Source organism: Gracilinanus agilis, chromosome 6 (genome assembly GCF_016433145.1).
Source record: "Gracilinanus agilis isolate LMUSP501 chromosome 6, AgileGrace, whole genome shotgun sequence".
Taxonomy (NCBI): Eukaryota; Metazoa; Chordata; class Mammalia; order Didelphimorphia; family Didelphidae; genus Gracilinanus; species Gracilinanus agilis.
In genome coordinates, this window is record NC_058135.1 from 175,648,621 (window position 1) to 175,720,709 (window position 72,089).

The 72,089-nt window shown below is 36.0% G+C and overlaps 1 protein-coding gene across 1 annotated transcript; it reads right to left on the minus strand.

The window, feature by feature from the left end:
• Positions 1-2,584: 2,584 nt before the first annotated feature.
• Positions 2,585-52,697, minus strand: N4BP2 (NEDD4 binding protein 2). The gene is made up of 16 exons (XM_044681744.1): positions 52,475-52,697; positions 48,699-49,890; positions 37,017-37,141; positions 34,498-34,586; positions 32,936-33,012; positions 29,486-29,641; positions 21,819-24,193; positions 20,870-20,955; positions 20,233-20,278; positions 19,086-19,282; positions 14,273-14,391; positions 12,938-13,070; positions 11,033-11,221; positions 8,510-8,678; positions 4,044-4,167; positions 2,585-2,812 (listed from the first exon to the last, which is right to left on the minus strand). Exons 1-16 carry the CDS (start codon positions 52,695-52,697, stop codon positions 2,767-2,769), a joined length of 5,346 nt encoding a protein of 1,781 aa, XP_044537679.1. The 3' UTR covers positions 2,585-2,766.
• Between the last annotated feature and the right edge of the window lie 19,392 nt (positions 52,698-72,089).

The window sequence follows — 72,089 nt, forward strand, 5'->3', positions numbered from 1 at the left end:
TTCCAGTTTCCACCATCTCAAAAATTTGCTACCATTGCTTGTGGCAGGTGTCTTTTTGCCAACCATAGGAAAGACTTGAATTCAAAATGACTAACAGAAAGAAATAAGCTATGCCTTCAGAATGTGTTACACCCTCTATGATGCACGCTTATACAATCTATACAAACTGTTTTTTTTTTTAAATTATAATTCTACCAACCCGAGCAACAAACTTAACAGCAAGGGAAAGCTTTAAAATAATTGATAGGTAAGCAAACATGCAATGGTGGAAAATTCTGATAAAACATGCTATCATTTCTCATTTGGGGAAAAAACAGCAAAGTAAATACCCTAAAATATCCTGCCAGTTATTTCTACTTTTAAAAAATCATTTCTATCTTCTATTTATTGTTAGATATCGGTAAAGGTTATACTCAAGGTACATAATCAAGGATGAAATCTCCTTAATATAACCAAACATAAAATGAAGTTTTTAAGATATTCAGTGAATTGTGACACAGAGAAAACAACACACACAAAAAGTAGACATTCCCCAAACTGATCATCTTTGGCATGCACTTTATGACTTGGAGGGGAAGTAATGCTTTCCTTTCCTAATTATGTTTTGCCCAAGTTAATTTAGTTTGTGTTTCCTAAGCACACACCAACTTAAAAAGAAAAGAGGTTGTTCAGAAGTGTGCCAGGGAGTGAACTGGGGAGGCAGGGGAAATTTGGAATCAAAACTTTTTTTTAAGGATAAACAACCAATGATTAAAAAAAATTCCAAGGTACATTTTTAAAAATCATGGAAAAAAAAACATTATCTTTACCAAAAATAAGGTATTTGATTCAAGCTGCTGATGTACAACCAAGATACCAACAATTTGATTTTTACTTCAATATATTACATGGTCTTTAGATCATTTTATCTACATCCCTAAGCATGGTGAAGACATAGTGAAATAATTCCAATTCAAGTGACCAACTAAGTTATTTTATTACTGGGCCTCCTAATGTAAAAACGGAGGAACTGAGTAGAAAATTGTATATGCTCCAGTACTCAGTTGGCTCTATTAATATGTCTTAATTAAAAATTTTAAGACACCTCTTAAACTTTCTTATTAACATACATATTTTGTTGCTTTCGTTAACAATCACACTTTTTCAGTAATGTGGAAAAGGCTAGGTTTTATTTTTACACATACAGCTCTTTACAAAGGACAAAGACCATAAGCTAAATTAGCAATATCTCCTTAGACTTTAGCAAATTATAAAACTGTTTAAAATGTAATCATGTGAAAAATACTTTAGCGGCAACTACTAAAAATGTTTCTGATATTGTACACAAATTCAGATTTTATTTTTCCTGAAAATACAACTTCACAAGTAAGGGTTTCCTTTTTTAAAAGCATGCATTCATAGTACCTGTATTTTTTTAAAAAAATACTTTGAGATGCTCCCGGGATCTGTTTTATTAAAATGTATCTTCTTTTTGCAGATATAATTATAAATTTGGGGAATTTCTTACAGTAAAGTACCTGATTCCTGAATTGCTGATCTCATATTTCAAGCTAAAAAATTAGTTTCCTAAATAAATGTGGAAAATATGTTCTACCTTTTAGAATCTAATTCTCTTTCCCCCAAAATATAAAAAGTGTATTCTATATATTTTTAAAACAACAACAAACCTATTTACTATAATATAATAAATTTTTTTTAAGATGTTAAGATGGGGAAGAAATCCCATAAGGAAAATTACCTTTAAATTCTCTCAGCTCAAAACTGTCAAGGAGCATAATGGAAAATAATTATAAAGAAACAAAAGTATGTATGTACAGCTAGTCCATTGGGCAGAGCAAATCTATGGAATTTTCCTTTGAGAAAATATTGAGGATTATGTTTAATATGGTTAAAACTTTAGCTATAAGATTTTCTTTTAAGTCATTTAGTGTTAAGAATGTTTTTTTCTAAATTTCTGCTGGATAACAGGATTTCAACCTACTACAATTTAGACATTACCCATATTAACTATAAATGAAGATACTTAATACTATTTAACAGGCCAGTTTTATTTAAGCAACAAAGAATATATCCCAATAACATGGTCTAAACATTTCTTTAAACATTCTTGCCTTATTAGAAAAAGGTGCAAAGGAGAGCATGAATAAGACTCATGGGGAGGGGACATAACTGAGACATAACCTCTAACCTATCTACCTATCTACCCACTCCCTCTTCATACATGGCACACACACAGGAAAAAGGCAAGAAAGAGAGATCTCAAAAGTCAGGAAAAAAAAAATCCCAGTAGTCCCTTTTATCCCTTTTGGCATATGGCAGGACACGATGACAAATAGAATGTTTGACTTGTGTGTCATACTCAAATATGTTTGCTTTTTTTAAACAAGACTTTCATGGGCATATTCTCCATACTACTTGGAGTCTATAGGTATTATGTAAATGTTAAAATAGCAATACAAAACTTTTATCTCCTATCTGAAGGAAGAATTGGGGAACATCAAACTTTTAGATGTTTTCTTTAAAATTCTGTAATCAATAAGGATGCTGTATTTTTAAATCTTTGATAGGCAACATATTTGGCATTAGACGTAGTAAAAAAGTAAGATTCTTTCAAGTTCTGAAAAACATCACAAATTATTTAGCTGTAAAAGTGGAAATTGTTCCAAGGAAACATTTCTATAACAGTAAAGTCAAATTGAATTGCTGTAAATGTTTCAGTACAAGTACAACTACAACAACAAAAAAATCAGTCACATCTATGCTGTTTTACTTCAGCATAACTTTCAAGCACCCTGGTTTAATTTCAGAGAACCTGTAAAAGAAGAAGGAATAAATTCAAAATATAGCTTTATAACAGCATTAAAACTACATCCTTAAGAACTCCATCTCAAAGTATAATGTCTACTAAGAGTATGACTAAGGTATAATGGAAAAAACCCCAAACAAGGTATCAAGAAATTCAGTCTACTCCATGCTCTGCCACAAACTTACTGGATATTTTCTTCATATGTAAAGTGTGAAGAACAGATGACCTTTAAGGCCCTTTCCAAGTCCTTAAATTTTATAACCTTAGATCACTAATTCTGACTGTTTGCTAATTACTCCCTTTAATTTAATGTCAAATTTGATACAACTGAGAAACATGAGTAGTGCCTAGATCTGAATAATTGTTAATTAAGTCTTATTTTCTTGACTCTCAGAACTGAATTATACCTCTAAATTCAGGAAGGAAGAAACAGACACTCGCTCTCTAAAAATAAGACCACTGCTATCTGTAGCTAGACTGACTGCACATAAAAAGCAAGCCAGTCCTCAGAAGAAGTCCCTGATTAAAAGTCAATGCCAGAAGGGAAACCTAAGAAATGAAGTCTACAGATCCTGCTAAACATGAACTTTGTTCTACAGAAAAGTAAACAACAGCAGTAGTCAGTAAAAGAGATTTCTAATGGATACCATGTATTTGTGAATTGACTCCTTTCCCAAAATTAACTCTGAAATATTACTTCTCTCCCTCAGAATGAATGTTTCTATATTTTTTTTTGTACAAACATGGCATTTTTATTACAAAGAAGTAACCATGACAATCAGACCACATTGATGAATTTGCTGACTAATCTGCAGATTTGTCTTCTAATAGATATTTTCACCATACTATTTCAGTCACTAAATAATATATGACCTTCAAAGTATTGGGAAATCAAACAGCAAATCTATATTATGAGATGTAATCTTAAGTTTTCATTTTAGAAAACATTTCTCTAGTAAAAATTTTCATAATGTGAACTTTCAAAAGATTACTTTGAGGCACAATATATGACTTCTTTCTAAAATTCTTAGTAGAGCTAGAAATGGAATTGCAATGAAATATAAAAACACATAAACTCCTGTCTTTATTTATGCACATGATTTGTGGCATGGAGGTAGCAATGGGATTGGTACAATTCATTTCCATTTACTATTGAAGAACCTATTTTAAACAAAAATTCATGTTTACCAAATTATATATAAAAGTTTCATTATCTGTAACAGAAATCTAAGCTTACCTGAAGTTGTGGCTTGTGAGGTATTTAATGACTGCTGGTTTGATTCGAGCAACTCCTCCCTGGCTATGGTTTCCTCTTCCCGTAATCACAGAGAGATATGGTTTACCACCATTCTGCTTATACTCTATTACAAAAGGAATTACAACCATTAAAATTCACTCACAGAGGAGATGGTCTTGATATACAACAAATGCACACTTACATATCTAAAATTGTTTCCACAATGATTAAGCTGTATAATATCTCAAACAAAATTTTCAAATGCATTAAAAGGAATATTTTATCCAAATTCCATGTATAGTGAATCTTCACAGAAACTCATTCCAAGAAAAAAGAACTGAACAATGAAGAGGTAAATTCTAGCTTTCATTAGATACTCACAATAACCCTGGGAGGTAGTTCTATTATTAGTAGTATTATTTTAAAGATGAGGAAACACAGGCAAAGATTAAGTGACTTCCCCAAGATCATACAGCTAGTGTCTGACTCTGGAATTTGACTTCAGTTCTTCCAGCACTCTATTAGCGCCTAGCTCATCTTGGGGTTCTCTATATCAAGGAAATCACCAGTCCAGGCCCCTATTCCTATATCTTTACACTAGAGATGAACTCAAACTGCCTTCCTCTCACCCCTCCCACAACATACTTATCTTAGTGATATTACTATCCTCTCCAAAAAAATATTTTGAATTACAGGAATTTCTATTTCCCAAATGACAAATGGATATATATATATATGTATATATATATACACACAGCAGTTTTCAAAGGAAGAAAACTGGAGCATCAATAAATCATATTAAAAATTCTTCACATCACTAATAATGAGAAATATAAATTAGAACTTAAAGACTCCACACCTCATACATAGCAGACTGGTAAAGATAACAAAAGAAGAAAATTACAACTGTTGGAGAAGTTTGGGGAAACAAACAAATTTGTATACCTCTGGTTGGAGCCATGAAAACCTGTTCTGAAAATCAAATAATAACTATGTTCTTTGACCCAGCTATACCAGCCACTAGAGCTATCCCTTTCCTCCCCCCCCCAAAAAAAAAACAAAGAGGAAATGAACCTATATGTATAAATATATTTATAAAAAGGTCTTTTCATAATGGCCAATAATTGGAAACTAAAAGAGAAACTGATTCTACTAGAGAATAGCTAAACAAATAGTGGGATATGAATGAAATGGAATATTATTCAACCATAAGAAATGATGAAATTAACAATTTGGTCATTTGGAAGATGTTCAGGAACTGAGAATAATGTAGAAGAACAACTTTTTCAATGACAACATCATCACAGAGAAATACAACTTTGAAAGATTGTAGAACACTGATCAATATAATTATAAACCAAATGAGTAAGTCCAATAGTAAGTCTAAAAGAATGTAGATGAAATACTTACTGATAAAAAGGTGATGATGTTAAAATGCAGAGAGACATATATTTTTGAAAATGGTTAATATGAAAATTAGCTAAGGTGGAAATCCCACAAGTGCTGAATCTTAAATAATATCAGTTTTTTAAATGTAGTTATTGGTTTTATTAGATTATTATTCCTCTTCATCTTTTGTATTTAAAAATATATAAAAATATAGCTCTCTAGGCGGAGAAGAATATGATATAGGGAGAAGTAGACACCAATAAACATCTTTTTTTTTTAATCCCTTCCAAAATTTTGCAGAGGAATGGTGTCAGTCATAATGTTCTATGTAGTATACAGAATTGGGGGTTATAGTTTTTTCTAGCTTTGGCTGAGTTCCAAAAGCAGTTGGGCTTTTAGAATCTTGAGGAGAGGGCAGTTGACTGGATCTTCCGTGGAGGGAGGAAGTCAATGAGCGAGCTCTTAGATTATCTAGCTTCAATATTGAAATTTAGCCTAGCATTGATATATTTACTTAAGAAATTATTATTTTAGATAGATCCTTTATATCTTCCTTTCCTAATACCACCCTGCCTTCCCTCCCTTACCTTAGTGGCTGTGGAGTTTATAAGGAGAGAAATTAGAGGAGTTAAATCTGTGAAGAGTTATCTAATTGACAGCATTATTTATAATTTAATCAAATCATTATTTATTCCCTTTAGATAGCATTTTGTAAAACTGAAAAGGCAGGTCCTTGCTCAGATTCCATCTTTATTTCCCTTCCCCCACCTGAGGTTCCTGAGATAACTGCTAACAAACATTCTTCAAACAAATAAACCCTTTGTGTTCCAATAGTCCTATTTAGTGTAATTTGTCTGTTAGTTATCAAGAGGGAAGAAGAGGGAAAAGACAACATACTCTGGGCTTAGAGGGAAGCTGGGGCATCCATCTTGAAAGGAAGGTGTTACTTCAAAATAGGTCCCTTCCTGTGAAATTAACTAAAGCCTGTTTGTTAATTTCAGTCTAGTCTATTTCCCTCAGCTTGTGTTTGAGTTTAAGTCCCAGTCTGTAAGCCTGCTGGGTTAGTCTGTTTAGTTTAACTTCTTTCTCCCAAGAAGATCTGTTTCCCTTCTGTGTTATACTCCTGACTTCAGTCCTATTATACCCTGAATCTCCTTTAATCCCAGCCTACCTGTAGCCTAATTTATCCACCTACCAAGTCTCCAACATCCTCCTTTCAATTCCCTTATCCCAAATAACTTTCCTCAAATTACCATCATAACATCTATAATTTCTATAATCTACATTTCCAATGTGTGACCTTGGGCAAGTCACTTGACCCCTATTGCCCACCCTTACCACTCCTGGGCCAAGGACAGTCCCTAGCCTGGATGAAAAAGGAGGAGGGTTGGGCTAGCAACCCCACCCTGTAAAAACTACATCTGCTAAAGAAACTGCAACCTAAAGTAGGGGCAGCTGGGCTAGCTCAGTGGATTGAGAGCCAGGCCTAGAGACGAAAGGTCCTAGGTTCAAATCCGGGCTCAGACACTTCCCAGCTGGGCGACCCTGAGCAACTGTGTGACCCATTGCCTACTGGTTGTGGCCCTATGCTCCTAGATTGGAGTCCCAGGATAAAAAAAAAAAAAAAAAAAACATTTCCAAGAGAAAATAGTGTATTTCTCTGTTAGTTAAAAGGCTAATATGCTCCAAGTCCAATATAAATAAATTCTCTGGATTGGAGAAGATGAAAGCAAACCAGGAGTTCTGTCTTCTCAAAGTCTTCTTTTCAAACAAGAAGACACATCCCCCCCCCCTACCTTTTTTTTAACCCAAACATGGCTAAAAATACTCTTTTGGGGATCATTTTCATTTCATTTTCTTTGGCCTGCATATCTCATATATCTCATATCACACCAGTAGAAAAATAAAAATGGACCTTTTTTTGAGTCACATGGGGAAAAGTATTTTTTGGAAAGAAAAAACAAAGTAGAAGATTTAGAAAGTAAGATTGAATAGAAGTGTGTTTTGCATAATAATGCATGTGTGGCCCAGATCAAATAGCTAACCATTTCCAACTGAGGGGAGGGAAGGAAAAGAGAGAGATGGTCTGGATCTTATAATTTTGGAAAATGTACACTGAAAATTACTATTACATGAAATTGGAAAAATAAATTTTTTGAAATCACAAAAATTAAAGTTTGATTACATGAAAATCTAATATATAAAATATATACTACTCATGGAAAAACTGTGGAATAGGGAATAGGTGTAGGAACAAAGAAGATAGGGAACTGGGCTTGAGAACTTCCTGAGTCTTTGAGAAAGAGAGGCTGGCTCAAACTAAGAGTAAGGAACAGAGGGGGAGCCTAAGTTTTTCTCTGAGGCCTGCTCTAGAAGCAACGTCACAACCCAGTGCACTGAGAATCAATGCCCCACCTCACACACAGGATAAACCCCAGCAGAGTGAGCCATGAAGAGACGCTCATCACTGGACTTAGTGATGTACCACCTGAGTCTTTGAGGTATTTGTGGGTGGGAAGTTTCTACCTCTGAGTAGAAACTCAAGAGCCAGAGCAGAGTACAATAGTTATCTGACACCTTAGCTGAATCCCTGGGAAAAGATAGGCCTAACAGGTTGTTTCATTTCCTTAAGTCAAAGACAGAAGCAGTAAAGAGGAAATGTCCAGCTTGTTCTGGAGCTAAGCCTCAAGAACTTTTGAGTTCTTCCAAAAACCTTTTGAGACAATTTTCAGTAATTCTGTCCATGCCCTTTTCATTTCTACTACAGTAAAAATACACAAGATTTCAGAAAGTTATCTTCAAGCCATAGAGTTCTCTTTGTAAGTGGCCTGACATTAGAAAATGCCGGACTAAAATAAAAAGGAAATGTAATAAGTGGGAGGCAGAAATAAAAAGGGAAGTATTTTCATGCATACTAAAGAGGAATATTTTTTAAGACGGAGTCATTAAATAAGAAGCGTATTCCAAACTGTTTATATACCATTATAGATCAGCAGCAAATAAATGCAGACCCTTTTTTACTGCTATAAAAATGCGAAAATTACCAAAATCAATTTTTTTTGAAAACTGATACTTACCTTCAGTTTTTCGTTGCAAAACAGTTATTAAATGATTTATGGCTTCATCTACATGCAGTCCATGAAGGTCCAAAACATTCTGTGGTAGCAAGGAAGCATTAACTTTCTCAAATATCTCCACAGCAGCAAGATGGTTGGCTTCTCTCATCTTCTCCTCATGGAGACTACCCTTTAATTATTGAAAAAAAATCACCAGTTGATACTAAGGGCTTTTTTCTGCTTAGCAATAAATAATGAAAATAATTAACAGGACCCATAAGAAAAGGCTGCTTAAACAGGAGCAAGACAAATGAAGTTAAAATTTAAAATACCATACAGGTCCCCTGTATGGTATTTTAAATTTTAACTTATATATGTGACTATATATATACATATATATATAGATAGATAGATATAGATATAGATAGATATATAGATATAGATATAGATATAGATAGATATAGATATAGATACTTTTAAAATACTACTAAAATAGTATTTAAAATACTACTAAAATGAGGTTTTTTTCTGCTTTATGGTTACTAAATAAAGTATTAAATAGGATGAGACCAACCAGATACAACCCAAACCCATGCCTCTGCCCCCATGAAGCAAAATACTTCTGACCTAAAAATGAGAGACATTAGACCTTCTCTTTAGAAGTAATATAGAGGCCACTGGTGAAATCCCACTATTCCTAAAGTTTCTTGTAGTTGCCTTGCCTATCTCTATCATAATCAGAAAAGTGATACCAAAATAAACAGAGAGCAGTAGCTGCAACAGGGAACGCTTTTTAAAAAAGAGATGTTAATCTTCTTCAAGGGTTGAAGATAAGTAGTTATCTGCCTTGGTTTTGGCACTAATATTCCCTAATGTTACATTGCTTGGTAAACAGGAGAACAAATTATTTAGGGAATTTGACAAGAACTGTTATGAAAACTAAAAACTAGAAAGCAGTTTTCTAGAAATTATGTTTAGACATCTTACACCATATGCCACAATTAGCTCAAAATGGATATCTGACTTGAATTATCATATCATTAAAAAACTTGTAGAGAACCAAATAAGGAAACTTTCACAACTATGGCCAGGGAGAGAATTCTTAACCTAAAAATGGATAGAGGTAATGACTAAAGACAAAATAGTCTTTCTGGCCCTCAGCCCAGAAAGCTTTCTACACATTATACCATGTCTCTGATGGGTTTAATTTCCAAGATATATAGAAAACTAAAAACTAAAAGCTATTCCCTAAAGTTTAGGAGTTCAAAGGATGTGAAAAAACATTAAACATCAGAATTTCAAGCTCTCAACAACCACATGAAAGGCAGTTCCAAATCACAAATAAGAGAAATTTAATCAAAACAATTCTGAGGCTTTACTTTATACCAAAAATTTGACAAGGATGACAAAAGATGATAATAGTCAATGGTAGAAGGGTTGTGGGAAGAAGAATAATGCACTATCAAGTGAAACTATGGACTGATCAACCATTTTGGAAAGCAATTTGGAATTAAGCTAAGAGAGTGACCAAAATGTCTACATGTGTTGATGTATTTGAAATGTCAGATTAGTAGTGATAAGCAGTGATGAAAAAGGCCCTATAAACAAAATAATACTCCACGAATAGTAGCACTTTGTGTAATAGTGAAAGACCTGGAAACAAAGATGATGCCCATTAACTGGAGAATGGCTAAAACAAATTGTAATACATACAGATAATGGATTATTACTGAGCTGTAAAAATGACCAATTTGAAGAATAATAAAGGTTTATGAGAAGACTAACATGTAATGATCCAAGCAAAGTACATAGATCCCAGGAAAAAAACAATATATGCAATGAATACAATAATGTAAATGGATAAGAAAACAAAACAAAAATAGAAATTGAATGCTGTGAAAAGCTTGGTACAAAAGAAGAACTTTAAGACTTCAGCATTCTACTTGTTTTCCTCTGGACACTCTTCAGCTTATCAATGTTCTTATTAAAGAAATGACAGATGAAGGGGAAAGAGTACAGTGGAACCTTCATTTCCTATTAACATTGCTTATTGCCTTATCACATTAACAGAGTGCTGGAGCTAGATTCAGGAAAACTTAAATTTAGTTCCAGTCACTATGTGACCCTGGACAATTCACTTAACCTCTGTCTCATCAATCAACTCATCTATAAAACAAGGATAATAAAAGCACCAAATCTCTGAAGATCAAATGAGATAATTGCAAAGAGCCTAGTATACCTAAAATCACTTAAATATCATTATATTGAGCTTGTAGTACCTTAAAATGGAGATTTTTTAAATAAACTCCAGTCCAACCAAGTTATTCCATTCCATACTTATAAAAATGACTTTTTGCAACAACATAAGACTTTGTTTCTATCCCTAGTGAATTTCCCTCTCCTTGTCCCACTTTTGGTCCTAAAGAAATCTAAAGTAGAAGTCTAACACAAAAACTAGCAATATAAAATATAAAAAAATTTTGCTTAAGGGATAGATATTTTAGATAATAGTAACAGTAAAAAAAAAGTAGTTCTCCATTTTACCTGCTGTGCATAAAATGTGGCAACATTTTTTTTCCCCATTCGATAAGCTTCTTTTGCCTTGCTATAACATTCCAATCTCTTTTGCTGGTGAAGGACAGCCTCTGCCCTGTAGTCATCATACTTAGGGTACTCAAAATCCTGAAAAGATGGATCACTTGGTATATCTTCTGTCTCTTTGGATTTCTTTGTCTGAAAGTAAAGCAGTAAGTAACCAAATAGAAAACAGTCTGACTCTAAACAGTATCTTCCAGTTAAATCTAAATGTTTCTCTTGGCTCTTTTCACCTTCCTATTCAGAGACTGGTTGTTTAAGATGCATTATCTCTAGTGCCAAAGAAGCATCTACATCATAAATTCATAAATGAGGGTCACTCACTTGCCTTTAATCCTAGTTTAGGGAATATATTATCACATTGAAAGGTACTGTAAAGTTCTCAAAAAAATTATCAGTACTAAAAGCAAGATACCTAACCAAATAAAGGTTTTAATTGTACGGGCAAGAAAGTAGGTCTAGAAAGATTCTCAAAGTCAGGATTAGAACCCACTGATTAAAAAAAAAAAAAAAAAAAAAAAAAAAAAAAAAGCAAATCCTCCTATACTGAATTATTTTTAGCAGCACTTTTAATGATAAGAACTGGAAAAAAAGTAGATATAAACTGATTAGGAAATGGCTAAACAAATTGTTGTACCTGAGTGTTAATAAAACATTCCCCCAAGTCAAAAGAAAAGACAAATAGAAATACAGAGAAACCTAAAAAGGCTTAAGATGAATTAATGCAGAGTAAAGCAAGCAAAACCAAAAAATAGACACAATAAAAGAACCATCACAAAACATCAAAAGTGAATGTTGCAAAATTACAAAGAATAAGCATGGCCTCAAAGAAGAATTACCTTCCACAGGAGTATAACACTGTACCTATTTTTAGGTTTTTTTTGTTAATGTATTGATTTTGCTGATCTTTTTTTCTTCTTAAAAATACACTTTGTTACATGGGATGGCTCTTTGGGGAAGAAGGGAGAAACTTCAGCAATAAAAAAAAAAGCAAAATTTAGTAACAAAAAATTTTAAATTGAGTTTAATTAAAAAATTGCATTTGCCATGGCAACTCAACTCTTTATTTATTTTTTTTTTTTAAGCCCTTACCTTCCATTTTGGAGTCAATGCTATGTATTGGCTCCAAGGCAGAAGAGAGGTCAAGGGCTAGGCAGTGGGGGTCAAGTGACTTGCCCAGGGTCACACAGCTGGGAAGTGTCTGAGGCCAGAATTGAACCGAGGACCTCCCATCTCTAGGCCTGGCTCTCAATCTACTGGGCCACTCAGCTGCCCCCACAACTCTCAACTCTTGAACTGCAAGACCTAGATGTCCTCCTAAGGTTCTTTATAAAATTTGTTGCCAGGGATGGTGTTGGTGATGAATGAACAGTTCTGGTACTCAACCAACCTGACCCCCTGACATCTCTGAGAGATGTTTGTTAAGCACAATATGATAAATGCAATACTTAGTACTGGTTATGCCCCATGCCAGAAATGGCCTCTACTACTTCTGTGTGTCAATTATCAGGACAAAATTAATTTCAAATTCATTTAAAAGGAAAGACATCACAAAATCATCAACTATTTTGCCTTTTCTGCCTTTTTTTAATTTATTCTTCTTGCCAGAAAGATCTCTAACCTTCAAATAATCTATATCTATGGCTATCTCCATGTTCAAAAAATGCTTCCACCACCTCAGGAAAACTGACCTCTGTAAAATCAGGTCAGACTTCTGTAGAGGGTAAAGCATTGATTTAAGTTCCAATCTGAATTTGTGGAGGATTGCCCATAGATGATTTCACAAATTCACCTCAGCAGGAAAGAAAGAATTTAATGATTTTGCCATCATTTCCAAAGCAGCCCATACTATACCTTCTTCTCTTTAGACTTCTGTGTAAAAGAAGGAGTTTCATTTTGATGAACAAAATCTTGGGCTACGACAGTTTTCACAGGATCTGCTTCAAGTACACAATTTAGAAATTGTACTGTCTGTTCTAAACAGTAGCTGTGGAGATAAAATGTAAATAATGTCAATGGGTGGAAAATTCCACTTATAATAAATGTTAAAATAAATCATCTTTCAGCAAAACATAATCAACAGAACCAGCACTGCATAAACACTAAGTATAATCATAAACACACACATTGTTTTTCTATTCTTTGCTATACCGTTTGGGGCTAATCACCCCCAACCTCTACTGTCACTGACAGTTATAGGGGTAACTCTGAGTGACTATCCTGCTAACCCTGTAGCTAAAGAATCCCTACCAGTAGGCTTCCCTAAAAGAATCGGTCAACAGACTGCTCTTTAGCAAAGGTATCTACTCATGGCATTGCAAGAATAGTTATTACAAAGCATTCTCCACAAAAAGGGATGAACTCTCCCAGAAAAACAGTGAGGATCAGAGCAAGCTTAAATGACAACCCCCTGCAGAGAATACATGTGGCCATGTCCTTTCTCCTGCACTTCCTCCAAGAGTTTGGTACAGGGTGCGGTGTTAGTGATGGAAGAGTGGTTCTCCAGCTCAGCTTAGCTCACTTCCTGCCTCTCCAGCAGCTGCTTGCTAAACACAATGTGTCAAAGGTTCTGTATGGCCATCCCCCAGGCCTGAAATGCACTCCAGCATTTACACTTGTCAAAGTTTCTCTCTTCCTTCATGGCTCTACTAAGTGCTACATTCCTCTGAAGTCTTTCAGTGGAATCCTCCAGGTGAAAGGGTGCTCTCTTCTCAAACTGTCCCAGAACACTTTGTAATCAGATGCCACCTTGTACTCATTTGTTGACAAGCAGGAGAACACAAGCAGAGACCGTGCTAGACTTCCCCTTTGTATCTCTGACACCTCCTAGTGTCCTGCATTTACAGACATTTACCACCATTGTGGAACTGAATTTCACTGGTACAAATGATCAAACCACTGAGTACTACCTTTAACAAGGCAAGGCCATGCTTCTAAAACAATGCTTTGATCAAACCAATGGTTACTCATGGAGTTATTAATGCCTAGTTTTTTAAAATTAATATACCAGATAAAAAATAATTTATACTTCAAAATAAGGTTTTACAGTATTTCTTCAAATAAGTAAGAACTAAGTTAGAGAATCCCCTACATTTAAATGTATGTTTCAATTTCCATTTTAATCTTGAGATTATATTAACAGATAACGCTTTTGAAGGATATATATTTTATATATGGTTACACTCTCACTTGTTATCTTTGAAGATATCCATCAGAAAGTTTTGGTTAATGGTTGGGAACATCTTCAAGAGTTGTTTCTCCTTCAGCTTTGCAGCACAATTTTTTTCAAACACAAGTGGTACCTGTTTCTAAACCAAAAACACAAGATTAGCCATGCTGCTAGTTGCACTGATCTAAAAGCATAACACTAATTTGCAAAGCAGGCTGTTATATACAGTAATGCAATTTTTCCTACTGGTTAAAGGCTATAATTACTAATATGAGAATATGGTTATTCTTGAATAATTTTTGTTGTTCTTCTAAATGAGTAAAATATACAAATTAAGCAATTGTGGTTTATTTTTTAATGTGGGGGGTGTGTGGAAGTGGTATTCAGATTTGTGAAGTCCACATCATATGGAATTCATGGTGAGGAAGCACTCCATTCTTCCCACCTCTTTTTTTTTTTTTAACCCTTACCTTCCATCTTAGAATCAATACTGTGTATTAGTTCCAAGGAGAAAGAGAAGTAAAGGGCTAGACAATGGGGGTTAAATGACTTGCCCAGGGTCACATAACTGGGAAGTGTCTGAGGCCAGATTTGAAACTAGGACCTCTCATCTCTAGGCCTGGCTCTCAATACACTGAATTACACAGCTGACCCCCCACCTCTTGTTTTTAGATATTTTAGTTTGTAGCTATTTTTAAGAAACAGATTTTATTTTCAAAGCAAAAATGTGAAAATTATTAGACAGAAGTCCCATTTGGACCACTTACTTGAAGGTAAAAGGGACTTCTAGGACCTTAAGGTGGCCATCTAGAGTCTCTCATTTTACAAATCAATTTTCTTACCCTTGTTAATCAAAGGACTTGAGGCAGTTATGTGGTTTACTGAGTAGAGAGCCAAGCCTGGAAATAGAAGGCTCTGAGTTTAAATCTAACCTCAGATACTTCCTAGCTGTGTGACCCTGGACAAGTCACTTAACTCCAATTGCCTAGCCTTTATCTTGAAACTGATACTTAGTATAGATCCTAACAGAAAATGAAAGGCTTTTACAAAAAAAAGGACATAAGATCCATTCTCATTTCACTATCTGTATCCACAAATTAAATAATTCACCAAAAAGTGTCTTGTGATGGTGCCCCAAATCAGTGCTTGCTAATTACTTATTCAAAATACAAAAAAAGACCTAGATTTGTTGACATGGATACTGTGTGGATTCATTTTGCTTGTCTGTTACTTTCTTTTTTTTACCCATATTTAATTGAAGGTAGGGTTTAGAGGATGAGAGGTTTAGTAACACTGATATGAAAAAGAAAAGAAGGCAAGGGGAGGGAAAGGGAAAGGGAAAGGGAAAGAAAAAAAGAGGGGAGCTAAATTGAACATTTTTTTAATGCATAGAAGAGAACAATTTATAAGGAAGCACAGAAAAAAGCACAACAGGTTTAAAGTAACATGTAGGAATTATATATAGACACACATATATGTGGGTGTCTTTTAATAAGCTAGTATGAAATGCAAATTCACTGTCTATATGGAAATGGGCTTTTTAGCCATTTTTTTGCAGAATAAAAAAAATTTTTAAGAGGAAAAAAATGCTCATTCTCCTCTCTACTTCTGACAAGAGATATAGACAATCAATTTTATTTTTAAAAAAACAGCAGGAGGCAGCTAGGTGGCTCAGTGGATTGATAGCCAAGCCTAGAGAATGGAGGTCCTGGGTTCAAATTTGACACCAGACACTTCCTGACTATGTGATCCTGGATAAGTCACTTATACCTCCACTGCCTAGCCCTGACCACTCTTCTGCCTTGGAATTAATACAAAGATGGAAGGTAAGGGTTAAAAAAAAAAATCAACTTTCTACATGTTATATATTTAAAGTAAGTCTCTGTGTGATTTTAGCATTAACAAGTCAGTGCTCTGCAACATGGTAGTTGCTTTAATTTTTCTTGCACACAGAAGGAAAAATTATTCCCTGAGGAATTCCTAAAGAGGAAGGATAACTGCTGCTACAAGGCTACAACTACAAAGGGCCCTAGTCTGGAAAACACAAAAGGGCCAGTTGAGTACCACATGACATGCCTTTATCTCTTACTATCCCAAACTCCAACAGGCATTGTCATCATAGTCAGATGTATCCTTCATTCTTTATCATCAAAAGAACTGATAGGAAAATGATATGAAAAGTACTGAATGCAGATCAATAAAAACTAAAGGATTCTGGGCTTTCTCAGAGCTTGCTCCCCCACCCCCCAAGACTTGTCTAAATATACATTCAAAAAAAAAATAATTTACACATTTGATCATTTTAGACATCAGTGGCATTTCCCTCTTCAGATATTTTCTACATGTAATGGACAAATCAAACTTTGCATCTTACTCAGTGGTATTTGGGTAATATTGTTTTCTTCTATATCATAAGCTTATCAATTACCAGAATTGTTTCACTCATTTTTATACTTCTCCCAACTAACACTGTGCTTTCTACCCAAGAGCTTTATAAACATTTGTGGAACTGACAATGAGTGGAAGAAAAGGGCAACTTTGGGAAAGAGAAGGGGCTAGTTTTCACCTTCAGCATTTGGTAATATATATTATAATGCTTTTTAAAAGTAAATCTAATGATAAGATAATATTAGTGATTTGGAAACCGTGACCACCTAAGTCATTGAGTTTCTGATCTTGCTAATGAATTTCAAATTTATCATTCCATTAAACACCTGATATGATGACTCCCTTTAAACAAAGCTTTTCACATATATTAAAATAACTTTTGTTGTTTATAACACAAGAAAGTGTTCCTTTGGAGGAGTAAGCTTTGGGCAACATGAAGCAAAGTGGTAAGTGAATCTCAGGAAAAGATCACAAGATTATAAATTTTTAATTGGATGGGACACTTTAAGGTCAAATCTTTAATCTTCCAATTAGGAAACTGAAGTACAAGCAGGTTAATTGACTTGCTCAAGGTCACAAAAACACTTAGCAACAAAGGCAGAATTTTAACCTCAGTTCTATGAATGGCTCCATCAGATCTAATCCTCTTTCCAGAGAACAACCTTGGCCCTGTGTCTGCTTTCTTAAACTAAGGCAGATAAGTTTCTATTCCCGAATCCTAGGAACAAACTACTCAATGACAAAGATAAAAAAGCTTCAACAAAAGCAACTTTTCTTTTTTTACAAAAAGATCCCACAAGTTGGGCTTAAATTTTTGGCCTTTCTTTATCTTTTCATAAAAATTCATGAATGTCTCAACTGCCTATGCATGAGTTAAAGGGGCTACCTTTAGGAAATACTATTTAATAGCATATTATATTTAATAGTATAGTATTTATATTAGGAGTATATTAGGAGGGTGAATGTTTATGTTATTTGAGATTTTCATCATTTTCTGATTCAAATAACAATAGCTAACAGAAGAAAAAGCAGAAAAGAAGAGAAAGAAAGCAAAAGAGAAAAGAAAAGAAGGGAAAAACTGTTCACAAACCACTCTCCTTGTTCCTCATTTTGAGAATGCTCTTTATATCCTTCTAAATTTTGTTTCAACTACAAAAAACTCAACGCCCTGTACCCGGTGGTCATTTACTAACTATATGCTGAATTTGAAAAAAAGAGGAAACTTAGTAGAGGACTCTTGAAAGTAAAACAATAATATAAGAGTTGTATAAACAATATTTAATTTTTTTAAGTATCAGATTTTTTAAAAAGGAAAATCACAAGTTTTTTGAAAAAGGAAATCACAAGGATTTGTGTTTTCTTCATAAGAAGATAACAATAACAAAAATCATATTTTAAGAATTTAATTCTTGGATTGACTCCCCTTATGCACTCTAATGCTTCGAGAGAGAGAACTATGAAAGAAGTGCAGCTTGTTTTGTATTGTATTACATTGTGAAATTACTGTAAAAATTATGAAATAACCCCACAAAAGGTTTAAAAAAATTGGGACTCTGAAATGATGTCATAAAAATTATCTTCAAAAAGCACTGTCAAAAACCCCTATTTCAACGATAGATGACAACAAAAAAAAAAAAAACTTATTCATTTATCATAAACCAACACACCAGGTTATAGAGACTACAAATTATAGGACAAAATAATTGTGAACAATGACTATAAAAGGAACAGGTAGGTAGGTGATTCAGTGGATAGGGAGCCAGACTTGGAGACAGAAGGTCCTAGATTCAAATCTGGCATCAGACATTTCCTAGCTCAGTGATGGTGAACCTTTGGCATGGGTGGGCACACTGCCCTCCCCCCACCTCAGAGTTTATTACTAGAAAGGCAGAGGACCTCTGGTGGAGCTGCTACCCTCCCCCTCTCCACCATGCCTGATGCCCTTTTTTCCCATCCCCACCCCTCTACCCAGCAGCCAATGGGAGCCCACAGGGGATAAGGTGGCGATTCACATGCAGCAGAGCTGGAAGGGAGCTCTTGAAAGTGCTTGAGCCACTCCCCTCCCGCTCTTACTTCACCTGCCCCTCTCCCCAGCAGCCCAAAGGGAGAGCTTCCTCTCTCCTCTGTGTGGGGCAAGGGGTGGGCAGGGCACATGGTCTCTGGAGGGTGGGCCAGGGCCCAGGCACTCCATCTCTAAAAAGTGTGCATCACTGGCCTAGCTCTTTGACCCTGGGCAAGTCATTTAACCCCAAATGCCTTATCCTTACCATTCTTTTGCCTAGGAACCAATATGTAGTATTGATTCTAAGATGGATGGTATGGGCCTAAAAAATTAAAATAATAATTACTGTAAAAAACATTTATCCTCACACCACATGCCTACCAAAAAGATTTACTTATAATTTGAGACAACAGCTTAAAATATATTCTGACTGACATTCATACCATTTCATGTTTTTCCTGTAAGGCAATCTCTTCTGACATTATTTCTCTGAGTGAAACTTTCTTAGTCTGAGTATTCCAATGATCCATGAAGGGTTGCATTTCAGACGGGTTTTGACACTTCAGCATTTTTTTGCCCGTCCTTTGAGATGATTTTTGTTCCGGTGTATCAGGATTTGAATGGCCAACAATGGAAATATCTACAAAAGCAACAAAATAATTTAATTTTTCTCAAAATGTAAGTATAATTTAGAGAGAGGAAGCCACATAGTATAACTGACAAAGAGCAACTCCAGTTTAATTTTTCAGAATGTGGTCCATAAATATAAGAAAATAGCCACAAAAATATCTACTTTAGAAAGAAATGCAGAATTGGCATTTATGTAAAATTGTAATAATTCCTGTTATTACAAATTAACATGTTTCTTCTAAATTAACAAATCTTCTATAATACCCTATTTATTTGAAGAAATATAAATTTTCAGTAAAAGGAATAAATACTGCCCCTACACTTTCCCATTCAAAACCCACCTCTCCTTCCTCAGATCCTTCTCAGTGAGAAGTTACCACTACTTTCCTTTAAAATTTCATAAAACTTTATACCTCTTCATATTCTATGTTATGTTGTATGTGTTTGTTTGCATTCATTTCTCATTCTCCCCTACCAGAATATAAGAAAAGGGCTCATGTCTTAAGTTCAATTTAAAACAAACATTTATTTAGGGCCTGTTTATAATGTGCAAACAACTGTCCTAGTATTGGAGCCAAAGACAAAAACAACTGATATTTTTGCCTTACATTTATGGGGAAGGGAAAGGAGAGGAAATGGAAAGGTTTCAGTATGTCCACAGCCAAGTAAGTATGCTATAATTTGATGAGGGAGAAAACACCAATAACAGGGGAGTTAAAATGAAAATTTTAATAGTGGGAGAGTGCTTAAGTGCTTCTCTAGTAATATAGAAATAGTGTCTCACAATTATTAAAAATAATAAGTTTAAAATTCTTTAAGAAATATTGTTTGACATTAATGGTTTTTTAAATTCCTAATATTATGAAAGTGAAATATTATTTGAAATAAGATAATGCTTCAACCTTTCTTTATTCTTAAGAGAATCACAATTTAAGGACTATTTGGGTTAAATTATTTTACCTTTAGCATGCAGGATATGTGATACTTCATCTTGTCTTTGTCGTTCCTAAAGAAAATGTGGGGATGAAAGAAAAATATTAATTAAAAAGAATATAGTAGGTTTCCCCCCACATAATCTCTAATAAAGGTGTGTTCATTTAAGAAGAAACTTTGTAAAATGGGAAAAATACATTTTAACATCTATAAAAATAACTATATAAATATTAAATGATCTTAAAACTAACATTAATTCCAAAATACTTTCCATTTATACAACTATTCTGTTGAATTTTAAGTGTTATGTTTTAAAATTCACTAAATTGCCTTTGTGGGTTTTAATGCTAAGAGCAACACATTGTCCCCCCCCCCCCTTTTTTTAAAGAAAAAACTAAAACAAATTATAATTAGTTGTGTTGCTCAACTATTAAATCAAATTTATCTCTAAAGGTATTGACCATCCAATGTATTTTTTACAAGAGAAAAAAAATCCCTAAAAGACTTACCCAGTAAAATGTTGATTCATCTCTGAAAAATCAGTAGGCTAGATTCATGTGTGCTTTCATACTTAATTTAGAATGTATCATTTTATTAAAATGCATAGAAACTAAAAAGTCAAAAGATACAAAATTAACTTTTCATAAGAAAGAGGCCTACCAACCATAATAGATTCTTTCCATTTCTCATGAATCACTTTAGCCAGATTCAGATCTATATGAACCACACAATCCTCAACTGTTAGAGACCCTTTTGGGGGGAAAAAAAGAAAATATACTAATTATTTTCCCAGGAAAAAAACATGGCGAACCAGTAATGAGTCAGTGACTGCTACCTGTGAATCATAAGCAATGATGTAAACCATAAAGCTATTTATGGCATTACTAGTAGCTGCTGGCTTCCTATGTGCTTAAAAGATTTACAACATTTTTGTTAACATTTATAAAATTGCCCTTATTTCCTCATTTACTGCCTACTGCTTTTTAATTTTAAAGTTTTATCAGAAATCCAAGTAAATAGTATTAATTTCACCTAACCCAATAGTTTTAATATCTCAAGCATCAAAAAAGTTCTGTTCCAGATTAAGTCAAATGTAAATCAACATCAGAAAGAGAATTATCTATAACTGACACGAATTGCACAAATATATTAATGTTACTGTAAGGATTAGAAATTTGATATAGGGAGAAAAAGAGAGCATTCCTTCTGCAAATGACAAGTAGCCATCTCTGAAATTTAATGTTTGAGAACTGCTGGGGACACTGAGAGTTTAAATTACCTTGCCTAAGATCATAGTGTGTGCCAGAAGGAGTTGAATCCAGTTATTTCTGGTTCTGAAGTCTGCTCTTTATCCACTAGTCCACAGTGCCTCTCCAACAATTTCAAAATTCTACCAAATTGCGTTTTTTTAAAATTCTCCACAAGTGCATGAATAATTTTTAAAATTATGAAGACCCATTAGAATTCACGTAAATAACCTTTTCACCTCTAAAACAAGAATTGTCTTAAAATGTCTTCATAGTTTAACAAGATGGCTGAAGAAAAAATACTTCAAAGAAAACATTTTGACAAATGGTCAAAAAGGACACATACATCTGGAATTTATTTCTTACCTGAATCAATGCCAACAGGCCCAAATAATTCACTAAGCTGAAAGGCCAATTCTGGAGGTAATGCCAACTCCAGACAGTCTATATTCATGGGTTTAGGTTTCGTTGTAGAATTCAAAATCTCAGCTCTGTCTACTTCACAATAAGGTATTTTACTTTCCTCAATTACTGCTCCTGCCAAATTGGCTGGTGATTTGGCACGTACAATGTTTTCCATTTCTGGCTTATCCTCCTTAACAAATCCCTCTGTAAGCACCTGAAATTTCTTATCACTTTTTGTAAGATTTTCATTTTTCTTTCCTTCAAAAGATTCAATGCCAGTTTCTTCATTTAAGATATCAGATGTGGTTTTGAAATTATCAGGGAAAACCTGTGGAGAACATGAACCAAACTCAGTAGCTAAAGATTCCTCATCTATTTCATTCAGATTTTTAAGGTTTATATCATTTAAGGCATTTTTTGAAATATCTGAAAATGACTGTTCAATGTTATCAGAATCAGAAAGTTTTGTCTGACTGCTGCTAGAAGGCAATTCATTGGTGTGTCTTACTTCTCTAACAATACTGGATAAAATACTTGTTACCAATTCTGATTTTTCAGTATTTATATCTTTTATGTCTGCTTTTCCAGTGTTTTTACTTTCTTCATCACAGCTAAGCTGTGCATCAACATGATCCATGCCACTTCCATGGCCATTTTTTGGTATACTGGAACTGGAAGCCTCTCCATGGCTCATAATCTCCTTCAAATATGCACTTACATCAAATTGCTCGATTTGTGTGTTATCATCTGATTCTGGTAAACTTTTCTCCTCATTCTCTTCACATAACTTTGTTTCAGAATCCAACAAAAGACTTGTTGCCCAAATAATGTCTTTGTTGCACCTCTCATACAAGTCTTTCAATGCTTCAGATGAAAAAGAGCCAAAAATCTTACAAAGAGTATTTAGATTTTCAGACTCATCAGCATTAGTAAGTTCACTTTCTTCTACATATGTACTTTTATCATACATTACCCTATATGGAATTATTTCTTGAATATCTGATCTGATATTAGCATTAAAATCTTTTGGCTTAAATCCATCTAATTTTCCTGTTAATACTCTGATTGAATCAGAAATGCTGATTTTCTTTTTTTCTATTTTCCACAAAAGAGCAAAATCTTGTGGCTCAGTTTGTGAACATTTATTCATATCTAGAAAAGATAATTCTTCAGGCTTCCCTTCTGAAAATTCAGGTGCAACTTTTGGTTCCACTACTCGGGGAAAAGTGGAATCACTGCAGGTAAAAGTAAGAGATAATTGGGGTTCAGGATTTTTCTCACTGGTAGGTTCAGAGAATAAAATCTCAGGTTTTTCATAAGTTGAGTTATCTAGATTTCTCTGGTCTTCATGACTTGCAAAGACACCATAGAGCACATCTGCTATTTTTAAAGATGCTTCATTCATACTCTGACTACTCTCAGACTCTAGATATGCCTCATTTAAATCTGTTTTTGGCATTCTTGGTTTCTGTTCTCTCAGAGCTAAGGAATCTGATAAAGGCCAATCTCCTATATCAGGTACTTCCGACACATTCTTCCCACCATCACGGGCAGTGCAACTGCTTAAGGTTTCTGGAGCCTCATTATACTGTGCATTCTTGAGATCTTCTCTACTTTTTTCTGAGGGTTCTTGTTGCCGGACACGAGCTATGTCTACATGCATAGTATTGTCTTTTTCTATGCATGATTCAAGAGTATTACGCTTTCTGTTGCATTGTATGGATGAAGCTTTTTCAGTTTTTTTATTCCTCTTGATTCTCTGACCCATTGTTTTCTCAACTGGCCAGTCACCAAAAAAGTTTAGTAATTCCTGCTTTGAGGAGGATTTTTTGGAAATTGAATTGTTGTGTGTCCTGACTTGTTTTTCACTTACTATTTCTGAGTCAGCAGATATTTCACTATGTACATAGTTTTCACTTTGGACTTTGACTGTCTTTGGAAGTCTGTTGGTGTCATGGTTTCCTTCATTAAAAGAAGCATTTATCATGACATTCTCTTCCGATCTGGATTTATCAATTTTAATGCTTTGCCCTTCTGTAGGGATATCTGTATTTTCTTCCTCTCCATTATTTTCATCTAATACTTCTTTATTTTCAGAATCTGCTAATTCATGCTCTCCAGATTCCTGAATAGCAGTTTTCTGAAAATAAGGTTCAATGTCACTAACTTCTTGTTTTCCTTTTTCTAAATCTAGTATAGGAAAACATTTCATATTTTCTTGAAATGAAGAAATATTGGTCTTCAACTTCAGTTTTTCTTCACTTAATTCGAGATGCTTCAAAGAAGAAGAAAGATCATTTTCTTTCACACAAGTATAATCATCCAAGTCTTTTGGGCTGAAAAACAATAAATAAGTATTTTACTCCTTAAAAGGAATTTTTCATTCAATTCAATCAAATATTTATTAAAGGATATTTCGTGTTCCCAAGGTCCATCACTTTGCACAAGGCTTAATGCACAACACATTTGAAGAAAGAGGGAAAGGAAAGGGGAAGGGAGATGGAGAAGAAATAATCGCTGTCCTAAAGGGTACAATTATATTCTACCTTAGGAGATAAACCATGGGGGGAAATGACTAAATAAGAGAAACATTAACATTAACAATTGAGGGTAATCAAGGAAGCCTTCACAAGGGATGTGGCATCACTTTAGCTATGTCTTATAAAAGTTGTGACAAATCAAAATAAGGATGGAGAACATTCCGGACATGGCAGATAACATGTAAATTCATAGAAACAAGAAATGAAATGTTCAATTGAGAAACCTAGCGAACATGAAACTTTCTATATGAAGGAGTGATATGACATAGGCATGGAAAAAGTAGGTAAGATCCAGACTGTGGAAGGCTTTAAATGTTGATTGAGGAATTGGTATTTTATGAGAATGATCATGTACACACATTAAGCAAACTTAAGGGTTTAAGAAGGATCAGGTGAGTTTTTTTTTTAAATGATATTTCAACATACCACATTTTTGTTACATGACCTAAAAGTCTAGAGAACACAAGATGCTGCCATGCATGTTTGACTTGAAAACCTATTTGATTTAGTAGAATTTTAAAAGCTCTCATCAAATATGGTGTCTCTTATGTAAATTTAAAATCATACCATTTGAAAAGATGCAACAGTTTGAAAGATGAATAAAATATAATTTTGATAATTGCTAATTATAATTATAAAATGGAAAATGTTTCCTCAAGCTACTTGCATTATTTGCCATCTTTCATTTGGTAAAAGATGATCAGTACAGAATTTAAATGGAAAACAGATTCCTACATATGGGGAGTCCTCCAGATGTTTCTTGTGGCTAACATGTTGATTACATCAAGTCCCAGAACCCTCTAAATAAGATCCATTATCACTGCAAAGTACTTACTATATACAAAGGAACAACCAAATAGATAAAGAATGGCCACTATACTGAAAATGAAAAGTCATTTAGATGGATATAGCCCATAGATGTATTAAATTGGCACATTCTTCATGAAGGCTTCCTTGATTACCCTAAATGGTTCTCAAAAGGCACTTCCAGCTCTCAAAGGGCAGTTCCAGCTCCAGATTTTTTGTTCACATGCATCAACCACTTATCTATTAGAGAATTAGACAGTTACGTAGCATAATGAATACAATACAGGACCTGGAGCGAAGAAGACCTGAGTTTAAATTCACACTCAGACACTTACTGGCTGTGTAACCCTGGTCAAGTTACTTAACCTCTGTTTCCCTCTAGTTTGCTCATCTGTAAAATGAGAATAGCAGTATCTACCTCCCAGAGTTGCTATGAGGATGAAATGAGATATAATTTGTAAAGCGCTTTATAAAACAAAAAATTCATGAAATAAATTCTAAGTATTAGCTGTTCAAATGATGCTTTGTTTTAGAGAGTATTATCAATTATTATACTATTTTAATTTCAGAAATAATCAAAGAAAAAATTTTCCACTTCACAATTTCTCTTATCCTAGTCACATTCATTTCATTTGTTCAAAAACTTTTAAATTATACTTAGTGAAAAATGACTTTTCCATGGTCACTTCTATTCTACATTTGTTTAAAAATATAACTATATGAAGAGTGAAATGAGCAGAACCAAGAGAACAGTATTAAGATAACAGAAACACTATTTGAAGAATGACTTTTATACGTCCACCTCTAGAGACAGAACTGAGAGATAAGATATTGTTTTTATGTATACATACATCTTTTTGTCAAATGAGGCTTTCTCTTATGGGGAGTGGGGAAGAAGAGAAGAAGGTAACTAGATATTTAAATGTAACAAATAAACATGTATACATAATTTTATGTATATGTATGTAAAATTAAGACAGATGGGTTTCAATTATGTCATCAGAAGGAGTTTCCAGAGTTGGAAACACAGCTCCCTAAAACATAACATACTTTTATAAAACAATGTTTCTCAACTTGGCCCCTTCCTGTCTTTGAAATTTTCTTTCTCCATCTACGCTGGAGCTGTTCCTCACAAACTATCTCCAATCCTTTGCACTGGCTGCCCCTCTGGAATGCTTCCTCTCTTAAAATCCTTGGCTTCCTTTTTTTTTTCTTTTTAAATCTTAACCTCCTATCTTAGAACCAATACTAAGTATCAGTTCCAAGACAGAAGAGAGCAGGAAGGGCTAGTCAGAAGTATCTGAGGCCAGATTTGAACCCAGGACTTCCCGTCTCTAAGCCTGGCTCTCCTACACAAAGCCGCCTTGATGGCCCTTGGGCTTCCTTTTAAAACACAGCTCAAACAGTCCCTCCTGCAGAAAGGCTTTCTTGGTCTCTGCCCCTCTTCTGGCTGCCTCTATCTCAGCTGCTTTAGCAGAAATAACCTCTCAAGATATTTTCACCTACTATGTTTAAATGTGCATATTTATTTACAAGTTAACTTCGCCATTAGATTATCAGCTTCTTTAGGGGCAAAATTATGTTGGCCTTTCTTTGTACTCCCAATTCTTAGCACAGTGCCTGGCATGATAAGCACAGAATGGACCATAACATTAACCAACCCTGTCATTTTACAAACAAGGAAATTAATGCCCAGATGGCTTAGTGATTTGAGCAGTCACCCAGTTAGTAAGTGTTGGAAGCAGAATTCAAATCCAGCTCTTTCTGTTGCAAAATCCCATGTTCTACTGACCATACTATCAATGGATACTGCTTTTTCTTTCTTTTATAAAACAGATGATGATTTTATCTGCATGGAGGCTTGGTTTATATCCAAATGTTCTGGTGTCTTCTATCTCTCTTCTGTTCTAATTAGTTTTATGTCAAGCCCTCACATTGCTTATTCCCTGCCACACCAATGGTTGCCCGTTTCCTAATGTCTAGATTATTGAAGCTGTACAAGTTCAATGAATTCCTCAAGTTAAAGGGTGGAGAAGCAGTGTAGCTGGATGCCTGCCATATGGAAACTCTTGAGATGAGTACATCTGAGTATGTACCTTCCCTTTCAATCAACAAAAATTTAAGTGCCTTGGGTGCCTTGGGTGCTGGTGGTACAAATACAAAGAATGAAACAATCCTTATAGGGAGGGAGTTTACATTCTAATGGAGTATGCTAGTCATGTATATAGAAAATTAATATGAATACTAAATAGCTTAATACAGGGTAGTTTGGAAGAGAAGCAACTGAAGAGGTCAGGAAAAGATTCATACATGGGGCTGTCTCCAGCTTCTGAGGCACTTCCCACTCTACTGCTTTATTTTTTGCCATTCCAGGGCTGGGTAATTAAAACTCTTTCCCTAACTGGGTCAAAAGAAATCATTTTCCAGTAAGGAAAATGATAAATATTACCATAATTAATGTTCAAAATACAGACCTATTGAGTTGCCTTCTGTTGCTATTTTTAAAAAATTTAACTCTAGGGGATATCTTTTCTTACCTTTTCTTTTTCTTCTAATTGAAATTATTTGGTTCATTTTTTTCAGTTTTGAAATAATAGTAGGAAATGAGTTTTGCTGATCTATGATGATCTCATCTTTTCCTGACCTCTTCAGTTGCAACTCTTCCAAACTACCCTGTATTAAGCAAAAGGTTGATAAAGAACCAATCAATGAAGCAAAGCAATGATCCAACTAGGAAGGAGTAGAAAACAAGAAAAATATAATGTCATGAGAGACTCTCTACTCCAGAGGCAGATGTGTGTAAATTGTATCATAAACTGTAAACAGATTAAGGAAAAATAGACCAAATGTCCAAATGATGTTGGTAAAATTGGACAGAATATAAGTAGAGTGATGGGGCTGAGAACTGAGTGGGTTGTGAGGAAGTAGCAACAAGAACAGTTAATTCTCTCCAGATGTTCAGCACTGAAAATAGGAAAGATCTTCTCCGAAGAGACCTTGAATGGATCGTAGGATCAAGTGGTGATTTTTAAAGGATGAGAGAAACGGGTGCATGTTTGCATTTATTAGGCTTTTACTATGTGGCAGGGATCTTGCTAGGCACTAAAGGTATAAAGAAAAATATTAAATGGTCCCTGGCCCTTGAGGAACTTGATGGATAGATGATAGAAAATGGAGACAAAGAAAATGGTAGGATCAGGAAGACCTCATTAAGGAAACACTTGAGCTGAGCTCTGAAGGAAGCCAGAGATTCTAAGAGGTAGAGATGAGTAGGAAGTACACTCTAGGCAGGAAGACAATAGCTAGTTAATAGAGATTCAAGATTGTTGTAAAGGGATGGAGGAGATTCATGTAATGTGTTCCTGGAAGAATAGAGGATCAAAGATATAAGTGTTTGTTTCTAAGGCTGAAGATAATGTGCAAAGGATGTGAAAAGATACAAAGTCTGTGGGTTTTTAGTATAGAACAAGATAACTGAGTCAGTCCTCTCATGAAAAACAAGAATGACAAATCAGAGTCAGGAATGATGACAATGCTTTAAAAAGCATCAATCAATCATTAAAATAATCAGAAGATAGCAAAAGAAAGTTCAGAAGGGGAGGCAAACAAGCAGGACACTGATGGAACTACTATATTATATTTGAATTTTGCCTTTCTCCCTCTTTAAAAAAAAAGGCTATACATAGGAGGAAGTAGAGAGGAGAGAATTAAATTGGGCATTATGGAAGCTCATAATTTCATATACAATCTTCCCTTTTATAAAATTTTTCTTTGTATATTAAAATACTTGTGTTGTGAGAATCTAGTTGAAATTTCTGACTCCCATCATTTCTAAAGACATAGCTATTACTAACTCTGGAAGTAGATCCTTAGTTTTATTCATATATTCCTTTATTTCACTGATGAAGTCAAGTAACCATTTATTTGTACTTTATATAAGTTTATGTCTTACCAAGTGTTGGTCTGCCTAAATTATAAACTTCTAAAGAGCAATGACTATGCTATTTTGGATAAAGCCGAGGACGAACAGGAATTGGATGAATTAAAAAATGAATAGAGAACATATTAATACTGTCAATCCTACCCTTGCTCCATTTATCTTGTCCATTATGGCAAGCACTTATTCTAGAAATAATGATTTAAAATATTCCAATTCTTTTATTCAGGTAAACATTCCATATAAACCAGACAATAAATACCTATTGTTATTGAGAGAATCTCAAAGGAAAAAAATCATAAATATCCCAAATAGAACCAGGGGGAGAGGGGAAAAAAACCTACCTAATATTTTCATCTTCATGAGAAGGTTCACTTAACTCAGTAAGTTCTGGTTTATCTGGAACTGAAGAATCAAGGATGTGTGTCACAGAAACATAACGTTCGTAGTGTTCCAACATTCTTACTATTTTCTCTTTGGTTACCCCATGAACATTGCGCCTAAAAATTTCAGAGTAGGAAAGACAGGAGAGGTGGGAATGTAAAAGAACACAACAAAATAAAACAAAAGTTCTGAATCAAGTATTATGAAGGAAGGCAACTTTTGTTCTAATTCTTTAAAGACCAAAACCGTTATTATCCATTGTAATACTGTTCTACTTAATTTTCACTCATTTTCTCTTTACCCAGGATTTCTTGAGTTCCAATAATCTTTCTTATTTGTTCAACATGTTTTCTTCAAATATATAAAACAGGGGCAACTGGGTAGCTCAGTGGATTGAGAGCCAGGCCTAGAGATGGGAGGTTCTAGGTTCAAATCTGGCTTCAGACACTTCCCAGCTGTGTGACCCTGGGCAAGTCACTTAACCCCCTTGGCCTAGCCCTTACCAGTCCTCTGCCTTGGAGGCAATACACAGTATTGACTCCAAAACAGAAGGTAAGGGGTTTAAATTATATTTTTAAACATATATATATATATATATATATATATATATATATGAAACAGCTATAAACTCAGAAAGAGTGTTCAAAGACCACCTTTATTGACCAGTATCATCTCCAAAATGCTTTCACAAACTTTACATTTAGATTTTGTCAAAAGGTTTTTAGGGACAGATGAATTATAGATAAAATCCATTTAAAAAACATTCTTGTGAGTTAGAAAATCACCCTAGACAAAATAAAATACTTAGGAATCTATCTGCCAAGACATACACAAGAACTATATGAACAGACCTACGAAACACTTTCCACACAATTAAAACTAGATCTAAACGATTGGAAAAACACTCATTGCTCATGGGTAGGACAAGCTAACATAAAAAAAATGACAATCCTACCCAAATTAATTTACTTATTTAGTGCCATATCCATCAAACTACCAAGAAACTTTTTTACTGAATTAGAAAAAACTATAACAAAGTTCATTTGGAAGAACAAAAGATCAAAAATATAAAGGGAAATAATGGGAAAAAAAAAACCTGAAGGAAGGTAGCCTAGTAGTACCAGATCTTAAACTGTACTATAAAGCAGTGGTCATCAAAACGTTATGGTACTGGCAAAGAGACAGAAGGGAGGATCAGTAGAATAGACTTGGGGTAAGTGACGTCAGCAAGACAGTCTATGATAAACCCAAAGAGCCCAACTTTTGGGACATGAATCCACTATCTGACAAAAACTGCTGGGAAAATTGGAAAACAATATGGGAGAGATTAAGTTTAGATCAACATCTCACATCCTACACCAAAATAAACTCAGAATGGCTGAATGACTTGGATATAAAGAAGGAAACTATAAATAAATTAATACTTGTCAGATCTTTGGGAAAGGAAAGATTTTAAGACCAAGCAAGAGCTAGAAAAAAATTACAAAATGTAAAATACATAATTTTGATTACACTAAATTAAAAAGATTTTGTACCAACAAAAACAATGCAACCAAAATTAGAAGGGAAGCAACAAAAACCTCTGACAAAGGTCTAATCAAATTTATAAGGAGCTAAATCAACTGTACAAAAAAAATCAAAACATTCCCCAACTGATAAATGGGCAAGGGACATGAATAGGCAATTTTCAGATAAATAAAAAACTATCAATAAGCACATGAAAAAGTGCTCTAATAATTAGAGAAATGCAAATCAAAACAACTCTGAGGAACCACCTCACACCTAGCAGACTGGCTAAAATGACAGCAAAGGAAAGTAATAAATGTTGAAGGGGATATGGCAAAATTGGGACATTGATGCATTGCTGGTGGAGTTGTGAATTGACCCGACCTTTATGGATTGCAATTTGGAACTATGCCCAAAGGGCGCTAAAAGACTGCCTGCCCTTTGATTCAGCCATATCACTGCTGGGTTTATACCCCAAAGAAATCATAAGGAAAAAGACTTATACAAAAATATTTATAGCCATGCTCTTTGTGGTGGCAAAAAACTGGAAAGCAAGGGTATGCCCTTCGATTGGGGAATGGCTGAACAAATTGTGGTACATGCTGGTGATGGTGGTGGATGGATGCTGGTGATGGAATACTATTGTTCTAAAAGGAATAATAAACTGGAAGAATTCCATGTGAACTGGAAAGACTTCCAGGAATTGATGCAGAGTGAAAGGAGCAGAGCCAGAAGAACACTGTACACAGAGACTGATATACTGTGGTAAAATAGAATGTAATGGACTTCTGTACTAGCAGCAATGCAATGACCCAGGACAATTCTGAGGGACTTATGGAAAAAAATGCTACCCACATTCAGAGGAAGAGCTATGGGAGTAGAAACATAGAAGGAAAGCAACTGCTTGATCACATGGGTGAATGGGGATATGGTTGGGGATACTGACTCAAAATGAGCACCCTAACACAAATATCAATAATATGGAAATAGGTCTTGATTAATGACACATGTAAAACCCAGTGGAATTGTGCATTGGCTATGGGAGGGGGTGTGAGGAGGGAAGGGATAGAATATGAATCCTATAACCAGGGGGAAATGCTTTAAATTAATTAAATTTTAAAAAAAAAATTTTTTTGTGAAGGTATCTTACCGTCACCAACTAGAATACCTGGTTTCATTTAGCATGTATATTATAACTAAACTCAAAATGATGAGATGTTATCAGTATCTTGTTAATAAACAATATGCACAGGCAAGTCATACTCTTTGCCTTCTCAATTAAGATAAATTCTAGTTAAAATAAACATCAAATGTTTTATATGTAAAATGTATCAGATTGCTTACCATCTCAGTGGGAGGGAGGGAAAGAGAGAGGGAGAGAATTTCAGACTCAAAATTCTTTTTTAAATATTAGAAACTGTTTTCGCATGGAATTGGGGAATTATTTTTCTTAAAGAGCATCAAAGGTAGCCTTGAAAGGGAAAATAAATAGGCAAAAGCAGAGAAGATAAAGTGACAAAATACAAGTCCCAGAGTGGCTAAAAATGGAAAGATACATTGTTACCTAGGAAATATCACTTCCACTACTCTAACTACTTTCCCATGAGAAATTCCTATCTCTTCCCACAAGGTAGGCACCCAGGGGAAACACTACTAGCAAGATAAATAGCTCAAGGTTATAGATTTTTTATATTCTTGGGTAACAAAAAACTGCTTGTATGAAACACTGGCTATTCTTTATACTGTCAACTAACTTAAAAGACATGAAAACATGAAACTCATCATACAAAGCTAGAAGCATAATGAACACAATTTAAAACAACCTTTTTTTAAGAATAGCAAAAGGTGTGTGGTCACATTGGAATCACTAGTTTCTAAGGAAAAAAATCAAAAGCAGTTTTTACCTTGCAAGTTCCTTTGGTTTAAATTTCCACCATGTGTCTGGTTCCCGGAAGTGAATTTTATATTTATATTTTTGTGACTAAATAAAAGCAAATATATACATTTATTTCCACAAGATTACAATTCAGTGTTAATAATATGACCTTTAAAATAGCTTCTAAATTTAAAAATCTATGATATGCATACACTGTAAAACTTAGTTATTATCTTAAAAATTATGCTTCAGAAATAAGATAATGTTCTTGGGCAATAAACTCTCAAAATAGTCTAGACCGAATCCAGAAAAAAAGTTTTAAAATTTAAAAAAAAAATTTTTAAACCTCAATTTTGCAGAAAAGGAGTTTTCCTATAAAATGTAAGAGGCCTTTTTCCAAATTGTCCCAAAGCACAGAAACTTTATTCATCTCCATTCCTGAATAGTCAGTCAGTAGGCTCTTTTTCCATTCAATTCCACACCCTGACACATTCAAATACTTTGAAACCAAACAAAATAATGTCCCTGCAATGGCCATGCCGAGGACTTGGGTCTTAAGCACACACCCTACAGCAGGCATATAACCAGAACTGTGATAAATCAGGGAACCAATACAATATAAGTACAGAGGATGGGAAGAGAACACAACAAAAACGTGTAAAGGAAATTTAGTACAAAAAGGGTCAATGTATGAACCTACAGAAAGTTCAGATTAAAAACAAACTAAAAAGAACAGGGGCAGCTAGGTGGTTCAGGAGTCAGGCCTGGAGTCAGAAGAACCTGGGTTCAAATCTGCCTTCAGATGCTTCCTAGCTGTGTGATCCTGGGCAAGTCACTAAACCTCATTTGCCTAGCCCTTGCCCTTCTGTCTTAAGAGTTGTTACTAAGACAGAAAGTAGGGGTTTAAAAAAAAAAAAAAGAAACTAAAAGAAGGATACACTTGGAAATGACAATCATCTGAGCCAATAGGAGGGTAATCATTTAGAAGGGCTCTGGATTTTCTCTTTAGAAGCGAGAGGGCACCATGAAGCCAGTGAAGACTTACAAGGATGCAAAGAAGAAAGAAGAAGAGATGATGCTTCCAGAGTGAACACTCCTCCAAAAGGAACTTGAATAAAATCCTATGTGTCAGCTCCCAGAGTGTCACTGTTGTCCATACCTATGGGTCAAGCCTCAACTAAAGTTAAAGGACTCTTCCGTAAGCAAAATTCTTTTCTCAGGCCTCAGAAAGTTGAAAATATATTTGAATTAGCAAAAGTAGGGCATGCCAGAGTTTTGAGTAAGGGGAAAGGAAATAAGCAAAAAATACCTGAAAGTAATTTATGATTACAAAGCACTTTATACTTTCTCACAACTCCATGAGTTTTATTTGTCTCCTTTTAACAAGTGAAAAAAAAAACTAATGTTCAGAAATGTTCAATGACTTGGCCAAAGTCACAGACTAACGACTAGGTCTTCTGACTCCAAGCACAGGGTTCCTTCCACTCTTCAAAGGAGTCTAACATGAAGGGACAAGGGAGAAGATTCAAAAGCAGCTCCCAATAATCTGAGTCTTGCTATTATAGGCCTTTAATAAATTATGATACTAACCAAAATTATATACGGCTTCATCTCCCATGCCTGTAGGTTTGTATTATCTATTATTACAGGAGAAACCTTCTTCTCTAGTGCTTCTTTAGCTGAAAGATATATATTGTTATGAAAAAGAGAATGACTTTTTAGTAAATGGACAATCAGTATTATCTTGAACTTTTTTTAAAGTAAAATTGAAATACTGGAAATATCTGGAAATGATTAACTGATCCACTCAAAAAATACTAAAATTTGTGAGTAAAAAAATGTCTAATTGAAAAACAGTTCATACTACAAACTGATGAAAATAAAATCATAAAAACATTTTAAGTGTTACATAATAATTGAATTTATAATATTTAATATAAAAATTTAATAAAATACCAAAGTACCCTTCAAAAGAACAAGAAAAGTTTTTAAGAGTTCTTGACTTGAAACTAATAAGCATTTTGAGATATTCTATATATACCACAAATGTTGAATGTGCAATTTTAAAAAAACTTATCGACTTATCTTTAGAATCACAGAACATGTCTTTTTAAAAACTCTGATATGACTTTTTTAAACTCTTATTTTCTGTCTTAGAATCAATATTGAGGAAGAGGAGTTGACAATGATTGATTGCTTTCCCGTGGAAAGGCATGCCCCAGGCAGTCCAGGATGAGCTGGAAGGGCCAGAGGATGGGTAGGAGCAGACAGGACTGCTCTGAAAGTATATCAATAGAGCAGACCGACACTGTGCAGGAAGAAGAGCTCTCCCAGTCAGAGTATGAGAAAGGCGGCACCCTTTCAGCAAAAAGAGCAAAAAGAGCCTGTTTGAGACCTGGAAGCCCTGGCTGCTCCTGGCCATTGCAGCACTGGCTCTTAACGGGTTACCTTATGTGCGGCAGCCAGAGATGGAGTTTTGTCTCACAAAATAAAAGTCTAAGCCTTTTGGAATGGTGGGCCTATAGTTTCCATTACCCCCTTGTAGGATGGACTGAATCAGAACTATATCTATCTCCCCCGCCCACTCCCCCATCCAATCCCATTTTCTAGCATTCCCATATTTGTGATCTTTGCCCACTCAGCTCAGAAAGGCCCACAGAGAGTTACTGTCACTAGACCTCTGCCTCCCACATGACACTGGGCCCCTTGTAACTAAATATCAGCTCAGGTAAAAAAAAGACTACTGAGTATCGATTCTAAGACAAAAGAGTGGCAAAGGCCAGATGACTCAGTTTAAGTGACTTGCCCAGGGTCACACAACTAGGAAGTGTCTGTTGCCAGGTTTGAACCTAGGAACTCCCAACTCCAGGCCTGGCTTTCTTTTCTACTGTGCTACCAAGCTGCCCCTTAAAACTCAGATACAGTCCATATTAAATAATTAGGAGGTTTAAGTTTTCCTTATATTTAAAATTTGTTGCTGTTGTTTTATAGATATTTTTATATTTTGGTTGTCTTTTTTTTTTACTTTCAAGAGATAGTAAAGAATACAAAGGAAAGCATTCCCTCTACAGAGGTCTTACCTCAAAGGCAAAATAGGCTTCTAAATTTATTTTGCATCATCTCCAAAGAAATAATAATTTCCCCATATAGAAAAGTGTAGATCAAGAATTCTTTAATGATTTACTATGGCTAGGAAATTTGAGTTTAATAAATAACCCATTCCAACAAAAGTTACCTTAGCTTTGGCTAATGATAAAAATGCCCCTATAAAAGTAGGGTTAGATGATATTCCACTAATGATTCTGAACCATTAACTGGGGGACATCAAGTGTGGCCCACCTGGAAAATACCAGAAATATATTGTTGTTTGGTCATGTCTGACTCTATGGGACTCTATAGATCAGGGGTCAGCAACGTATGGCTCTTTCTGCCATAAAGTCAATTTTTTTTCAGGCGCTGTTACAAGAGTACGCACTGTGAGCACTGTACGGCTCTCACGAAATTACATTTTAAAAAACGTGGTGTTCATAGCTCTCACGGCCAAAAAGGTTGCCGACCCCTGCTATAGATTTTAGCTATTTCCTCGGCAAAGAATGCCAATGGTTTGTCATTTCCTTTTCCAGGAGATTTTCAGGATCCTTTTGTCAGATAATCACAGGTTAAATGACTTGCCCAGAGTCACATAGCTCAGAACTCAGGTCTTCCTGACTCCAGGCCAACTCTATCCACTGAGTCAAAGCTGCCTCCTAGGCATACAGAGGTTAAGTGATTTGCCCCAAGGTCACACAATTAGTAAATGTCTGAGGGTGGATTTGAACTCATGTCTTCCTGACTCCAGGCCTAAGGCTCTTAAAACACTGAGCCACAGGTTCCCCCTTTGGAACAATTAAGAAATATATTCACAGGGAGCAAATCTAAGGTTCATGAGAAATCCAGGAACAAAACAACTAATACTACACCTGCCTACACACCTCTTGCCCTATGCAGCCTAATAAAAATATGTGCATGGATTCCCTTTACAAGAGTCAGAAACTTCAATATAGAAATGATGTCACTCTTTCCTTTAAATTAACATTAAGATGACCAAGTACCTAAGGTCCAATTCTTACCTCGTTTCTGGTTCCACTCATGTGCTTCACCCAATAAATTTCCATCAAATTGATATTGTCCATTTTTGTAAAAGAAATCATCTGAACTAAGTATGACTCCATTCGGATTCTCCTCTAGTAATTTCCTATGATGAAAATTAAATTCAATTAATGGAATTATTTTAATTGATTTCTCAATTTTATATTGTTCTTCTAAAAGACTATAATATATAAAATACAGAGAATGTTATTTGATGAGGATGGTACAATGCTCTCCAAGGATTTTTTAAAAGCAAAGGAAGTATATGAATGCCAGAGAAACTAATCTTTTCTTCTTTGTTTATTCCTCAGAAACATACTCAAAAACTTTCAGAGTAAAGGTCTGCAGATTTGAAACTTGAGATTTAGCAAGGAAGCCCCTGTAATCTATTAAGCACAAAGGAACACTATCAGTCATGGATATTTCCACTTCTGGACAAATGACACTTATTGGGTTTCTGAAACCAATTGAAATAGAAGACAAGAGAATTTAAGGCAGTCATATATTAAACAGAAATCAGGGTAGCACAAAATTAAAATAAGATGCTCAAAACTGGGGAAGGATCTAGTACAATTGCATAAACTCAAATGCTCCTCCAAAAATATTAATGACAAATTATGTGATAATATATAAAAAGATGTTAATATACTAACACAATTTAAAAAATAAAAATACAGAATTCTCCAAAGGTCTTGATGCAGTTTTAATCCTTAGGAGAACCAAACTAAGATTTTCAGAATACTTTGTATATTTATAACCAATGCAGGGGAAATAAGGGACCTGGTAAGTCTACTGGTAATAAGGGACCTGGAAAGCAAACTACACGCACACAAGAATAAAAAAATATGGCAAACATTTGAGGTAGTAAAAATCTACTATGCAAGAGTTTCATAATCTGTTTAAGTTACAATATCCCAGCGTTTCAGAAAAGTTCACAGTGATGCATGCAAAAAGGAAAGTATAATATAGATGTTATCTTTGTTCCTTGACAAGAGTCTATTTTATACATATAGGCTTTCCCCTCTCACCAACACCGCCACCCCCACTTCTCCCATTAGTGACTTCTTCCTGGGGCCTCCATTTTGGCTAGGGACTCAGGCTGGTCATCCTTCAATCCTCTCTAGACTCTGCTTCTGCCCCTTCTGATATTTTTATCAAATTTGAAAGATTTATTAGTACAGACCCTGTGGTGGCTAAATGTGGAAAGACTCAACAACAGGAAATTGGGTACCAAACAGTATGGGCCACAATTCATAAATAAGTCTATGAAACCATTAGCTGGATATACAGAAGTTTAAGAGTGACACAGAAAACAAAATACTCTCCATTTAGAAATCAGGAATCTGAAGTCCATTTTCTACATCACTACATTAGAGAACAATTACCAAAAATATCTTTTTATCATACAAGAGTTATATCAAACTTTTCTGTGTAATATATTAAATTTTCGGCATGTGATAGTAACACTCTTCTAAAGTACAGAAGCAAATATTCCATATTTTGTTAAATAACAAAAACCCTTAATCCATGAAATTAGGGGGAAAACTGATTAAGCCCTAACTTAATTAAGACAAACCACAAACTTTAACTTGGCAGCAAAAATTCAAATTATCGGATTTGTGCCTACTGAGTTACTGTGCCAGGCACTGAAACTGTATTTTTTCAAAATGTTTAAATAAGAACATAGTCCTTGACATCGAAGACATCACAATCTAAATAGAGAGAAAATAAAACATGAATACATGTAAAGACAACAGAACATATTGAAGTAGTAAGAAATTTTGCCACTGCAAACAAATTGCGGATTCTTTCAGGGCAGGCTCCAAAGGCTTTGGAGCAGAACATAGGATTTTAAACCTAAAACTGGTAGAGACTTCAAAGGCTATCTAATCCAAACCCTTCATTTTACAGTCATGGAACTGCAGCACAAAGAACAGTAAGCATCAGAGATTTGAATTCAAGGCTTCTGACTACAAAGACAGTGTTCTTTCCTCTTTTTGTTTTGGAGGTAGAATTAACAGGTCTTTAGAGCTTACAACAGATGTGCAAGTAAAGAGGAAAGAATCAAGCCTGAATAATTGGACCAAAAGAAATAAGGAAGAGCAAAGAAAAAGGAAAAGAATCTATATGTACAAAAACACCGATGGCAGCTCTTTCTGTGGTGTCAAAGAATTAGAAACTGAAGAGATTCTCACAAACTGGAGAAAAGCTGAACAACCAGCAGTGTATGGTTGTGATGGAGTACTACTGTGCGAGAAGTAATGACGCACAGGTGAATTCAGAAAAAGCATGGAAAGTCCTCTCTGAACTAATACAAAGTGGAGGAGCAGAACCAGGAGATCATTGTACAGTCACAGCAGTATTGTAATGAGGATCAACTGGGATAGCCTTAGCTGCTTTTCAATACAATGAAACAAGAAAATGCTAAAAGATTCATTATGAAAAAATGCTACCCATCTCCAGTGAGAGAATTAATGAATTCTGAGAAGAAATCAAATTATTTTCTGGCTTTTTTTTTGGGGGGGGGGGGGCTAATACAGAAATGTTCTGCATGATTTCACATGCATAACTGATATATTACTTGCCTTTTAAGTGGCTGGAGGAGGGACAGGAGAGAAGGGAAGAATTTGGAACTCAAAAAAATTAATAGTCTTTTTCTAAAACAACAGAGTATATATCCAAAACCATCAGCAAACATCATCTGAAATGGGGATAAATTAGAAGCCTTCCCAATAAAATCAGGAGTGAAACAAGGATGCCCATTATCTCCTCTATTATTCAACATTGTACTAGAAACATTAGCAGTAGCAATTAGAAGAAAAAGAAAATGAAGGCATTAAAATAGATAATGAGGAGACTAAGCTATCACTCTTTGCAGATGATACGATGGCCTACCTAAAGAATCCTAGAGAATCAACTAAAAAACTAGTGGAAATAATCAACAACTTTAGCAAAGTTGCAGGATACAAAATAAACCCACATAAATCATCAGCATTTCTATATATTACCTATACATCTCAGCAGCAAGAGTTAGAAAGAGAAACACCATTTAAAATCACTCTAGACAGTATAAAATACTTTAGGAATCTATCTGCCAAGACAAACACAGGAATTATATGAACACAACTACAAAACACTTTCCATACAATTAAAACTAGATCTAAACAACTGGAAAAACATTGATTGCTTATGAGTAGGACGAGCTAACATAATAAAAATGACAATCCTACCCAAATTAATTTACTTATTTAATGTCATACCTATCAAACTACCAAGAAACTTTTTTACTGAATTAGAAAAAACTATAACAAAGTCCATTTGGAAGAACAAAAGATCAAGAATATCAAAGGAAATAATGAAAAAAAAAATGTGAAGGAAGGGGGTCTAGCAATACCAGATATTAAACTGTACTATAAAGCAGTGGTCATCAAAACAATATGGTGGGGCAGCTGGGTAGCTCAGTGGATTGAGAGCCAGGCTCAAAGACGGGAGGTCCTAGGTTCAAATCCGGCCTCAGACACTTCCCAGCTGTGTGACCCTGGGCAAGTCACTTAACCCCCATTGCCCACCCTTACCACTCTTCTACCTAGGAGCCAATACACAGAAGTTAAGGGTTTAAAACAATCAAACAAACAAACAATATGGTACTGGTGAAGAGGAAGAAGGGAGAATCAGTGGAATAGACTTGGGGTAAGTGACATCAGTAAGACAGTCTATGATAAACCCAAAGAGCCCAGCTATTGGAACAAAAATCCACTATTTGACAAAAACTGCTGGAAAAATTGGAAAACAGTATGGGAGAGATTAAGCTTGGAGCAACTTCTCACACCCTACACCAAGATAAACTCAGAATGGGTGAATGACTTGAATATAAAGAAGGAAACTATAAGCAAATTAGGTGAACACAGAATAGTATACTTGTCAGATCTTTGGGAAAGGAAAGATTTTTAAGACCAAGCAAGAGTTAGAAAAAATTACAAAATGTAAAATAAATAATTTTGATTACATTAAATTAAAAAGGTTTTGTACAAACAAAAAATTCACAGGAAATTTTGAAAGGGGATAAGTTTTCTTGGAGGGGTTCAGCATGAAGGCTTTGTTTTGAACATGCTGAGTTCCAGGTGCAGACTTCTGGAAAGATAGTTAGAAATGTTAGGCCAGGTGAGGGTAGAGATTAGGCTTTAATATATAGAAGGTGGTCAATGAAGTCATGAAATTACCAAAGGAGTGTAAAAATACAAGCTGGCTGGAATATCTAAATTAAAGGGCATGTGAAGCAAAAATGAACCAGAACAAGAGGAGAAAAACTGATTGTCCTACAGTCCAAGAATGAGAAGAGTACGTAGAAGCCAAGGCAAAATAAATAAGTGTCAGATATTACAGAAAATATTTAGAAATACTGAGAAAAGGACAATGGGAAATAGAAATTGGGGTGAAGTGAAAATTGGAAAGAAGGAGGTTTATTTAGGAATCCAAAGAAAACTTAATATTATGAACAGGGTTTAAATTCTGAATTTCCTTTTTGTTAAAGAAGTTGGAGGGGCAGCTGGGTAGCTCAGTGGATTAAGAGCCAGGCCTAGAGATGGGAGGTCCTAGGTTCAAATCTGGCCTCAGAAACTTCCCAGCTGTGTGACCCTGGGCAAGTCACTTGACCCTGGTTGCCTACCCTTACCATTCTTCTGCCTTGGAGCCAATAAACAGTTATTGATTCCAAGATGGAAGGTAAGGGTTTAAAAAAAAAAAAGTTGTTTCTAAATACAGGTATCCCTTCCACATCATGAGTCAACATTAAAAAAAAAAATGTATTTTGGGGGAGTTTTGTGCAGGCCACAGACTACAAAGAAAACGTTTAGAAACTTAGAAATGCATATTTACCCCTAAATTTACAACATACCTTAAGCACCCCATAAAACAAAAAGAAAAAAATTCAGACTTTTCTGGTATGAAGGGCCAAAAAATTTTATGCAATAAGAGGGCACTGCACCCCTAACCCCTGAGATGTAGAAGAGACACCTGGAAACTTGTAGAAGGAAGGGGCTAATCTTTCCTAGCTCTCTATTGACTGAATGATGCAAAATGAGAGGAGGAAAGGCAGGATTTCTCTGCTTCAAAGACATGTCAATTTCTTTTTAAAGAGTCAAATGCACAGAGAATCCTAAGATTCTTCTAAGAAGGTTCAGAGGTAGTATGATTTTATCTTGATTTAGGGGCTACTTACTTTCTCTGCAAGACACATTTTTAATTTTAAAATGAAAGTTAAAAGTAAAACAGGTTTCTCTTACTGGAAATATTGTGCTACATTGCTAAGGAAACCTGTATGTACCATATTGACTATAATATAGTCTAAACCTCAAATTAAGTCACAACTCCTAGAATGACATTTCTTTTAAAATAAAAAGTACATAAAATGAAAAATAACTACACAAAATTGCTATACATATTTACTGAAAAGTTTTTTACTTTTTGTTCAATTCAAATGTATTTTATTTATCACTATCTTTTTTATCTTCATTTTTTTAAACCATTACCTTCCATTTTATAATCATACAGGTTTTGTGGCGGATTAAAAGTGCATTTTGTTACCATTCAGTTGTATTACTCTTCATGACCCCACCTAGGGCTTTCCTGACAAGATACTGAAGTAGTTTGCCATTTCCTTCTCCAGCTCATTTTACAGATGAGGAAACTGAGGCAAAAAGGGCAAGTGTCTGTGCCCAGATTTGAATTCTGGAAGATGAGCTTTCCTGATTTTAGGCCTGGAACTCTAAACACTATACCACCTCTGCCCTTTATACTATTATATAATATATCTAGATCACAAATATTTTTTCAGTAAATAAATTCATGAATTATTTACGAAAATAAAATTGGGTGAGAGGGAGAGGGGAGGACATTAAAGTCACTATCATGAGGTCATTATAATTTGACTTAATTTTATACATGTGAGTGTAATCTTTACCTTTCTTTTTTTACATGACTCGTGTTTTCTCCCTCCCCTCATCCCTTCCCCCTCCAGTGACAAGCAATTCCACTGGGTTATACATACATTTTATCTCTCTTAAAGGGAGTCTTCAGTGTAAGAGCTTTCACCCTTCTCTAATCTCCCTTCCTCTGTTCTTTCTTATTTCTTCTCCCAAGTATTCCCTTCCTTTTCTCTTATCTTCCCTCAAGATCTTCCCATACTCTGACTTTTACCTTCAAAAATGTACAAATTTTCTTCATCTTTATGAAATCATGCCAATTACTGTACTATTTTTCTACTTCCTTGTCCTGCCATACTTCTATAAAAGATTTTTATACCTCTTAAGTTTCCATGTGATGACCACCCATTCTCTCTTTAAGTGATGGGCTTCCAACCCACTATTCACATAACCAATATGCATTCTTGAGCTAGATCTAAAGACCTTCTCTTTGCCTCTGTCCCTGTCTGTGCCATATTTGAACTACTGAGCATGACTCTTTCCTCTTAAAATCTCTGCTAGCCTCTGTTTCCATGCTGCTCCATCTTAGGTATTCTCCTACCTCTCTTTTACTTCTTTGATTCCTTTAATGATTGCTCTTTTCCCTGGCTCCTAAAGACAATATGACTGTATTCTATCTAAGTTCTCTGCTCTCCAATCTCTGCAATCATTAGCTCAGACAACTGATTTTGAACTAGCTTGAATTTCTTGTGTGCCACTCTTGTTTCATACTTGTCCCATACTCTTGCTCAATGCAAGTGATGTAGTTAAATTATGACCCAAAAGCATCGAATGCTACACTACTTTTTAATTACCTTTTAAAAAATGATTAGTGCAGAACTATCATGATAAAGCAAGAAAAGTGATCTTTCAAGGCACAATGGAATGTGGATTATTGTTATCAACATAGATAATATGTTGTGTTTGTTATGCAACAACACTACACCTATGCTAAAAGAATTCAATATATGTCAACATTACTAGACTAAACACATTAAAAGAGTCACAATTCACAGGAAAGCAACAGTTAGAAAAATGAGAAATTCTTTTTTTAAACCTTTATTTTCCATCTTAGAATCAATTCTGTGTATCACTTCCAAAGCAAAAGAGTAGTCAGGGCTAGGCAATGGGGAATAAGTGACTTGGCCATGATCACACAGCTAGTAAGGGTCTGAGGTCACATTTGAATCCAGGACCTCTTATCTCCAGGTATTTCTCTCTATCTACTGAGCCATCTAGCTGCTCCCAAATCAGAAAATTTAAAACAGAATCTCATCACAATATAACTTCTTGGATCCTCTACCCAAAAAACATTTTTGATGAAACTGCGACCAAAGTCAGTTTCCAAGTGGCACCTTTATTTCTTTGCAACAGTTGAAAAAATGTGTCCAGAAAAAATAAATTTGTTTAAGACAACCTTTCAATTCAACTAAAACCATATGCTGATGGACTGATAGGAGTATTTGGTAGTACTATGTAGCTAGGAGGTGCAGTGGATAGAGCATTGGCCTTGGAACAAGGAACAACATATTCCTGAGTTCAAATCTGTCCTCAGACACTTACTAGCTGTGTGATTCTGGACAAACCTTAAGTAAGTCACTTAACTCCATCTGCCTAGCTCTCACTGCCCTTCTGTCTAAGAATTCATATTTGATGCTGATTCTAAGCAGAAGGTAAGGGTTTAAGAAAAATAAAACCAAAAAAAGTAAATAATAAAAAATAAGCATATTTTGTTGATAGATTTTGTAATTTTTAATCAGTCCTTTCTGGATATCGAATTGGATACCATGTTTTAAAGTCAATTTTTCCTTGTAGCAAAAGAAAGTTAAGCAAAAATCTCCAATATAGCAACTGCAAGTGACATTAAATACAACATTCTGCTAGAGTATGTACACTGCTTCTTTGATAAAAGAGAGGTATGTTATATTATGTGTTCTCCAGGACTATTATTAATTAATGCACCCCAGATACTGGGAAAACATATTTCAAAGTAGCGCTCCTATGATCTGAAACTCTTCAAGGAAGTCAGTCCAAGGCAGATAGGTAATTCACAAGAATGACATTCTAAGGGCAGCTGGGTAGTGCAATGGATAGCAAGCCAGGTCTACAAATGGGAGGTCCTGTGTTCAAATCTAACCTCCAACACTTCCTAGCTATGTGACCTCCAGCAAGTCAGAAGAAGAATGAAATTCCAAAAGCACAAAGGAAAATAATCCAGTATCACCTGAACTAGGGATGCCTGAAAAAGTTAAAATAAAATAGATGCACTGAACACAGCAACCAATTTCGATTTAAAAATATCTTAAAAAGTTAAAAATAAAGTCAGGTAACAGGAAGTATCAAAGAACAGAACAGAAGGAAAGTGCAATGTCAAGAGAGCTAAAGCTCAGAAATCACTAAGGCTGCTGAAAAAGAATAAAAGCAATAAAATGAGCTTTAAAATACCACCTATATTGCAAAAAAAAAAAAAAAAAGGGAGAGAATGAAATCATCACATGAGGTGAACAGGAAAATAACTGAAAAGCAAGCAGATATATATAGCTCCTCGATCCTTATTCTTTTTCCAGCTTGTCAAAGTCAGAACAAAAACTACTAAGACATTTATATCCAATACAAATAAGGAAATATTAAGGGCCACCAGATTTAGATGAAATATATCTTTATGTATTAAAAGAATTGGAAGATGTGACTACAGACCTATAGTCAGTGAACTTTACAGTGAGCAGCTGGAAAAAATGAAAACAGCATCAGATTGGAGAAAGACAAATGCACTAAAACAGGAATAAACAAGAAAGGCAGATGATAGGCCATGAGTTTGACTTCAACATGGCTTGAGCAAAAACAGGTCATGTTTTTCTTTTTAATAAGGAAGCAGTTAATGGCAGGATGGGAATGAAGAGTACATATCCAAAATGCCTGTGATATAAAAATGAAAGATATTAATAAAACTTTTTTACGTGATATTATTACGACACTAACATGATGTTTCTTTTTTTGCAGAATGCTGCTTTTTTTACCTAAGTTTTTACAAAGTATTTGAAAAAGACACTTATCTTTGTGAAGAAGACAAAGAGAAGTAAGCTTGACAATGACAAAATTAGGCAGATTCAGGACTGGTTAAATAAACAATCAGATCCAAAGAGTAGTCATGAATGACTGGACTGGGAAAGTCTCTATTGTAAAAGCCCTATGTGTTTGTTCCTATGCTGGTTAATATTTTAAGCAGTGACTTATAAATGCTAATCAAATTGGAACATAAAACAAAGCTAGGAGGGATAAGTAATATGCTGGATTTAGGGTCCACAAAGTCCTCAATAGGTATGATCTAATAAAAATAAAAGTTAATAGGAATGAAAAGCCTTACTTTGTGTTTAGAAATTCAACTCCATAAATACGAAGGAAAAAAAGGGGGACCTCTGGGGAGTTTAGAGGTATTCTTTGTTTGGAGAGATGTCAGTGAGGTAAGGCAGCTAAGAAAGCTCATTAAATCTCAGGCTACATTAAAAGAGGTTAAGAATATCCAGAAGCAGTAAGGGGAGGATCCCCCAACATTCTGCTCTAATTGGGTTACATATAGAATATTTTAATTTCTGTGTCTGATTGGAATATTATGTCTGATTCTGGGCACCACATTTTAGGAAATGAGAGCAACTAAAGGAAAACAAGCAGGATAGTAAAATACATCAAGATTATGGAATGTGAAAATCAGTGGGAAAAACTGAAAAAGAAGACTTAGAGAGGAAATAAAATGATAAATTCCTTCCAGAATCTTCAGAACTATTGTGTGTAATAGGGGTTAGACTCTAACAGGCATAACTATGAGCAATAAGAAGTTATTTTAAAAAAAATGTTAAGAAAAAACTTCCTAGTATATTCCAAATTGGAATGGTCTGCTTTCATCAGAAGTGAAATTCCCATCATCCATCATTAGAGGTCTTCCAACAAGTTCAGTGGTGTGCCTTGACTTTATAGTCATTAAATTATTAACTTGTTTCCCTCAATCAATGCGAGCCCCTTGATAGTAGGGACTGAGTTTCTTTTTCTATTCATATCCACACAGTTTAGCACAGAGCTGGGTGCAAAAGTAGGCATTTATTTGCCTAAAACTAAACTCATAATCCTGCCCACTAACTTCTCCATTTTTCCTAATGATATTTAAAATAAAACGTAGACTCAATAGCTTGGAATCATCATTTCTTCCTCATTCTCTTTTGCTTTTCAAAAGAAACTTAAAAAAATCTGGCAAAAGCATTCGGAGGAAAAAGTATCATTAGGACACAGAATAGTATACTTGTCAGATCTCTGGGAAAGGAAAGATTTTAAAATCAAGCAAGAGTTAGAGAAAATTACAAAATGTAAATTAAATGGTTTTGATTATATTAAACTAAAAAGCTTTTGTACAAACAAAAACAATGTAGTCAAAATCAGAAGGGAAACAACAAATTGGGAAAAAATCTTTATAACAAAAAACTCTGACAGGGGTATAATTACTCAAATATACAAGAAGTTAAATCAATTGTATAAAAAAATCAAGCCATTCCCCAATTGATAAATGGGCAAGAGACACAAATAGGCAATTTTTAGGTAAAGAAATCAAAACTATCAATAAGCACATGAGAAAGTGTTCCAAATCTCTAATAATTAGAGAAATGCAAATCAAAACAACTCTGAGGTACCACCTCACACCTAGCAGATTGGCTAAAATGAAAGAAGGGGAGAGTAATGAATGCTGGAGGGGATGTGGCAAAATTGGGACATTAATGCATTGCTGGTGGAGTTGTGAACTGATCCAACCATTCTGGATGGCAATTTGGAACTATGCTCAAAGGGCTATAAAAGACTGCCTGCCCTTTGATCCAGCCATACCATTGTTGGATTTGTACCCCAAAGAGATCATAAATAAACAGACTTGTACGAAAATATTTATAGCTATGCTTTTTGTGGTGGCAAAAAACTGGAAAAGGAGGGTATGCTCTTCAATTGGGGAATGGCTGAAGAAATTGTGGTATATGTTGGTGATGGAATACTATTGTGCTCAAAGGAATAATAAACTAGAGGAATTCCATGTCAACTGGAAAGACCTCCAGGAATTGATGCAGAGCAAAAGGAGCAGAGCCAGAAGAACACTGTACACAGAGACTGATACACTGTGATAAAATAGAATGTAATGGACTTCTGTACCAGCAGCAATGCAATGACACAGGACAATTCTGAGGGATTTATGGTAAAGACGCTACTCACATTCAGAGAAAGGACTGCAGGAGAGGAAACATAGAAGAAAAACAACTGCTTGAACGCATGGGTCGGGGTGGACATGATTGGGGATGTAGACTCGAAACTACCACACCAATGCAACTACCAACAATTTGGAAATAGGTCTTGATCAAGGACACATGTTAAAACCAGTGGAAATGTGCATCGGCCATGGATGGGGGGAGTGCGGGGGTGAAGGGGAAAGTGGGAGCATGAATCATGTAACCATGTTAAAAATGAATATCAATAAATATTTTTAAAAAAAGAAAAAAATATCATTAGGTACAAACAGTACTGGGAAGATAAATTTTCAGAAAAGGCTATATTTCACCATTCAATTAAGATTTTTGTTCAATATTAGATAATATAGAGACAGCCATTACAAAGGTGGTATAAATACTTAAGCTATTATGTTCTAGTCATCCTAGATATGTAAAAGAAATATTATACCTTGCCAAAAAGGATTTCCCAGATCCTGGAAGCCCTCTGAGTAGCACAAGTGTTTGGCCTACGTAAGGGGTTTTTCTTCGAACAGTATGAGAAGCAGGAGGCTCTTGTACTTGATAAGGATTTCCATCTTGATTCCTCCATGCCACTGGCATCGGCAATGAAGCATTTCTATCCCAGGCACTAAAAAGAACTGGGGGTGGCAGGGAAGCACAGACTCTTCCAGGTTCACAGTAGTCAAAAACAGGTATCATAGGCTGAGGACTGGCAGCAACTGGAGCAATGAAGCTACGGACCCCTTGAAATGGTTCAAAGGCAGAAGCCATTGGATTCCACGAAGTCTGTGGTAGCACAGGCGGAGGTGGCAATGGGGGTATTCCAGGACAAAAGCTGAAGTCACTTCCCTGTGGTGGTAGTTCTGAATGATTTTGTGGCTTAAAAGCAAATCCTTTGGATGATGTAAACAAATTAGGGACAGAAACACCATTCTGATCACCACATGTGCCCATTCTATCTTCGGTCTGGTCTGAAATCTGTATAAGAGGATTGACAGCAGTCCTTATTTCATTTGTATCCAAACGTACACAGGATTGAGAAGGCTGGCACCCAAAATTTGGAGCATCTGAAAGTGTATTTTGAGTTTGACTGGGGTTAACATATACCACTAGAGAATCATTTGGTTGAGTGAAAAAGCTATTAGGCTGGACATCCATATTATTAGTTAAAGGCCATATAGCATCCTTTTTACAATTTCTGGATTTGCTCAAATCTGAATGTAAAGTTAAATGTTCTGAATTTAATACAGAAGAATTTTCAAATTTTTCAGGGTCCATTTCTGTTTTTTGCAGAGGAAAACTCCTTCTGCTGTCACCGGTGCCACCAAAATTGTGTTCCAAAGGCAAAAGTGACTGTGAAGACACTTGGTCATTTGAAGCATAATTCAATTTCTCAAATGCATTTTGTATTAAGGAATCCAAGTCTTCAGTAAGTCGCATATCAGAGAATGTATCTGCTACTTGAGAGCTATCTTCATTTTCTATATGAGGATGTTTTTCATTCATTTCATTTCCTTCAGCAAGGTGCTGATTAACAAAAGCAAGTGGTGTTGCAACTGACTCCAATATTAAGCTTTTAGAGGCCGGCATTCCTTTGGCACCAGTGGACAGTTCTAAGAGACAATCCATAGCATTTTCAACTGTTCATGAAGAGAAGGATAAAAACATTATGAACAGGGCAAAAAAATGTATATAGGATGACAGAGTTAGAGGTGGAAGGAACCTTATTAGCCAGTGAATCCAACCCCATAATTTTACAGATGAGGAAACTGCTTTAAAAAGTTATTTGACTTGACAATAAATGTTTGCTAGTCTGCCCTCTATTTGTTACTTCTCTTCGAATACATTTTAAAGCATGGTAAGTTTTGCATTGGCTTAATGTTAGATGAGTTTATAAAGCAATTTACATAAATCTGATCTTAACAACAGCCCCTTAAGGCAGAGGGGCACCAAAGGCCTTATTAACCTCATTTTACAGAGAGAAAAAAAAAAAGAGAAAGTTAAATGATTTGCTTGTGGTCAAAAAGCTAACAAGTTCTACTTCCAATATCCTCTTGATTCCAAATCTAGTGCTACTTTGGAGGGGCCTGCCGGCTTTTCTCCTCATCCTGGCTATGGTTCTCACTCTGTATTTTACCACCATGCTTCCTCCTTTCCCTCCACACCCTGAGCTCCTGCAAGGGCACTTTCTCTCCTGCCCCCATCCCAATTCTCATCACTTTTCAGCTCCCTACTGAACAATGTCTTCCTCTACTGGAAGATCAGTCAATTCTCATCACTTTTCAGCTCCCTACTGTACAATGTCTTCCTCTACTGGAAGATCCTAGTGGGCACGGATGATCCCTAAAGTACCTGGCATACAGGAAGAGCTTAGTCTGGCTTTCAACCCCATCATTCAACTGAAACAGCCTTCTTCAATGTTATCGATCATCTCTGAACTGCCAAATCTGAAGGGCTTTTCCCAAAACTCACTCCTTCTTGACCTATCTATAGAATATGGCACAGATAACTTTTCTGCAGGACTCTTGGTTTTCCTCCTACCTTTGTGACTGCTCCTTCTTGTGTTGATCAGCACATCACATATTCCCTCACTCTAGAGATACCACGCATACACTGCCCTTGGCCCTCTCTCACTTGATAATTCCTCAGTACCCATAGGTTTAATGAAGATCTCTAAACAGATGACTCTTAGATCTTTGCAGACCCAGTTCTAGACTCACCTCTGAGTTTTAGTTCTGTATCTCCAACCACATATTAGATGTAGGCATCTCAAACTTAACGCATCCAAAACTTTTCCCTGTAAATAAATCCATCCCCTTTCCAAATTATCTATTTTGTCAAGGCTACAGAATTTTTCCAGTAACCATGTTTACAACATAACTATTATCTTGACATTGTGATTATCGCTCACACCACACAGCATTAACAGTTGAAGAACCTTGTTTCTGCCTCCACAATGCCTCCTCTGCAGCCAGAACGCTCAGTGAGGCCCTTATCACCCCTCACCTGAACTACTGAAATAGATTTCTAATGGGTCACCCTGCATTAACTATCTTCCCTCTCTAATCCATCCGCCACACAAAAGTGATTTTCCTAAACTTGAGGTCTGATTGTGTCATGGTCCCTTTCAATAAACTCCAACTGCTCACTAAATATTTCTCATTTGGAATACAGGCTCTGCCATTCAGTTTTGAAAGCTGTTAACAGTGTGGTCCTAACCTACCTTTCCCAGACTCTATAGACCAGGTAAACTGGCCTTGCGCGCTCGCGCTCTCTCTCTCTCTCTCTCTCTCTCTCTCTCTCTCTCTCTCTCTCTCTCTCCCCACCACCTCTCCCATCATCACCCTTTGGCTTAAAATCCTGTTTCTTTTAAAATCCTGCTCAAATGCTCCCTTCTACAGGAAGCCTTCCCTGATTCTCTACTGTAGCTGCTGGTGTCTTCTCATTGTCATATGCACCTTACATTTGGTTTTTTAAATCTATTTAACATGTGCTTATCTGCATGCACACTTCCTCCCTGAATCAAAAATAAGCTTCTAGAGAGTAGGAACTGTTTCATTTGTCTTTATATCCACAGGACACACATAACAATGCTCTGTATACAGTAGGCACTTAATAAATGATTGTTGACTCTGTGTTTTGCCAGTCTGAATTCTGGCTAACTCTATGTCTTTGTCATGATAACTGTGATTTGAAGTTCTCATTTGTTTCAAATACAGAGTACCCTCCTCACATAACTACTCAATTTATGGAATTTTGTGTTAATGTTAACTTTTAAATTGGGAAAACAACATATGTCTACATGTAAATGGTTCCTTGAAATGAGCAAGTTAAATCAACACTTACAGAATTCTGCAAGCTAATAACTTTTTTCTCCTTAACTTCCTCCTTCAAGTTAGTTACCATGCTTAGAAGCAAAAGCTATACTTTGCAATATTTATCACAGAGCAATTGACAAAAATGTGCTCATCTATCATTAAAAAACAAATGAACTTAATTTGGTTTCTCTCTTCTCAAACTTCCCAAATATTTGTTTCATAGAGAATGGTTTCCAATAGCAATTTCTCAGACCAAATCTAATTTTCTTGGGAAAATAATCCTGACATAAAATAGAACCTTTAAGATCATAGTCAACAGATAACTTTTTCTAAACTCACTTCTGGTTCTATTAGAGCAAGGATAAGAATGAAATGCAAATCATTCAAAATAATTCTTTTCTCTCACCTTTGAAATCACATTCTGAAAGCATCAAATAAACTACATCAGGATCCAGGTCAGAAAACATCTCTGACAAACTGTTTAAGAGTTTCTCTTTGTCGACATTTGGCTGAGGCGGTGTAGGCAGAGTTGTCAGCTCCTCATGATGAGCAATATTGGATGCAACATCCTCTGTGTTCAGAGACTTCCTAGCAGGACTTCCACCAACATTTTTCCTTTTCCTTGGCATTCTGCTTTCTAAAAATCAGGTCCTTTCTTATTCAAGTTGAATGATATTTAAGTCATATCTCAGAGGAAACAGGGCCAAATAGCTTGCATAATCCAATAGTAACAGGGTCTAAGGCATATTGAAAAAAAGAAAAGGCAGAATTACTCAGATTGAATGACTGTAACTTTATTTCAAGGGTTTTTCATTTAACATTTACACCCGTAAGAAGCAATTGAGATCCCTTTTAAAACAAGAACCATAATCTCCAATGGATAAATGTTCAAAAACATGACCTAGCATTTTTTTTAAAGAAATGTGAGCTATCAATATGAAAGAAGGCTCTAAATCATTTAAGAAAATTGCATATTAAAATAGCTAGAAAGTATCAAAAGATGACAAAAGACAAAAATGGCAACTAGTAGAGAGTTAATGAATGGAAAGATAGAGACAACAATGTACTTCTGATGAAAATCATGCCAACCTTAGAAAAATGACTAAGTAGTTAAATATATACTAAGATCCAGTGATACCATCACCACAGACATACCTTAAGGAGGAAAAGTCCCATATATACAAAAATATTTATGCCAGTATTTTTGTTGTAGTAAAGAACTGGAAACCAAGTGGATTTCCACTGATTATGTGATAGATGAAAAAATAGTATATGAATATAACAGAGTATCACTAGTGTGTTATACAAAATGAAAAATAGGAAGATTTTCCAAGAAATTTGAGGAAACTTGTATCAAAATGATACAGAGTAAAATCAGAACAATTCACAGGACTACTATAAAGGAAAACAATACTGAAAGATGTCAGAACTTGGATGAGTGTAGTAACTAATAGCAGAACTCAATCACATAGGATTGATGATAGATAAAGCACTGTAAGGCTCAGTAAGGAGAGAGCTAGGCCTAGAAACAGGATGTCCTGGGTTCAAATTTGATCTCAGATACTTCCAAGCTCCATAACTCTAGGCAAGTCACTCAACCCAACCCCAATTACCTATCCCTTACTACTATTCTGCTTTGGAGCCAATACCTAGTATTTTTTTTTAAACCTTACTTTCCTTCTTAGAATCAATACTGTGTATCCGTTCTAAGGCAAAAGGGCAGTAAGGGCTTGGCAATGGAGGGTAAGTGACTTGCCCAGGGTCACACAACTAGGAAGTGTCTGGGGCCAAATTTGAACCCAGGACCTCCCATCTCTGGGCCTGGCTCTCAATCCATTGAGCCATCCAGCTACTCTCCCCCACACCCTCAATACCTAGCATTGATTCTAAGACAGAAGGTAAGAGTTAAAAAAAAAATTTTTAAAGGATTTCCACTGGGGGGGAAAAATATATATATATGTATATAATACATATATACATTTTAAAACACATATAAAGGTAGCAATTCCAAAATGTATATGCTGGCCACACAAGTGTTCTAAAATTGTACTAAAAATTTTTCAAGAAATTCAAGTGAAAAGAATATGTTGAAAAAGCAAGTAAAACTAGCAAGATACTAAAAATTTACATTATACACTAAACCTCAAGCAGTAGCTACTTGTAGAAAGAGACATATACTAATCAGTAGTGGTCAATGTAGCTTGCTTAACTGAACTTTTCTGTTAAAAGGAAAGAATATTATGCAAGTGACAGCGATTTCTTAAAAAAGATTCTTTTTCTTCAAAGTAGTTTCCTTTATTTACTTACATAATAATAGTCTATTACCATAACATAATTCAATTCAGTGAAAATATGTCAAAAAATATAACTAACTCTAAAAGCAAATTTCCTTTTTTCAAACAAAGCTTCTCTGCCCAAACTTTTCTAAACTTCATCTAGAAGCAATTATTATAAGAAAATGGATGTACATATGCACCTAAGACTATGTGCACTATGCATATATGTTTGTGTAGCCTTCATATAATTAGATATTATTTTAACTAATATATTATAATGTTTCCCTGAATGTAAGGCTCATTCTTTATTGTTCCACAAAGAACAATTTGGGAGAAGACATTTATGTCTTGACTGTAAAAATGTCAACATGAATTCCTCTCTAATTCAATTAAAAAACAATAGTAAATAGGTAAGGCTTTCAGCAACCTAAATAAAAAGATCAAGAAAATTACTATAGTTCAACATTTGTATATATTATAGATATTATCAATAAACAGCACAATTTAATTGAAAAAAACCTCAAGCTATATATGTCTAGCTCCCAACTCAGCTATTTCTCTAACCTAAGCCAATCACTTAACATTTCTTGCCTCAAGTTTCCTCATCTGTTAAACAGAGACAATGTCCTACCTACCTCAAAGGTTGGCTGAAATGACAAAACCAGCATTTCAAGAAAGCGAAAACGTCCAAATGCAAGATATTTAGTTTTCATATGACTGCCTCAGTTGTTAAAATATGCAGGAAAAAAATCTCTTCCTTGATTCTCCAGTAAAATTAGAGAAGTAAAGTCTGAATACACGCTTCTCTGATAATCTTTCAGAGGAAAACAAAAACAAGAAAATAAAATTCACATTTCATTTATTCTTTAATTTAGGTATGGATTGTGTATCACTAAAAAAACAAGTGTTCCGAATAATGTTTACCACGAACTAAACATAATTGCCAATAACTTTTTTCACTTGCTATGAATTTTTACCTATTTAGTTGCCTTCCAAACAAACCTACCTACAACTCAATAGTCTACACCTAAACTTGCAATACTTTTTTTTAAAGCCTAGAATCATAGTTTTAGAACTAGGAAACTTACAGGCTATCCAGGCCCAACCCAGGAGTATTCTGGTAAATACTTAAATGTATCTGCATTAGTAACATTTTGTCTACTAAGTTCTGAAGTCTAGACAATCAACAAAACAATAAACCAAGCCCAGATTTGTAGACTGGTTTGTAGTTTTTTTAACCCCTATTTTTCTCTTAGAATCAATACTGTCTTCTTGGGATAGGGAATGGGGGTTAAGTGATTTGTCCAGGTTCATACAAGTAGGAAGTGTTTGAGGCCGAATTTGAATGCAGGATCACCTGTCTCTGGGTTTAGTAATCTCAATCTACTAAACCACTTAGCTGCCCCCCATAAACTACTGACTTCTGAGGTATAAATGCCTACTCCAAAAATTTAACAATCTCCTCTAAAGACTGGGTCTGAGCTGTAGTTGGCTCATGTTAGAGCCTACCTAAACTCATCACATGAGTGCTAAGTGGGAAAACCAGAATTCAAACACAGGTCCTTTAATTTAATATCCTGCAGTCCTTCCTCTATATCACTTCAAATTCAAAACTAACAAATACAAAAGTATAATTAGGAATGCTTCAGGTACATCTATACTCTGGCTTTCCTCAGCACTTATATTCCTAAAAGTATCACAACAGGCAGAAAAAAGGACTCTTCACACTCTTTCTTAGCTGCTGCTACAGAGCAAGGAAACCATTTCCCCTCCAAAAAAAGTTATTATAATAAATTAAATGCCAGTTTGATCCTTAAAATCTACCTCCTTATCTTGCTTCCCAATACATTTAGAAGTAACTTTTTTCAAGTATATAATTTTGTTTCCAATAAAAACTTTAGAGCAGTGTTCTTTGTTTTACACTAATTTTTATTCACATATAGGTCTAAATTGAAGGGTTCAGATTCAAGAAAATGTTTGCATTTGCAACATTTTGCTTTTCTACTTTTTCCTTAGTAATGAAAATACGGAATTCTGTTGCAAAGCAGAACTTGTTCCTTCACTTACCTAAAGGTAGAACCTCCAGAAATCTTTAAGGTTATCAAATGTCCAGGATAAACCTCAGATTTTTTTTTTTTTAAGAATTCTATAGGCTCTAGGAAAGACTATGTAAATATTGCATTGGCCTATTATAGCACAGAACCGTGATGGTGAACCTTTTAGAGATGGAGTGCCAGACTCCGCCTCCACCCCACCTCCAGAATGCCCTCCCCCCCAGATACTGAGTGTGGCACCTCTCCCAATATCACCCTCCCACCCCCAGACAGGGGAGGGAGGAAGCGCTCCTATTGGGCTGCTAGGCAAAGGGGCAAAGGGGAAGTGAGCCATGTCCTTGGGTGCATGGAAAAGGGAAGGGGAACAGCTCTGCCAAGTCTCTCTGACTTTCTAGTAAGGTTCTCTGGCGGGTAACTGCAGGCATGCCCACAGACAGGGCTCTGTATGCCCTTTATGGCACCTGTGTCATAGGTTCACCATCATGAGGAAAGAAAATAAAGGAGCATGGGCTTTTGATTCAGGAAATGAGAGGGCTTAAGTTCAGTTAGATCCCTCCCCAATTCTTTCTCCTTCTTTTATCCCATCAACTAATTATAATGCTCAAAAACCTAAAACTGTAGATATGAAATAGAAGATAACAGATCACATTCTGCTTCCTGACCAACATAAGAGATGAGATTTTTCCCAAACAAAAAGTGAAAGCTCAAAAAGGCCCTTTGGAGCTATCATATAAATACTTCAATCTAGACATATATAAGCTGCAAACTCAATTGAGTGACAAGGCTTCTAGAAGGTATTATTTCCCTAAGTTGATTGGTTTCCCCAAAGCATCACTGGTGCTCCCTCCATTTGCCCACATCCAACTGCCCTCTTAACTTGCTGTTTCCCATCTTTCCTTACTGGAGCATCTACAAGGGTATAATTGAGATGTAAAACATACAGCCTTCTCCCACAGGGCCCATGCATTATCGGTTGAGGACCACAGGATGAACTTCTTAAAGGGATCTTTAAACCCAACCTGGTTTATCACTCTTCATGATGTGGCCTGGCCTTGGCTTTCCCTTCTACCTGGCTTTAAGTTTTATTCCTGGAGGATCTTCTCCTGTACCTTCACATTCAAAGGTCAGTTCAAATCTCACAATTTCCCTTTGGTAACTACCTCAATTATAACTCATTTCTCTTTTTGCCTCAAACAGGGATAGCACTCATTACCTTTAGTGCTAATCTGGCATTGATCATTTGTTATCTTATTATCTTTTCACAGCTATATTATAGCTTGATGGCAAGGCCTAACTCCATTCAGCAAAGCTATGGAGAAAGCAGACCCTCAGAAACACTGAGGCCATAGCTCAGCTAAAGTCAGACATGTAGCCCATGCCTCACTCTCCCTCGCTGTAACTGGCTGTTCTTACAAAAACCTACCGAAGCAAGCATTCTCTGGGAACCTGGGTTAGATGGTTACATATTGACATACTAATTTATTAGCCTATAGAAAACTCTGTCTAGATTTGAGGAAGTAAACCAAATCCTTTGTACCAAACTTGTAAATCATTACTTTCCACTGTGTATGTGAAAAGTTTACCTGATCCTTCAGTCTGTAACAGTCTCTCTATAGAATAATAGCTGTGATCAATAAACTTTGTCTTGACTTGTGACCACCCTGTCATGGCCCTCCTGATCCCATCTCTATTCATCACCTCTCCCACCCCATCTTGGGACTTTGTAAGCAGATCTTTCAGGTCTCTACAGGTGGCACCCAACGTGGATTCTCAGATGGCACATCAAGGAGTTTCAGGTAGGAGAGACCATTCCCTTCTATTTGACAGAAGGCATATTTTTAGGGCAAGGGGGCAAGTCAAAAATAAAAATATCTTGGGACAAAATAGTTCAAAGGAGAGAGAAATGTTTAAATAAATACTGACATCTATGTTATAGGTTAAAGACAATGCTAACTTTATGTCCCAGTTAAAAAAATTTTTGATCAGGTTGTAAACATCTGTCCTTAGCTCCCCAGAGAAGGTTTTGTAAATCTGGAAGCTTGGCAAAAAGTGGGAGATAAGAATAGAGATTACTATACAGCAGTCTCTGCTGCACACTTTTACTGTGAAAATTGATAAAGGATTGTTTAGACCCCTGTCCTAATAATCCTTCTGTTCCTATGCCAGCTGTTAGAACTAAGATTACAAAAACATCTTCTTTGTACCCAACAATGACGTTAGATTAGGCTCCTCTGAGAAATAAGAATATTGAATTCAAGCAAGGAGACTTAAAATCCAAAGACAAGGCAGTTTTTTCTCTCTCAGAAAAGGCCAATTCAAAAGGACAAAACCCTTTCCATAACCACCACCACCACCACCACCACCACTACCACCCCCCCCCAAGTGGCTAGCTACTCCACATTCCTTTCCTCAAGCCAGAAAAACTAGTTCTGCCCACAGTTTTTGGAAAGGTTCCATTTAGTAATACCACAGAACATTTAAAAACTATAACACTTAAAGCCCAACAAGTCCTGCAACTAGTTAAATCAAGCTCTTTCTGAAGTTCAGTTTCTTCCCCTTTCTGATGCTGTCTCAAAAATCCCTCAATTTCTCATTAGTGCGTATGTTGATTAGGAAATAAACTTAGAAAAGCTTTCAGACTCTCCATATAGCTAGAGTCTGTCGAAGCGTGAAAAGAAATAATTTAGCAATGTCAAACTTAGCTACTTGCGAGATTAACCCTTTTTCTAACTAGCTCCTGAAATGTAAAAAGCCTGTTCAAATTAATCTTTCTTGCTTCTGCCCTGACTACTCTATCTCCCTAATAGCCCCAGAAAAAGTGCAAATAATTTTTAGGCAGTGAATACCCATCAGAACAGGACTTCTAATGTTACCAACACAAAACACCCCCACTGCTGTCCATACCTCATAAGTCCATTACTCCATATTATCAATTAGTAGCAAAGTTAATAAGCAAGGGAAAAAAGAGAATCATTATTTTTATTGATAAGCTCCCACCCACCATCCATGGAGCATTCAAAGATGGATTCTCTAATAGAAAAATAGCAATACTTTCACAGGATCAAACTTATTCCCAAATTACAAATTATTCTTTCACTCAATGGGCTTTAGCAGTCATTTTACTTTTCACTTTGTTCCCCTATGAATCCCTTAACCTCTATGTTGAGAGCCATTATGTATATCACACACTCCAATGCACCAAGACAGCTTTAATTACTTCACAGATTAATGACTTTTTATTCCAGCGATTCAAGACTTTGCAAGAGCTAGTTCGACAACATCCTCCTATTTTTGTAGGTCATATCAGATGACACACTGCTTTACCTGGACATCTAATTTATGAAAAATCTAATTTATGAAAAATGCTCACGCAGCCACAACTTTTTTTTTTTAAACCCTTGTACTTTCGGTGTATTGTCTCATAGGTGGAAGAGTGGTAAGGGTGGGCAATGGGGGTCAAGTGACTTGCCCAGGGTCACACAGCTGGGAAGTGACTGAGGCCAGGTTTGAACCTAGGACCTCCTGTCTCTAGGCCTGACTCTCACTCCACTGAGCTACCCAGCTGCCCCGCAGCCACAACTTTTAAGACCCCACTGAATCATGCTCTGGGGAAATAAATCAAAAATAAGACTTCTAACTGAAACTATTATACAGAAATGTGACAAAATACCCTAGTCAAGACTTGTATTTTATGTTTGTCTTGTAAATTTATGTTGTCTGTGTTGTGAGTCTGTTGTGCTCACTGTTTTAAATTTTGGGAAAACAAGCCTCAGATAAAGGAGGCAACCCCCTCCCTCTCCCTTCTTCATTTGTTCTGGAAGAATGGAGAAAGCAGACAGAGGTTGTTTGGAAAATATAAAAAACAACATTTTTGTGAATTTTGGGGTCTCTTAAACTCTAAAATAATTTAATTGATTACACAAAAAGGACAAATATACAAAAATGTCAAACATTTCTTCCTTCCCCTTCCTTGACGGCCACAAGGAGGGGAAAGGTAGAATGATAAAGACAAGAAATGGATAATTTCATCCCACAATTACATAATATTAACAGAAAACAAAGGCAAAAATATATGTTCAGCATTTTTTCTTCTCCCTTTTCTTGGATAGGTCACCGAGGAAAGGAATTAGAAAAGATAAAAAAAAAAGGGGGGGGGGAGAGATTTGATCCCACAATTGGCCCACAATTTGATCTGATTTTCAATTAAATTTAACATTAAAGATTGATATATAACTTTAAAAATTTGCTAATGGTTTGAATATGTACTGATGGTACAATATAATTTCATTCATTGTGATAATTAATTACCAGTTAAAAATCAAATTTTAGCTAAATTTAAGAATGTATAGTGTCTAGTGAAAAAATTACTTATTAGGACTTGTAATGTTTAATGATTACAGATTTGAATGCTTAGACTTAGTAAAAATGCTTGTTATAGAATGAATTTGAGAATTGATTGAATATATTTAATAGCCAGCCTGATGAAAAAAAGTTTTTTGTCTTGAAGCAGATGAGCAGCAAAAGTTCTAATAAGTGCTTTGTTAGTTGCTTACTAAATATTAAGGTTTTTTAAAATGGTATATATATAATAGAGAAAAATTTAAATAAACAATAGCAATTGAATAAATTACTTAAATACCTATTGGAAAATATCGAAAATGCAAGTTTATAAAATTTTATGGAAAAAAATCTAGAATGTATCTTTATACCAAATAAAAATTGTACAGTAAACATTTCCAAATATTTAAAGAAATTAGATTCAAAAACTATTTCAATAATAACTTTAGATGAAACTCCAATTAACATGTCTCAAGTATTGGATTTTTGACAAAATTGTTATATATTGAGTGTTACTAAAACATGTACTTTGTGCAAGCATGATTCTGAAAAAACTGAAAATGTGTTTAAATGTAAACATGTTTAAAAGCAATTTGTTAAAAATTGATCATGTTTACTTGCAATGATATATGATTTGTACTGTAAACTAAAAGTTTAAGGTAAACTGGTTATGACAAGGTACAAAAGATATTATGTTATGTATTAGGATAATGTTGGTTCTCTTCCATATCACTAACAAAGGCAGAAAAATGATTCTCTGTCGACGAAACACTTAGAGTAGGCGAACTGATTTGTAATAAGGTAGAAGTTTAAGAACAGATATTTTCTTTGCAAACTTGTAAGGTAGTAAGAAGTGTGTAAATAGAATTAGCTCGATCCCATTAATAGTCAAAAATCTACTCAACCCAGGCATGCTAATGATGTCACCCTAACCTCCCTTAGTGGGGAGTTACCCACACGTGACAATAAGTAACAAATCAAGAATAAGGGACTGCCCTTTGGGCAGTCCAAATCAATGTAGAAACTGCCATTTGTCCATTTGAATTAGAGGTGGACCACAGGAAGTGATGAAAGACACGATCTCTTTAAGTAAGTTAGTGAACTTCCTGTGGGGGCAGTTGCCGTCTCGAACTGGAAGAAGAAGCATCTCCTGAGACCACAGACAGATTACGCTCTATATTGTCACGTGGGTAAGTTAGGCTGGCTTCCTTGGCCTAGCTGGGCCAATTCTAAACTCTGCCTATCTGGCTGTTGGGCCCTGTGGCTTACAGCTTCATTATTAAGCTTTATAACCTTCTTCTCTCTCAGTCCAGGCTGGACTAGCCTCTACTTTTCTCTTTATTCCTACTTTTACCTACCGATTGTAAATAAACTCTTCAACCCGATGCTGACTTGGGTCTGATTTAATTACGGAATCAACCTAAATTGTTGATTCCTGGCGGCCACATATTTTAATATATATCTATAATACCTAAATTTTATTCCTTACAGAAGCCATCTGAGAAGTTTTGCGACCCACTCCCCAGCTCCTGTTATACAACCATCATTTGTTAAGATAATGCTAGTAAAAATTTAACTCCCGGCAAAATTATTAACCCTTTTTCTGTATGAATTGGGAAGAAATGCCAAATAGTTTAAGCATTGTCAGTGTGTTGAAACTCAAAATAGACTGGAAAATTACTAGAAAAAATTGGTAATCATTTATTTAAAAAAAAAAAAAAAAGGACTACTACACTATATTTATACTATACTGCATTTGAAAAGAGCATTACCCAACCCAAACCTATCAATATTTTACAGAATTATAATATGGGGGTCAAGGTTTTGCTTTTCTTTACACAGGAAATGAAAAGTCCTCAAATTATACCCAGTCCATCAAGACAGATGCATCAGAGGACTCTCAGGAACAATGGAGTATGGAGAACACAAATGACCACCCTGAAGACCCAAGCCATGAAATTCATGACTTGGGGACAAGCCAAAAGAACAGTTCATGTAGCAGAACGATTCCTGGACATGGCAAGACTCCCCAGGACTGATCAATCTTAAAACTAAGCCACTTCTCCAAAAAATATCTACCCAATTTTATGTTAATAAGTGGCTGTTTTACCTTTTGTTTTAACCCCAGCCCACTATTCCAAAGAGTTCTATCCATTGCATCCATAACTGATGCTATCATTACCCTTCCACAACCCTTTTTCTTGTCATTCTTCCAGTATATACTCCAGGTCCCTAGTAGTCAGACCCAAACATCTATACTCTATTACTACCTCAGATAGTAAAAAATTGATATCAAGCATTTACTTAATTCAGCTTCATTTGTTTAAGTAAAAAAGGAGCAATTGATGGCAAGGCCTAACTCCATTCAGCAAAGCTATGGAGAAAGCAGACCCTCAGAAACACTGAGGCCATAGCTCAGCTAAAGTCAGACATATAACAAATGCCTCACCTGAAACTTCAAACCTCTCCCCACTCTACCTTGCTGTAGCTAGCTGTTCTTACAAAAACCTACTAAAGCAAGCATTCTCTGGGAACCTGGGTTAGATGGTTACATATTGGCATACTAATTTATTAGCCTATAGAAAACTCTGTCTAAATTTGAGGAAGTAAACCAAATCCTTTGTACCAAACTTGTAAATCATTACTTTCCATTGTGTATGTGAAAAGTTTACCTGATCCTTCAGTCTGTAACAGTCTCTCTATATAGAATAATAGCTGTGATCAATAAACTTTAGTCTTGACTGTTGTTGGTTGTGACCAACCTGTCATGGCCCTCCTGATCCCATCTCTACTCATCACCTCTCCCACCCCATCTTGGGACCCACAATGACTTTGTAAGCAGATCTTTCAGGTCTCTACAATAGCTAACTAATGTAAACTCCTTGAGGACATGACTTTTATCTTCTACTTATTACCTCAATAGCACCTGGCACATAGTAAATGTCCATAAATATTTAATTTCACCAAGGGAGACCAAGTGAGAAAATTAATGGGCACAGTTGGTCAAAAGGGCCAAGATCAAAAGATGGCTCTGAGTCCCCAGAGCAGCACATTTCATATTATCCCAAATTATATTATAGGAATAACGCCAAAAATAGGACCGGAATTATTAAATTCTCTTTCTAATAAGAAATCAGAATCGCTAAAATTATTTTTAAAAATTAAAACAAAAATGCCTAAAAGTCAATATGAAGAACTAAAAATAACAATAGAACACTTACCCTTTGTATGCAACTGATATCACCCTGCTGAAACCAAGGTTGAGGCTTGAAATCACTACAGTTGATTGTTTTACGAAGCATAGTGTCAATTCTTGCTATGAAAAAATAAGAAACCAGAATTTCATTAACTTATGGTGACCACTGAACAAAACTATTCAAAGATTAAAATACATATACACAAATCAAATCTCATTTTAAATTTACTAATCACATGTTATTATTAAAAGAATCCTGTTAATACCTTTATTAAAATGAAGAATTCTTCTGTAATGTAATTCTGTAATGCTAATATCAACCCCAATTTATGTTGGGTTCCAATTTCCTTAAAGTTAAGACAAATATGTCAAGGTTTCATATTGTTTATCCTTCCATACATATGCAGTCGTGAATATAGAATTGCTGAAAAAAAAGGAGGGAAGGGGACAAAAAAAAGAGGAAAACAGAATAGGTACAGAAGGTCAAGATAAACATGTTGCCCAGACACATAGCACTTTTATCTGGGTGCCTAGCATTTTAAACATTTTACTCCAATTCACATAAATATGGCAATAACATTTTATGATTTTGATAATCTGAAAAACATTCCAGAAATGAATATAGGAAAACATCGAGAGCCTTAAAAGGAACTAATGTAAAGTAAGCAGAATGAGAAAAAATATACATAATTACAACAATGTAAATAGATGTAACAAATGATTAAAATGGAATACAGAAAAATAATAATGACTTAAGTTTGGCCCCTAAAAGAAGAGATATGAAGATATCATCACCTACTTCTTTGTCTTTTTAATATCGTTGGTTTTTTCTGAATGTTTTCTCCCTATTTTTTTCTTTTCTTTTTAAAGTTATAACAACACACTATGATCAAAAACCACACAAAGCCACTGCCCTGAGAGGATTACAGTCTAAGGAAAGACACACAACAATGTAATACTGGAAATTTTCACTGATCTACAATAAATAAGGTATGTATATAATTTTTAAGGAGAAATGGGAAATAGGAAACAGATTCGGTATGTTAATTAACGAACCCCCCCCTATTTATTTTTTATTGTAATGTTTGTGAAGTAGGTGGGAGAGGATTAGGGAAGAAAGAAACATAGTAATAAATCAAAAAGATATCAGTATTTGTTTAAAAAAAATTTTTGCACACCAGAAGTAGATGGCTATAGGGTTCTATTTATGGACTTATAAGGAGCAGAATGGGTTTGATTTCCACCCTCTGCATACAATGGAAGGTAAAGGGTAATGGATGAATAAATAAGTTGGGGAAGGAGGAACTCCCTAAGTGACTAAGAAATATTATGACTTAATGTCCTCTTTTGTAACTTTTGAGAGATTTGAAAATTCTCTATTGAATTGTGGAATGATCAAATGTGAAAGACTTAGCTACTTTCAGCACTACAATGATCCAGGACACTTCTGAGGGACTTATGACAAAGAATGCTATTCACCTCCAGAGAAAGAACTGTTGGAGTCAGAATGTAGATCAAAATACATGATTTTTCACTTTAGTTAATTTATGGTTTTATTTTGGGATTTTGATTTTACATAAGTATTTTCTTACAAAAAATGAATGATATGGAAATAAGTTTTGAGTGACTATATATATATATATATAACCCAGATGAAATTGCTTATCAGCTGGAGAAAGAGAGAAGGAAAAGGAGACATCATTTAACTTCAGAAAATGTAGGTGGGAAATTATTATTACATGTAATCAGTAAAATAAAATATCTTTACAAAGAAAAAGAGGAACAAAAGAAAAATGTAGTAAAACAAAAAACTTTCTATTGATTGACCCACTTGACTTAAATGTCTTTCTATATACATATAAAAAGTCAATGCTCTGCCCCTGTAATAAAGTAATAAATTTTCTATAAGAAAGCATTCGTGTTTATTTATTAATCAACCACTAAGTATTTGCTAAGAACTTACCATGTGGCAATGGCTCAATACTAGTTGTAGAGATCAAGATATAAATGACAAATGATATACAAAAATGACATAAAGTGAGTAAATGAGAGTAATGTATAATAAACCTAGAGAGGTAGGTTGACGACACACTGTAAAGGGCTTTATAATATCAAACTGGGGAGATAGTAATGATTCCTAAAAGTAAAAGAAAAGTATTGTAAAATGACTAAGTAGAGGAGAATGGAGGTAGATTTGAAAATGATTGTCTACCATGAAAGGTCGGAAAGAAGCCCATACAAGCAAGGACAACTTTGAAAGCTACAAACTTACAAACTGAAAAAGATTTACTATATCTAGAACTTGGGCTGAAATAGAGCTCAAAAGAGACACAAAGACTGACATATACATCTGAAAGTCATCTACATGAAGAAAACTGAACCATGGGAGAGAATGAGGTTCCCAGGGAACATAGAGAGGAAGGCTCAGGAAAAAATTTTGGGATACATCCACAATTAAAGGGTGGGACACGGAAGATGATCCAATAAAGGAACCTAAGAAGTGGCCAAAGATTTATGAGAATCAAGAGTAAGTAAATAACCTTGGGTTAATAGAATTAGCTCTAGCCCATTCATAGTCAAACTAACCTAGGCATAGAGATGATGTCATCCTCACCTCCCTTAGTGGGGAGGAGAGATGAGTTACCCACAGGTGACAATAAGTAACAAATCAAGAACAAGGGACTGCCCTTTGGGTGGAGCCATGGGAAGTGAGGAAAGACACTATCTCTTTAAGTATGTTGGTTACTTCCTGTTGAGGCTTTGAACTTGGTGCTGAAGGATCTCTGGGGAGACCTCAGGCAGCTTCCACTCTGTATTGTCACGTGGGTAAGTTAGGCTGACTTCCTTGAGCTACCTTGGCGTTTCCAAACCCTGCCTTAAGTAGGCACTAGCCTATCTGGTTGCTGGGCCTTGTGGCTTGTAGCTTCATTTATTTAGCCTTTTAACCTTCTCTCTCGGTCCAGGCCTCTGCAGGCCTGGACTAGCCTCTCCCTCTCTCTATTTCCCTACCCTTTACTTTCCTAATTGTAAATAAACTATGTTAAACCGGATCCTGACTTGGGTCTAATTTAATTACGGAATCAATCTGAATTGTTGATTCCTGGCGGCCACACTTTAAATATATATCTATAAAAACCTAAAATTTCCCTCTTACAACAGTAAGGTCACAAAGAGGAGAAAATGGGCTGTGTCAAATGCTACATAAGTCAAGAAAGATGAGGACTGAGAAAGGGGCACTGAGATTTGGCAATTAAAAAATACAGGTACCTTTGGTGAGCAGTTTCAAGTTGAGAAGAGGTAGAGGTCACAAATAGAGATTAATTATTTCTAAGAGTGCCTGTCAAACTGAGGAGAGATACAGGATAGCTTGAGGGGTGGTAGGGTCAAGTAAAGTTTAAAGCCAGAGGAAACTGTAGTGACAGATCTCTTTAGAGACTCCCTTATGCTCTAAGGACTAGCTTTGTGAGGCTAACACACCCAGAAACTTGCTACAAACAGGGTGACCAATAACGCCTCGTTCCCCTGCACCTCCTAGAACAAAGTAGTTGTTCCACTTCATAGGGCATTTGATATTCCATGTCATGTTTGTGTTCATAACCCATGGAAACTCTTGTGTATGTATCATGTAACCTATGGAAGCTATTGTGTATGTATCATGTAAGCCATAGAAATCCCTGATTGGGTATGTAATCTATAAAATACCCAGAGTCCCTTACCTCAGGACCCAGCCCTTAGAGCAATGATTCCCAAAGTGGGCACCACTGCCCACTGGTGGGTGCTGCAGCGATCCAGGAAGGCATTGATGGCCACCCTTTTGTTGTATTACATTCTATTCCGAGTTCAATAAATAGTTTCATAATTTCCAGGGGGCGCTAAGTAATATTTTTTCTGGAAAGGGGGTGGTAGGCCAAAAAAGTTTGGGAACCACTGCCTTAGAGGAATAATCCCTGGCTGGGTCTGCGTGCATGTGTAATAAATCTCCTTCCTTACTTTTGAGAGATATTGGGCATTCCTGCAAGGCTAAACTGAAAATTCCACAACAAAATTGTACACATTTGTACTGGTTAGAAACAAGCTTTTAAGTAGGGAGAGTTATTCTTGATTCCTGAAATAATGGGAACACTATATCATCTGCAATTCCTTGTTTTACCATGCTTTGGCATCAGACAGTTAACTAACTAATCTATATGATGTGGCTTAAGAACCAAAAAGTCTGCTATATAACCACAAAATTTCCTTTTTAGGAAGTGAACCAGGACCAAAGAAAAGGTAGATTAGCTATATACTCTTGGTGGTAAATTAAATTCAATCATTTCTCTACCAAAGATGTCCCATATTATTTATATATGCAAAAGAATGGCTTATAGGTCAAACAAAGGAGTTAACAGTGATTATTTTATCAGACACCCAAAGCCAATGATTAGATGTCCTGTCAGGCTCATGAAGCATCAAAAAGGCTTTTGGACAATAATTGCATCTTACATACAAAAGAGATGAACTCAAGTCCCTCCAAAATAAATCAACATACACTTCAACATTCCATATGTTCAATATGAAGTGGGAAATAGTTGAGGATAGTGAGAAATATTAGAAAACGTGGGTCAGGAGAGAGGCCAAAAATATGTAGACTACATGAAAGCCTCTCAAGAATATCTTCTTTAAGAGAAGTGGGAACAAGAGCAGCTAGGTAGCTCAGTGGATTTGGAGCCAAGCCTAGAGAAAGAAGATCCTGGGTTCAAATCTTAACTTAAAGACACTTCTTGGCTCTGTGACACTAGGCAAGTCACTTTCCTCTCCATTGCCTAGTCTTTACCATTCTTCTGCCTTGGAACCAACACACAATATTGTTTATAATGGGGAATGTATGCTTTTTATTGTACACAAGAGCCCTTAATAAATACTTGTTGATTAATTGAACATCACACAATTGAAAAATGTAGAGAACATAAGATCTCAGTATGTCTGTTTTGTTGATTACCCCCCTCCCCAAAAGAGAGCTTAAAAAAATAAACAAAATATAGCTTTCTTTAAACAAAGTATCTCCCATCCATACATCAAAACCATTAAAATTCCTTGAAAGATAAAATAGAAATTACCTTGTTCTACAACCCTTGGATCTTAAAAAATTAAGGAAAGGCACATAACAGGGAGTTATACACTTCCCCAAGATGTTCACTACGGTGATGGAGGAAACTAGCAAAGAGTACAAATTCAATCAATCAAGAATGATATAATATTAAATTGAAGAGAATTTCCTACAGATGTCAAGGTGCTCCACATGCTGTTTTTGGATGATATCACATCAAACTGGAACACTGCAGACCCTGCTGGCAGATATCTAGAAGTATTCAAATGAATTTGGCCAGACCATTCACACACAGAAAAAAAACCAAGTGGATGAAGAATATCTGTTGCCCAGATGACATGCAGCTCTATGAGCAATCTACGGATTTGTCCATCAGTACATGTGTATAGTTGTGTGTATGTATGGCTCTAACTCAGACAAATAAACAATGAATTGATCCCAGAATTAAATAGGAAAGAGTTGAAATGCCTACCAAAAAATTGTTCCTTTATTAATTCCAAACTTATTTCAGAAACAAAAGACCCATCTTTCCCACAGCTCTAAAGAATCAAGCATAAGATATTCTTGAACTAAATGAAAGGAGTCACATTTTGAAACACAAAGATACATTACCATTTCTTTTAAATTTCCCCAGAGGTTTTCAGAAGGTGTCAGATTTGGGAAGAGTGTCAAACATAGAAGAATCTTCCTCAGGGCATGGGCAAGTCTTAACACCAAGGACTTTCTGGTTATAGTTAACAACTACCCCTTCTCTCAACAAATCCAATCAACCAAAGCAGAATCCCAACAATTTGGTCACAAGATTGCCTAGGGCACTGAGAGATTAAGAATTGCACAGCCAGTAGGTGAATGGGAAAGGATTTGAATCTAGTTCTTTCTGGCTCTAGGGTCAACTCTCTTTCCAGTAAACCATGCCAGGAGAGAGAATAAGGTTGGACAGAGAAAAATTATGCAGAAAATAATTGAAAAAAGAATGATGGAGAGCTAAAGAAAGAGAAATCATGTCAGAAAAATAGTCTCTTAAGGAGAAAAAAAAAGGAAAAGGTAATTAAATCGTTGTTTTCATAGGGAACTGTTGATCACCGCAGTTTGCTTCTCTATTCCACTCCCCACCCTGGCAGAGTGGAGGAAAAAAAAACCTAGTCGCCATGCAACTAAGCTTTTTGATTGGCTCAAGGATACAGAGTAGGCAAATAAATATGCCAGTCCTATATCAAGAATGAATAATGCCTGCAATGGAGACATTGCAAGCCCAGGGTGATGCAATCTGCCCATGCTTCCAATACTAGGGGACCTTAAAAACACTCCTCATCCCACCTTTATGTAATACTTGAAGCACCTAGTCTAAAGTCAACAACGACGTTATTACCTGTTTGTGTGTGTGTGTGTGTTTTTAAGAGAAGCAGCAAGCCAAAAAGAAACAGCAGACAATACAGTAAATAAATCACTAAGTGACTTTCATTCTAGCGAACCAATGTGTCCAGGCGAGTGATGTGAATGAAGAAGTGATCTTTTTTAAAAAGCATCATGTACTAGCGAAGAAGTTTGAGTGTAGGTTGGGGGCAACGGAGCGGGGGAACCCAATAGATATCAAAACAATAGTGGGATAACAGCTTACAATCTAGTCTCCATGGGAGGTGTGTGAAGTGGGGAAAGGAGGCTGAAGAAAAGCGGGGTTTCCCAATATGTTCCAGTGGTTTAACCAAGGGGACCAGGGTCCAAGGGGAGCCCAGCCGAAAAAAGACCCCACCCGCGCCACTGGGAAAGGGGAGGGGGGGGCGCCTAAGCTGGCTAGCCACGTCGGACCGCAGCGGGAACAGGGCTGGAGAAGGGAAGGGAAGGGAAGGAAAAAAGGGGAAGGGAAGAGAGGGGAGGGGAGGGGAGAGGAGCCGAGTCTTAGACGGGGAACAAGGTCTGGGGGCGGGGCTGACTCTACCTCCGAAGAAATACACTCGCCTTCCAGGGTGGCTGGGGGTGGTGGGGGGAGCGGGGCCCACCGGCCGCAGTCCGGCCCATCCCCAGAGGGGCGCTAGGGCCCGCCCCCTGCCGCCTACCCTGCCCGCCCAGCTCCGGGGAAGGACGAGGCCCAGAGCTGGGGCTCACCGCATTCCCCGGCTGCCCTCTCTTCTTGAGACCCTCCAACGCCAAACGGCTGCCTTTACCTGGTCCTCAGGCGGGCGGAAGCTGCATCGAGAACCCGCGACTCTGGCCGGTCAGGTGGGCAGGAAAGAAGGGTAGCCCGGGCCGATACTGCCGATGCCGCCGCCGCTGCCGCCGCCTTCCCCGGAGCCACCGCGCTGGGGCCGGAGGCGAGAGCAGAGGGGCGCGAGCGAGCAAGCAAGCGAGCGAGCGAGGAGGGAGGGAGGAAAGGAGAGAGCGCGCGCTGCGCGGGGAGACACTGCCACTCTCTGACCGCCCAAGGAAGAGCAGCCTTAGACGAGGCCGGGGCGGGCTATGGGGGAGGTGGGAGCTAGGGAGGCTGCGGACCCGACCCATCCAGGAACACCCCTGCTCCCCCGCCCCACCCCGCCCACCCCAGCTGCGCACTCGTCCCCACCCCTCGCTCGGGCAGTCTAATTAAAAGATCCCCCTCGTGGTCTGGTTTTTCCGCTTGGGAGATCATTTCCCCTTCGTTTTCCCTTCCCAAAAGCCGGTTAACGGAAAATCCACATCTTTTAAGGCTTCTGAAGGAGAGAAAGAGCAATACTTGAGGGTTTCAGGCCCTTGTGTTTTGTTTTTGTTTTTTTTCACTAACTTGAAGTTCCCCTCCCCCTTTTTTTCTTAAGTTAATTCAATTGTGTTCTGTTCTGCCTTACTTGCAGTTATGGAACACGGTAGTGAAAGGGGGCCGAAATTCTGCTAAAAATATCCTCCAGATTAAACTGATAACTCCTCCTGCTCCCAGGAAAACCCCAAGGTCGAATAGATTTGAGGGGCGCGGGGTTGGTACTGGGGGAGAAGAAGAGTGACCTCTGGAGTCTTTCTCCGCCCCCTCATGCCACTCCCATATACAAACTACAACCACCGCCACCCCCTGGGGCGCGGAAGGACTAGCTACTGGCCCTAGGATT

What these genes read in the sequence shown, in the direction of transcription:
- N4BP2 (XM_044681744.1), bottom strand. Translation starts at nt 52,697, where the DNA reads ATGCCAAGGAAAAGGAAAAATGTTGGTGGAAGTCCTGCTAGGAAGTCT. An exon ending in TGAAGCCGTATATAATTTTG is followed by an intron (nt 33,013 to 34,497) that starts GTTAGTATCATA and finishes GCTTTTATTTAG; the next exon opens with TCACAAAAATATAAATATAA. An exon ending in CCACATTTTATGCACAGCAG is followed by an intron (nt 8,679 to 11,032) that starts GTAAAATGGAGA and finishes CAATAATTAAAG; the next exon opens with GGTAGTCTCCATGAGGAGAA.